Source organism: Pararge aegeria, chromosome 5 (genome assembly GCF_905163445.1).
Source record: "Pararge aegeria chromosome 5, ilParAegt1.1, whole genome shotgun sequence".
Classification (NCBI taxonomy): Eukaryota; Metazoa; Arthropoda; class Insecta; order Lepidoptera; family Nymphalidae; genus Pararge; species Pararge aegeria.
The window spans coordinates 7,361,286-7,423,852 of record NC_053184.1 but is presented as its reverse complement, the minus strand read 5'-3'; the positions used below and the strand labels follow the sequence as shown (position 1 = coordinate 7,423,852).

The 62,567-nt window shown below is 34.6% G+C and overlaps 2 protein-coding genes across 2 annotated transcripts; one reads left to right on the top strand and one right to left on the bottom strand.

The window, feature by feature from the left end:
- The first annotated feature begins 19,122 nt into the window (after positions 1-19,122).
- LOC120623650 (cytochrome P450 4g15-like) lies at positions 19,123-29,684 on the top strand. Its single transcript, XM_039889801.1, has 12 exons — positions 19,123-19,211; positions 21,072-21,303; positions 21,732-21,929; positions 23,169-23,351; positions 24,376-24,445; positions 24,669-24,795; positions 25,642-25,828; positions 26,016-26,128; positions 26,303-26,371; positions 26,512-26,680; positions 27,425-27,610; positions 29,321-29,684. Exons 2-12 carry the CDS (start codon positions 21,093-21,095, stop codon positions 29,497-29,499), a joined length of 1,692 nt encoding a protein of 563 aa, XP_039745735.1. The 5' UTR covers positions 19,123-19,211; positions 21,072-21,092; the 3' UTR covers positions 29,500-29,684.
- A 3,823-nt stretch (positions 29,685-33,507) lies between these two features.
- Positions 33,508-61,560, bottom strand: LOC120624030 (monocarboxylate transporter 7-like). Its single transcript, XM_039890339.1, has 9 exons — positions 61,397-61,560; positions 45,878-46,001; positions 39,081-39,224; positions 37,748-38,020; positions 37,130-37,286; positions 36,110-36,257; positions 35,087-35,231; positions 34,352-34,540; positions 33,508-33,669 (listed from the first exon to the last, which is right to left on the bottom strand). Exons 1-9 carry the CDS (start codon positions 61,511-61,513, stop codon positions 33,551-33,553), a joined length of 1,416 nt encoding a protein of 471 aa, XP_039746273.1. The 5' UTR covers positions 61,514-61,560; the 3' UTR covers positions 33,508-33,550.
- Positions 61,561-62,567: the final 1,007 nt, after the last annotated feature.

Sequence of the window (62,567 nt, the reverse complement as noted above, 5' to 3'; positions counted from 1 at the left end):
GAAAAGTAGCATACGAGAAATTAAGGTGGATGTAAAACTATTAGGATTAAAGTAAGGTTTTTTATTTAGTTTCCATGGTAACTAGAATAGGTAAAAAAATGTTTAATGTTTTCTATCTCACTCTGTCCTATAGATTAATGTGTTTGTGCCTCTATGGACTTATTTTTTCGTTTCATCGAGTTTGAAATAACAACGATTCTAAAGAAGTTTCACTTCAAAAATATTTTGCTAGGTATCCAAGAAATAGGAAAAGGAATCGAGGTAGACAGTTTTAAACGTGGGTGGACGATATAAAAGCAATAGCAGTAAAAACATGGGCTAGGAAAGCAATAACAGAAAAGTGTGGAAAGAAATGTACGAGGCTTTTGCCAAAGTTGGGGAAGCAGACTTTTCGGTGTCCTTGACTCACCAGCCTGCTGAGCCCGTCGGTCCCGAATAATGGGTACCCCTAAATGTGTAATACAGACTAGAGTTACCGACATAGCTCAGCGAGTCGCAAAGCTGGAGTGGTAATGCCTGTTTTTAATATAGCTCGGAGAATTGATGGACGTTGGGGTCCCAAGGTGCTGGAATGGCTACCCCGCACAGGTAAACGTAGCGACATCAAATGAGTCGCTTGGAGCCGCTGGAAACAAGCGGCCCGGGACCGTGGATTTTGGAGCTCCCTACAAGAGACCTATGTCCAGCAGTGGTTTTCAAACGGTTAAAGTGATGATGATGACGATAATGATGATGATGGTGGTGGTGATGATGACCATTTATTAATAATTTATAAAGCCTGCCAACGAAATAATTCTGGCTGGTGAATTGCCTGAGGTACCAACTATGGGGCAATTTTTTGCTGAGGATGATAATAATAAAAATAATAAAAGGTACGTTTATTGCGGATAAAATTCCATAGCTAGTAATCACAGTTTAATTATAAAATATCAAAAAATATAAATAAGTATTATAGCCTTCGATCACCTAACTCCTAGAAAGGATGGTAAGTAAAGGTAAGGCAAGTTATTTATTTACTGTATCTGTTTTTTTTAATATTTAAAATAGAGAAAGATTGAATTACGGTTTCATAAGGTATATGTATGGAATATATTATATATTTTTGTACATATCTTTAATATATTATGTTTAATATGTACTATGTTTTATTTTTATTTTATGTTAATTTAGTTTAAAATTCTTATAATTCACTAATTTTTGTTGTACCACCTACTAATTTCGTATAGCATTTTCTTGTATGCCTTTGGTTGCCTGGAAGAGATCGCTATTTAGCGATAAGGCCGCCAAATTGTACGTTCTACTTTATTGTGCTGTTGTATTTGTATCTCTGTAAGTTTTCTCGGTAGTGTACAATAAAAGTGTATTCATTCATTCATTAATTCATACTTTGACTTTTATGCAACCTCCTATTTTTAATAAGTAGCATCATTTAAAAAACTCAAAGCAATTTAATACTCGTCGCATAATTGAACGTCCAATACCATCATTCATCTCAGATAATTAACTTTGATCTTAAGTGAAGTAACAAAAAACGTTTTCTTTAATGATATGTTTCATAATAACATCATTCTACACTAATTTTTACTTTACGGTGTTTAATGGTCCATAAAAAAAATCATAAGTGATTCGTGCTGACCATGGATGGGGCTTCGATTCCAAAACATCGTGCGGTGCGTACGGCGGAGCGTCTAGCGACTAAAACAAATACATGGAAATATTATAAGCATGCTACGTGATGCAGCTCTGCACTATATATACCTAGGACACACGATACAGTTATGTAGGTCAAATTTCAAAAAGAGATCAACTTCAAGACAACTTAGATAGCCTTAGACTGAGCCTTCGGAAAACTACGTGACATCTTTTCGTCCAAAATCCCTCAGTGCCTGAAGACCCAAAGTCTTGGAATAGTGCTTGTTGCCAGTGAAGACTTACGGATCTGAAACGTGGTCGCTTACTATGGGCCTCATAAGAAGGCTCAGAGTCAATCAGCGGGCGAGGGATAGAGCTATGCTAGGAATATCTCTACGTGATCAGAAATGAGGAGATTAGTAGAAAAACTGAAGACATGCGTCATCAAGCGAGTCGCTGGGAGCCGCTGGAAACAAGCGGGCCGGGACCGTGGGTTTTGGAAGTACCCACAAAAGACCTATGACTAGCAATGGACATCAATCGGTTAAATTGATGATGATAGGAAGCGGCGATCGGCGCTTCATTACAACCCGTGCTTTTACAACAAAACTCTTGCAGGACCACGCGTTAGTTGCGTCGCGGGCGACGGACGCAAGGAAGCTGGGTGGACGACATAGTTTAGCCTTTTTTAATATGCCAGAGAACATGCCTGATGCGTAACACTCCTTTGGGGGAAAAGGAGTGGTTATGTGGGGAATCCACCTAAACTCCTTGTGACATTCGATGAACCTATAGGCGAGAGTATTTAATCTACAGCAGGGCTAGCACGGGCAGGAGATATAAATTATATCCCCCGATTATATCCTCTATCAAGGGATATAATTATCTTTTCCCCTTGCCAGAGCACGGCAACAGGGGAGAGGATAAATTTATCCCCGTTTGACATTTCTCGTGGATATATATCCCCCGCCCATAGCATGGGAAGAAATGAAAGGGGAAAGACTATCCTTTTTTGACATTTGAAAGAGACAATTTTATCCCCGTCCTTAGACGTGGGTTTAAAATTCTGTTAACGAATTAAAGTCGAAAAAAACATGTCTCGTGCTTTCTGGGGCTCTTATTATTCAAGTGAAATGGAGAAATCTGAACGAAAATTACACCGGCGATCTATACGTGACGCCAGTAATCCGTTCGAATTTCCCGATGCAGAGTTCCAACACTTGTTTCGGATGGGTATAAATTGTGTGCTGTACTCGTGCGAGGACCTTAAAGAGGCACTAACCACTAAATGCTGTCGATGGACTACCAGTACACATAAAAGTAAGTTGTTATTAAGTACCTAAAATCACCTTGTGCAAAGACATCATCTATATATGAACGTAGGTTTAAAAAAAAGCATGGCTAATCACTTTTTGTCTAGGTTCTCACATCTTTAAGGCTATTAGCGGACGGTAGTTATCAGCGGGGACAGGTCAAGACCATGGCTGTTGCTCAAACAACAGTCAGCAAATAACTGACCCAAATTACTGGAGCTATTGTCAGTATGTGAGTATATATAGGTACTTACTTCCTAATAATTCTCATTAGTAAATCCCATCCTGTTCAGAGTGCAGTGATGTGTTAACTAGTTTTCACTTTATAGCTGAGTGCCCCTTGTACGTGTTGGTAAGATGGGAACTACAAGGTAAGGATAGAATAAGTGAAGAAGACCTAGCAAACCTCAACTTAGGGGATATTGTTAGGTTCACCAAAGAGACTGGTAGGTTTCAGGACCCTGCCGGGACACCAGTAAAACCTGTGTCTCAAACATGGGGAATAGGGTGGAATGGTCCTTACATAGGACTGATCACCCGTCTGGCAATGGCAGACATCCCCTCATCAAATATAGATATACTTACTTTAATAATAAAGTTATTAGTCAGTACTTAGTACTTCAGTATAAGTACATAGCAAAGATATTCAATGCTAGGTACTTTAATTATTTTTCATTTCATTTTAGACTAATGCCAAAGTAGATATTATTCCCGGGAACAGACTCTGGAGATCCACGATAGATGTTCAACTGGTAAAGACAAATTATTTAGATCTAGAGTTTATCAAAAACTTAAACAATCAAGTAAGTTAATAATTTTAAAATATGTTTTACAGATTGTGGTGTGTGTCCATGACCAATTCATATTTATTAACTCTAAAGTAAAATATGAAAGATACAGCTGTATGAAAGTAGAATCAGACAGTACTACATCTTATGTATGTTTTAAATAAAATGTGCAAACTTTGAAAACTTTACTTATTGTTGCCATTTACTAGTATAAAAGGGAAACAATGCAAATCAAAAAAAGTTACACACCTACCTATATCATTATATTATACTCCTCATAATTACCTAGAAATTACATGCCTAGGATTCTGCTGCATATGTTGTATACAACTAGTCTGGTAAATTATTTATATGAATATACAAAAAACAATGTCTCATTATAATAAAATTGTTTATTTGAGGAATTAGTACAAAAACTTGGCAGTAGATACTGTATTTAGTAATGAAATATAAGAAAATACAAAAAAAATGTCTGATAAATTATTTAACATGTCTGATAATTAGTTAATCATCATTTCCAAATTACAGTGTAGGATTGTGCATATATTTCTATTCAACATTTTATTAAAATCTTGGAGAAAATCTGAAAAAGCAAAACAAGTAGGAATTAATTTACATGTTTAAATAACAAAGTAGAATTTTATTGGGGACTCAGGCTATGCTCTAGAGCCTTGGATGATGACTCCCGATTTAGAAGCTGCACCAAATAGTTCTGCAGAGAAGTACACAAACTGGCACTGCCACTAAGAAACTGTGTGGAAAGGTACCTCAAAGACACATTTCGCAGCTTGGGGATTGACTGGGTGCTTCATTACAGTCCCGAAAAAGCATCTCCACTTATATATGCCTGCATAACACTTTATAATATTATGCATCATTATAGGCGTGTATTGTAAATATATACTTTAAATAATATTTAAGTTCCCATAACTTATTATTATTGGGCACATTAATGTTTGGTAATATTATAAAATTATATCTTATAATAATGGTTCCTTATAAATCATTGATCCTGCATTTTCACATACAATTTTCCCTACTAATTTGGGTCAACAGTATTGAGCATAATATAATTTGTATATTTCAGAACTCTAATGGAGCAAATGACAGTAAATTTTGTAAATACGAGCGAAGAACGACATCAGACATCAAATATGGATCAAACAAGATTGTTAACAGTTGCTCGACAAAAAAGAGAAAGATTTATAAATACATATTTTAATTAATAAAATTTCTAAATTAACCTTTTCATCCTTTTTAATTTATTTTTGTGTGATAAATGAGCATCCTGCATTCTTCCATCTATACCTACTCTGGAAAATAAATAAATTCTTCACTTGGTTGACTTTACAGCAACATGTATACTATGTATATGTTGCCTGTGGTGCTGTGTCCCCGTGCTGTTGCAGCTTTTTAATGTCCTGCCACGTCTGCAAATAAAAGAAAAATTATGCAAGACTTGTTTGATACCAACAACACTAATAAATAATTTAAATTTTTTGCACTTGCTTACTTTACCGCAAAATTGACTTAACTGTTTCAACTGATTGACCGTCCCGTCTGGCCCATGCTCCTTCAGTAATGACTAAGATTTGCCACTGGGAGTCTGCCCTTTTGGCTCCTAAGAGTTCCTGTGAATTCCCCAGTGGCAAGGTGGTTGTGGGTTGGCATGAAATCTACCAACATTTGCAATTATTACTTCTTGATCTGAATAAACACAAATTTGTCAACTAATGGGCCATAGAAAAAGGCAAGCACAACTTTAAATAAAATAGTACAAGATCAATAATTTGATATGTAAACAGGATTGGATCTTGATGATTAACGTCTCTGTTTACTTTCACTGTAAAACATTCATTCATTAGGTACGCTTCTAAATCAATAGGTAGTCACTTTTTCAAACATTTTATAATAGAAGACTTACTTTTTAGCACGCATTTTATTTTCTCGAAAGGTAGGTTTTATACCACTTTGAAAAATCCAGAATAAATAATATAAACAAACAGCCGCAGACGAGGAACATTTATAGATAAAAAAAACAATAAAAAACTTAGACAACTAAAACAAAACAGAAAACGAAAAATTTATTTGTCAAAACCATGAGCACAGATTAGAATAATTAATTTTTGACATTTACCGGGGGTTCGTCTTTCCCCTATTATATCCACCGTGGATATATTGTCCACCCGTGTGCCCATGCTCGGGGGGTGGATATAAATGCGTGAGGGGATAAACGTTATATCCTTCCCCCGTGGAGAAAATGTCCCCCGCCCATGCTAGCCCTGCAGGGGTGCACTGCACTCCTGCCAATATCTTGATCCACCAATGTATGGAGGGTCTTGGTTCCATTCGTCCTTGGTAGCCGTCTCTGCCGAATCCTCCAGATAGGCGTTCCCGAAACACGGCTCGCCACCTTCATAAACCTGGAACTTGGGTGGCAAACTCCCGCTTAAATTAGGCTCCTATGCTTGCAACTCATAGAGGCTAGAAGTAATTGTTTGCTTTCCGGTACCTGGGGAGTCTCACGCGATAGGGAAGTGTTGGCGACACTTGTCAACGAGGCTTTAGCCTTGCCTTTGAACTCCACGTGAATGTGCCTTTACTCTAGATAGAGCTTTGCAAATAACTGTTGTCTATTAATTGGCAATAAATGTAAATTTTAACAACTAAGTTAGTTTATGGCCTTGACTATGAATATAAAATTTTAAAAGGTTTATGTAAATTTTAAAAACGTAATACCCGTAGGCATAATTTAAATATAAATAACGATTCTGTTAGATCGTGACAGATGACAACACAGCGAAGAAGATGTAATAAATTTTGATAGGTAGTATTTGTTTTAACAGATATGGGAGTCATGATAAATTAGAATTACCGACATATCATACATGTTATCTAGTATGCACCAAGTAATGTTTCATGTTGTAAAGCCTGTCATTATCATCATCGTAAGTCCAACTGAATTAGTTCAGACGTGCGGCCAAGCGATTTAGCGTTCCGGTACGATGTAGTGTAGAAACCGATTAGTGGCACGCATTTAACATAAGATTGAGATTGCAGTCAAGAGCTAACATGTAATGTAATGAAAAAAATAATAAAAACTCATTCTTCAAATGTCATACACAGGACAGGATCTCTACTAAGAACATACTCGTAACACCTTCTATCGCGGACTATCCATGAGTTAGGATGTCCACCTCAGTGCATTGAAGAAAACGTTACTGTCAGTACAGGTGGGTCCTTGCTCTGATCTACGATATAGCAGCCCTACTCTCAGCCGTAGGACGTTAATAGGATTAAGATGGTAATGAAGGAGGTAGCTTGTATTATTCATTAAGGCACGAGTTTGATATTTAAGTGACCTTTACATAACTTGTAACTATTAAGACAATGGCTTTTATATTTAAGTAGGTATGTTTTGTCTCTCTCATCTTGATTCGATAAAAAGTTGAAACAGGATTGGAATCCATTTTATCCAAAAGTGATAAGTCCATATCTAGAATGCAAGATATGAATAAATAAATAAATAAATAATAAATAAATATACTATGACAATACACACACCGCCATCTAGCCCCAAAGTAAATGTAGCTTGTGTTATGGGTACTAGGATAGCTGATGAATATTTGTATGGATATAATACACATAAATACTTATAATATACAGATAACACCCAGACACTGAAAAACATTCATGTTCATCACACAAGCATTTTCCAGTTGTGGGAATCGAACCCACGGCCTTGGACTCAGAAAGCAGGGTCGCTGCCCACTGCGCCAACCGGCCGTCAAATAAAATAAAAAACACATGGGAGCAATTTTAGTTTTCTTAAGCTTAAAAGTAGCGACCATATTTAGTTAACTAATATTCCATGTCAAAACATCTAAATCGGTGCAGTGATTGATTCCAACATAGGTAACAAACAGACAAATAACCAGAAAAAGATATATACTTAATATAGAAATAAGTGTAGTGTGATCTAATAGCATTTTGACTGAGTATTCTTCCATTTAATTTTGTTAAAATTTAAGCCAATCTGTGAGAATACAAACAAAAGCCGGATTCTCAATAGAGGTTTTTTTTTAAATATTGCAATTAATAAGACAAATGGTCGTTAGAACGTCCAGGATTAATATTATGCGAATATCTAGACCTCAACCTTATCTAATTTAGTATTTTAAGACGATACATACTCGTACCTTCCTTTATTTTCTTTTATTGCAAAATATTCAACGATAAATTATTGGCATAGTAAGTCTCTAAGGCTACATCATTTCATCATCGACTTACGCAGTTTTTTTAGGAGACGTATTACAATGGAACAATCTCCTAACAGAGTACTTACTTTCTTAATATTTTCATGCGCTTACTCGGAAATATATAATAAGACATTGAAGCATTTTAAAATAAACATATAAATTTTTGAAGCGGTGATATCGCATTGGGTAGGAGCTCGACTTCACTTTGGGCCGATTTCGAATCCCACCCCGCACCTCTTTTCTAAGTTATGTGCGTTTTAAGTAATTAAAATATCACTTGCTTCAACTGCGAAGGAAAACATAGTGAGGAAACCAGCATGCCTGAGAGTCCTACATAATGTTCTCAAAGGTGTATGGAGTCCACCAATCCGCACTGGGCCAGCGTGATGGACTAGGGCCTTTACCCCTTCTCATTGTGTGAGGTGCTCTGTAGTAGGCCGGTATCAGGTTGATGATGATAAAAATGATAATTTAATTTTATGTCTCAACCAATTAATATGAAAGAACCACTGAACACACATAAGTCAACACATCACTTAAAATCCATACCAAAATTTTCTATCTATTGTTGACATTATTATCCACCAATGCACATATTAACAGACAGAGAATTCGATTCCAATATAGTAATACCTATAATAGATAAGGTACGTTTTATTTTTATCTGTCACTAACAATGTTGTTTCATCAGATAAACCCAAAGTTAAATCTTCAATTGTGTTTCAACCACTCTTATTAAAACCAATGATCCTAGTATAACTAACTATACTGTTTAAATGCATGCAGAGCAACTTATCATATACTTTATTTTCAGTGCCGTAGTGGGTTCTTACCAGGGTATGCATACAGCAGGAAAATTGCAAAAACAAAAATCCTCATCCAATACGAGTTATTTATCAATTTTAGGGTATGCAGTGCTTTTGTGCATGTATGAAGTGCACGCCACTGTATATTTTAGAACACCTACATACAATTACCATACTTTTAAAACTGCTAAAGATGACTCAGTTTAGAACATCGAACACTATATAAATCCTTTATAAACCTACCTTTTGTAAGTCGTCTTAGCTTCGTCCACGTGGATTTAAATCAAGGTTATTCTAAAGCTCGTCTCAAGCTATTTTTATAAGAGGATTTTTATGTTTTCTTTATTTTAATAGTTGACGGACCTGGCTTGGTCCGTCAACTACAAGGAGCAACAGTTTGGAGGGCATACGTCTACGTTACATGTCCTAAGTGTCATGTGTCCATAAAATGAAGGCGAGATCATGATACTGACGTACTGCAACGGGCGGTCGGTTTTTAACGGGTTTTTTTCTTATACCGCTACAGGTTAGCCCTTGACTGCAATCTCAACTAGTGGCAAGTGATGATGAGGTCTAAGATGGTTACCATCATAGACAATGATACGATATTCAAATTTCAAATTCTAATTCAAATTTTCATTATTCATGTAGGCCTATCACAGGCACATTATGAAGCGTTCATACATATTTGTTTACACAATTGTAAGGGGATGGTGATAACTTCGTTCGCCAACTTAAATCAAAAGCTACGAGGGTTCCAAACGCGCCCTGGTCTAAGAAGAGCCCACAACAAACTTAGCCGGGTAAATAAATTCATACCTCCTAATCGGTTTTTACACGACATCGCACCGGAACACTAAATCGCTTTGCGGCACGTGGTTACTAGCTACGGCCAAAGCCTCCAACCAAACCAGACCAAAGAAAATTCAGAAATAATAAATTCCCAAACTGCCCCTGCCGGTAATCGAACCCTCACCTCCTACTTACGAGTAAATTCACAGCTGTCACCGTTGCGCCAGGGAGGTCCTATGTATATTACCTGTCCTAACCTGAAGCGTAGGTGTTAAACCTCATCTGTCTGTCACACCGGCAACCTTGAACCGCACTCTTCAGACCGGAACACAGCAGACCTCTCCCTGAAGAGCTCTGTCACTAAAAACTCTACCTCTAAAAGAGTATAACTTAATTGTTATATCCGCCCTGTAAATACGTAACGCCACATGAAAACGCCGCAAATGGATATAATGGGAACTGTGAACTGGAGTTGTGTTATCTCATAACAATGTTTGCGACAGCTAAAGTCCATTAAACCAAACCAAAAAGCATAAAAAATAAAAATGTTGTTTACCCGAAGTTTTAAGAGCTTTGCGTTCTTTAACCTCATTGCAAAAAGCGGATATCTTTACATTTATAACCTCGAACCTAAGATTAAGGGCAAATGTGCACTAATAATCAAATGGATTAGGTTGTTTTTAATATAATTGTATGTAGAAAATGAGTAGTTTTTTTTATATATTTTATCCACACTCAGATACGAGTGTGGATAAAATATAATTTCTAATATGCCGATTAGAAAATCTGGAAGACAAAACACAGGCCGCCTTTTGCACATAATTTATGTTAAAGTTAGTGTTCGTGTGTGTATTTCCTTTAATATAAACTTGTTTAAAATAACAAAATAAAAATAAAGGTATATTTTAGTCTTATGTACGTGTCATACATAGGTGAGACCAGTATATATAGTGTACATGTATATATATAATATATATACCACGCATATATATATATATATATATATATCATACATAGCATGGGCAGAACACAAAAATTTATCTCCCGATTATATTTCGTAACAAGGGAAAGGAGAAGTCTATCCCGGTTTTAATATTCGTTATCATTATCATCATTGTCGAACCATTTCCGGCCACTACAAGGCAAGGATCTCCTGTCATAGTTAGAAGGAAGGCTGTAGTCCACCACGTTGGTCAAATACGAATTGCCACATGCCTTTGAGAACGCTTTGGAGAAATCTGCGGCGCGCAGCGCCGTTATAGCAAATGAAATTTATATTGCTTAAATTAAAATCGTACATAACTCCAAAAAGTTAGAACGAACCCTTCCTTGAAAGAGAAGCCTTAACCACTAAGCTAGCACCACTTTCACGTATATTATTATTTATTTCCACCTGTACCTACGCACATGCTTGTGAAGTGGATAAAACTGTAGGAGAAGATAAATATTTGGTCCTTTCTATTTTTCATATTGAGAAACGGAAACAGGTGTATCTCTATTCTTTTCCCACTAATTTTCTCCTGCCCATGCTAGCCGTGAAAGCGTGATAGCAGTTCTTAGCAAGAGCAAACCAGAGTAGCAATAAGTACCTGAAGTAGAACAAAGAATAGAAGTTTCTATAATCAAAACTATTTTCATAGGAAATACAAGAAAACTTATTGCTTTGTTTACAGTATTAGTTGTTACGTCTCCTTACCTACGGCTATTAGTTGTGTTGTTATGTTTTAGTTACATGTTAGTAGGTACTTCGTTACATACAGTGGCGTGCATAGAGGCTATACACAGGGTATGCAGATGATGTGATAATTTATTATGTGTCGATGATGATGAAATTTAGGTTAAAGTTATACTAATCAAACTTTAAAACAATAACTTTAAACCACATAGGTACCAAGTGGGCTCAAATTCAAATTCAAATTCAAAATTTCTTTATTCATGTAGGCCTATCACAGGCACTTATGAAGCGTTCATACATAATTGTTTACATAATTGTAACGGGATGGTGATAACTTCGTTCGCCAACTTAAATCTAAAAAAATAAATCTAAAGCTACGACGGTTCCAAACGCGCCCTGGTCTAAGAAGAGTAAATTTAAATTAAGCTATGAAGCTAGAGCAATTCACACCCAAGCTTTTTTATCGTTTAAATAATCCTTAATGTTATAATAGGATTTTTCTGTAAGCTTACGTTTTATATAAACTTTGAACTTATTGAGAGACAACTCAAAGATTTCATTTGGTAATTTGTTATAAAATAATATACAATTGCCCTTGAATGAATTTGCAATTTTGTGTAGCCTAGTAAACTGCACAACGAGTTTATTTTTGCTTCTAATATTAATATTGTTACAGTGCATTTTCTTTTTAAATTATTAATATTTAAATTTTTAATATATCAATATTATTATGGACATAAATTAAATTTTCATATATGTACTGACTATGCACCGTCATTATTTTAACTTATTTAAATTTATCCCTTAATGACTCTCTTGGGCCCATTTTATATATCGCACGAACAGCCCTTTTCTGCAGGACGAAAATAGAATCTATATCAGCAGCATTACCCCATAATAAAATGCCATAGGACATAATGCTGTGAAAATAACTAAAATAAACAAGCCTAGCAGTTTCTATGTTTGTCATATGATGAATCTTTTTTACCGCGTATGCTGCAGAACTAAGTCTGTTCGCTAAATTATTTATATGTTTAGCGAACAGATGCCCCATTGAAGCTTAGCATCTAAAGTTATTCCTAAAAAGATTGTCGTATCCACCAAATCCAACTCCTCATTATTAAGTTGTACAATGGTTTTTACTTGTTTAACATTCGGTAGTGTGAATTTAATACTCTTCGTTTTTTTTCCGTTAAGAGCTAAGTTATTAGCCTCAAACCATTGTACTACTTTAGCGAGACATATGTTTATATCGTCAAGATTTTTTTCACGACGTTTAATTTTAAACATCAATGATGTATCATCAGCAAACAATACTATCCCGTGATTGTCCTCAGCTAGGTAAGGAAGGTCATTCATGTAAATGAGGAATAGGAAGGGTCCTAATATAGATCCCTGGGGGACACCAATTTGCACAAATGACCCGTTAGACCGCTTTCCGTTCACGTCAACTTTTTGAATTCTATCATTAAGATAGGAAATCATTAAATCTAGAGCTATGCCCCGAATTCCATAGTGGTGTAGTTTCCTGATTAATGTTTCATGTTGTACACAATCGAAAGCCTTGGACAAGTCACAGAAGACGCCAAGTGCGTCCCGTGACTTCTCCCAGGCTTCAAATATATTTTTTACTAACTCAACACCAGCATCGGTTATTGAGCGACCCCGTGTAAAACCAAATTGCTGCCCGTGCAATAAATCGTTCTTATTAAAAAAGTGAAGTAATTGATTTAATATAAGTTTTTCAAAGATTTTACTGAGAGTAGGTAGTACAGATATTGGTCTAAAGTTAGAGGGGTCGGTAGTACTACCCGATTTGAACAACGGAACTAGTTTGCTATGTTTCATTAAATCAGGAAACACACCACAGTCTATACAATTATTAAATATGAATAGGTGCAATTATATCAATCAAAGACTTTACAACGTTAACGGAAATGCCCCACAAGTCATTTGTTTTCTTATTATTTAATAATTTAAATGCCTTAATAACGTCTGAGCTGCTAACGTGTCTGAACTTAAAAGTATCGTTACATTCAGGCACATTAAACTTCAACAAAGAGAGAGCGGTGTCCGGTGATGATTTCAATGATTTTGTTGTGGAGACAGGAATGTTGGTGAAGAACGTTTCAAAAGCAGTTGCAACCTCGAAAGCTGACGTTATTGATTTGTTATCTACATCAAGTTTGATGTCATTAGTTCGAGGTGTTACTCTTCCTATCTCCTGATTAATTATATTCCAAGTTGTTTTTATAACATTACTGCTATTTTTTATTTTATTCTGTATGAATATAGATTTAGCCAAAATGCATTCACGTTTACATTGTTTGGAAAACAATTGCACATTTTTTTTGAACTCATCACTGGTGTTATATTCTCGTATCGCGTACAGATCATATAACCTTTGTCTACTTTTATGCAATTCAGTCGTAGCCCACTCACTGAAAACTAGTGTATCAGTAATCATGACAGACTTACTAGTGAAAATGGAATTAAATATTGTAATAAATTTACTGAAGAAAGTAGTGTACATTGCGTTAGGGCCAATTGTAGATGATAAAAAAGGAAGGTCCTTAACAAGGCCTATTCTCATTTTCTTCAGTCGGTCTGATGTCACAGGCACAAAAGTTATTTTATGTTTAGACAATGTTTTTTCCCAATTTTTGAACTGGATTAATTGACCACAGTGATCAGAATCTAATTTACTTATGATATTTTTAGTGATTGGGTTGATATTTGTGAAGATATTGTCTAAACATGTGGCGCTAGTGGCAGTTATTTTTGTAGGCTCCATAAACATATTTGATAAGTTGTAGGTCTTAAATAGATTTAATAACCTACTACTTTGAGAGCTACTTTCTAAAATATTGACATTAAAATCACCGCACACAATAATGTTTTTATTCAATTTAGATATTTTATATAATACTTCATCCATAACCTGATCAAAAAGTTCAAAGTTTGATAAGGGTGGTCTATATACAGTAACAACAATGAATTGCTCTAATTCCACTGAGGCAAGTTCAATTGTTCGTTCAACAGACAGGCTCACAATGTCTGTTCTATTTTTAAATTTCAAATTTTTATTTAATATAATTAATGAGCCACCATGAATTGCAGTAACTCTGGTGAACGAACTACCAACATGATGGTTACCAAAATTAAACATGTATTCATGAGTTTTTAACCAATGTTCAGTTATACATAAAATATTAATATTAAACTGATTTAAAAATAATTCAATCTCTAATTCTTTTCCTTTAATACATTGAATATTTTGGTGCACCAAGTTGATATGAAAATAATTTATTGTATTTAATTCCTTACTATAATTTGTTTTATTTAGGCAAGAGGATATCTCCATTGTCTTTTTGTCTAAGCAAGAGAAAACCTCTGTTGTCTCCTTAACTAGTTTAAAGTATATTTACTTGGAATAATTTCCAAGATGTTAATGTCAGAATAATTGGGACACTGCTCAATAAAAGCAGTTTGTTTAGCCAAGTTCTTGGCTGATATTGTAAAAAAATATGATAGCGAAACAGCTATCTGTCGTTTAAAATAATTTGATAGGTGATACCTATCTTTGTTCAAATTATAATAAGCATTAGCACACTTGCTAAAGTCAATAACCTTAATTTTATTATTATATGTACATAAATTGTACAGAGTCATATTTAAATTATATCTGCAGGTATTTTCTTGGTGTGGCAAATATTCACAATATGGGAATGTATACATAACAATACTATTAACATTTAGGGAATCTAAAAAATTATAAAGTTTTATCAATTCTATTTTGTTAATATTCCTTCTATTTCCAATTAATAATATTAAATTAGTTCTACAATCATACCTATCTCATCTACCCATAATAGGAATACTAATAATTAGAACTACTTATAACACAAGTGTAACAGAGTGTTACAAATGTGCCATATCTGTGATACTGAGGGGACTTTGGCCGCGCCTAACAAACTCGAAGTAGAAACGAATAGGTAGATACAACAAACTCAAAAACTACGACAAAATATGTTCCCAAGATTTCATAAATAAGTACTGCCTACATGAGTTCAGAAAAAACCAATTTGAGAGTGTACCTATTGAGGTATATGTGCGTATCAAAACACTCATTTGTATACCTACTCTTAGGTACAATCGTGTTTTAAAACTCCTACCAATAGGTACTTATCCGTTTCATAAAGTAGACTACCTTATGTATCTCAGAATAAGTAAATGCCACTTTTGTCTTAACGGTAAGCATGTTCAACTACAGATGACGAGGTCCTTGGATCAACCAAGAAATTTTAGGTATATAGGTTTTTTGCCAAGTAAATCTAAAACTAGTTTAATAGTTTCTCTATATAAACTTAGTAAACTGCATGCCCACCTCGGGGAGCTTCACAGGCTGTCCTTATACTGGTGCTTATTAGCGAAACTAAGTTGATGAGTCAGGCACGATACATGTATATGTTCTCATGTAGCATAATAATATTATAATATAAATTATGTACAAACTTACTCCTGAGTCTTTTTAGTAGCAATTCCTGTGAAACACATTATTGCCGAACCTATTCATGCCTACAATTCTTGTTGTTGTTTATTCTATATTTTATGTATATTCTGATGTTTGTGTGCAATAAAGTATTTCTTCTTCTTCTTCTTCTATTCGAAGTCAATAAAGAAAAAAATAATTAAATAAGATTACCAGGTATAATAATAAATTAATTTATTTCTAAAATAATAATAAATAAGGAAAATTATAATAATAAATTAATGAAATACACTTTATTGTACACCTAACAGAAATTAAATTATAAACAAAAACAACACAATAAGACACAGGTACAATGGGCGGCCTTATCGCTAAAAAGCGATCTCTGCCAGGCAACCCAATTAATCCAATTATTCATTGTATGAATGAATACAATTTTATTGTACACCACATAAACATATAGAAAAATTATAAAAAAAAAAAAATTAACAAAAATAATACAATTTGACGGCCTTATATATATATATATATACACTACATAGCGAACTCTTCCAGGCAACCAAAGGCGTTAAACACAGCTCAAGAAGAGAGTTAGATGGTGCATATAAATAAACATATATTTTTGCATAGGTATATATATACATATATAATACATACTTACAATGTAATATATAGATACTGATAGTTAATATATACCTATAGAATTAATATCAATAATACATAAATATATACCATATTGTCAAACCCCAAACAAAACAGAAGGGAATAGGCATGTATAAGTTCCGAAAATTCAGACAAAAAATGATCTTCAAAAACTTTTTAAAAATGCTAATAGACTGTGCCTCTCGGATTTCAAGAGACAAGGCATTCCAAAGGTTAACAGCCTGAATAGTGAAATATCGGTGGAAGAAATTTTAGGTAGGTAAGGTAATTAATAAGCGTAATGAATACCTACACAGATACTATATACCTACAGCTACGAACCCCATCGTCGATAGTTTCCGGCCTGTTTAAAACTTATTGCTGTGTCGATTATAAACATTATAATTTGGTATTTTTACTGTCTATTTTCTAGATAAGCATGGCACGCATTGACAAAGACAGCACTGCTGCAGTGGTATTCCCTCTGCACTGATTAGCACTGCTTAGGTCTTCCCTTTATCTCTAAACTCTTAATTCATAATATTCCAACCGTTATAATTATGCCCGTAGATTGAACACGGAAGAAAGTTCGCAAATACCAAATTCGGACTTCCAAAGTCACCAAAAACAACAGGTCACATTTCCTTGATGCGTGCCCATTAAATTCCCGCGCGTCATCGTTTATTAGCAACTTATTCGTCACTACTGTCTTCGATTAGCAAACAATGAAAATTGCTCAGGTGAAAAGCCAAGGTGGAACAACAAATTAAAGTTTTTGATTAAGGAGCGGATCTTTCCCGGGTTTAATTACCTACTTGTCTATTTTTCCCAAGGGAGATGAAACACTCGAGTTACGAGTATTGTAACAATGCGTAAGCGCTGTAAATGAATCTATATAAGACGTTCTCACTTCTAACCACTAACAAGCAACAAAGAATATTCGAAAATATAGTACACTTCGATGAAAGTGTATTGTCTTTTCTGCAGGAGTCCTTTAATTTCTGGGATTAAAGTGTAAAACACAGATAGATTACCTGTATACTGTAGGTGCAACTACAGGATGTAGGTATACGTGTATTCGACGGCCGATTGGCGCAGTTTGCAACAACCCTGCTTTCTGAGCCCAAGGCCGTGGGTTCGATTCCCACTACTGGAAAATGTTTGTGTGATGAGCATGAATGTTTTTCAGTGTCTGGGTGTTTATCTATGTATTATAAGTATATATGTATATAATTCATAAAAATATTCATCAGGCATCTTAGTACCCATAACACAAGCTACGCTTACTTACTTACGCTTACTAGATGGCGATACGTGTATTGTCGTAGTATATTTATTTATTATTATTTAAAAAAAATATATATATTATTTATTTTTGTATTAAAAGCGTTAAATGTGGCTTAACCATATTTAACGCTTTTACTTACCTAAATTTATAAAAAACGGCTACATGCGAGTTGGACTTGCATACGGAGGGTTCCGAATCCCGGTACTATAATATGAAACACTGCACAATATAATAAATATCAAGATCTAACAACTACGTACGGGGACCCGCTTCAATCTTAAATACTGTTTTATTTGTTGTTATAAGTACAACATAACGGCAGCAGAAGTACTCTATCTTCGAGAAACACTAAAGTATGAACTGAAAATAAATTTTATGAATATTGGCATTTTTAACTCTATTATTAGCGAACCTTTGAGCATCTCAGCAATCCCACTTCAGAGATTTATTTGAATTTAGGATTTATGGGATCGGGATAACGATGGGGACATATTATAGGTAAAGCCCCTTAAATAAATAGATTTAAAAAATAAAAAGTACTCACCGAATGCACTACCTATTATTGGGTGTCTTTAATATAGTCTAGTATATATATATCCTCCTGGCCGTATCCGACCACAGCGACTCCTTCTAGCTATTATGAGCGTACCTGATGTGCTCTCCAGTGACTGGCATAACCACTCTTTGTTTTAAACGTGCGATCACATTGACAGCATGTCAGTACTCCACCAATAATATTGTAATATATGGCCGGCGATGGTCTGGCCTTTATCTCATTACGCCTAGCATCTGCACGCCTTTTAACTTCAAACTCCGATACTTTTTTATTTACGGAGTGTCTCCATCGCGGCCGATCTTCTGCTTCAAATTCCCACAGTGATGGGTCCATAACGATCCATGCAACTGGGTCGAAATATCGACAAATCCAAAATAGTATCGTGGTATGTACCCGTTGAACTATATTTAAGAAATGTTGATTAATCACGAAAATCTTAGTTTAAAATCTTTATGATTGGGATTTTTAGACACGTACGCTAAATAAAATAATGTAGGTCTACTGGCTTAGTAATTGGGCCCAGTAGACACACTTCGAACCCTAAAAAAGGCAACAAATAACTCCAGCATTTTTGGAAGTCTATTATCGAATATTATTATCTCTATAGTATATCTCTATAGTAAGCTTGCTTACTATCCGAAGTTTGTTTTCAGATTGGCTTAACTGATTTTGACGCAATTTTCACAGGAACGTCTTTGCAAGGAGTCAGTAACAGTAATTTTTACTATGGGACATTTTCGGTTAAGTTTGTAAAACTGTGCAAGACAGGCGGAAATACATTTAGTAATTCGTAGCACACATCTTCGCCTTAACACCGATTTTAATTTATTTTGAATTGGAACGAGCACACTGGTGAAATTATAAAAAACTGTACTTAACCAAAGTGAATATCAATTTCGAGTAGTTTTATTAATGTTGGTGGAGTGAAGAAGACAGCCCAAATAGGATTTATTGAAAAAAAATATTGGGTAAGACTTTTTCCGCCAAAATAGTTATTTTTACCTATTAATTAAGAAATAATATTTTTTAAATTAAAGCAAGCTTAAGAACATAATTTTACTGAAAAATAATTTAAATATCGTTATTGCGTTGTTCAAGAAGGTTGACGTTATTATTAATTATATATTTTATTTTAACATCTCACTTTGTATCGATATATTCTCTTAATTATTTTTCTTTCAGTATTAATTTGTAAGATTATGAAAGCTTACAAATGAACAGAAGCTATTTTAAAATTACTTAATACCATATTACTTAATACTATGTAATAATAGTGATCAATGATTATGCCGTATTAACGGCCTATTTTATTTCTTCACAATTATCTAGCCTATTTTCAAGATTTAAAAAAAATATATTTTTTTAGCCATAACTTAAACTTTTAATTTTTCTATCAACAACAAAACGTAGAATGAGTTTGACATCAGAAGTTATATGTGCGTGTGTGTGTATGTGACCTAACCTATTAGTTATTTTTTGTTAAAGTTTTCATGCACACCATAAACTATCTGAAGGTAATTCGGACTTTGACATAAACTAAGTACGAAATATTACTCGGCAGAAACTGTTTCAATAACTTTAGTGCCGATTTTGATGCGGTTGTTCGCATTATACAGGTATCATCAAAGGAGCAAGACCGCTATAGCAGTGGGTGCTCGAATGTGTGTGTTTCATAGAAGATTATCTGATTAGTATTGTTGCTTTTTTTTTATAAAAATCGTATTGTGCTAGACAGTCCATTCATTTGATTGTCTTTTCTTATTATTAGCATTCACCAATCTTTTTGACCTAACTTATCAACGTAAGTAAGAACCACATTCAGAATTTAAAACATCGAAGGATTGCAGATAAAATTATCTATTTGTAATTTAAGTAACCAAATGTACCTCTTTTTGCTCAACAAATAATCAAACAATATGACTTCTTATAATTAATGAATTCAGCAAACACGGAAATACATTCAATTTAAGTAATGTCCACAAAAAATTTTGAGTTTTCAGATTAAACTGTTGTATATATATAGGTATATATGCATGTATATTTAAATGCACCACCTACCTCCATCCTTGAGGTGTTTTTAACGCCTTTGGTTGCCTGGAAGAGATCGCTATGTAGCGATAAGGCCGCCAAATTGTATAAACTTTTGGTTAAATTTTTACTTATATTTTTACTATGTTTATGTAATGTACAATAAAAGTGTATTCATTCATTCATTCTTTAAACTGATAATCACCGCCATCATAATCATATTAACCCATTACCGGTCCACTACAGGGCTCGGGTCTCCGACGACAATCAGGCTTAGGCCGTAGTCCACCACGCTGGCCCGGTGGGGATTGATGGGCTTAGCACGCCTTTGAGAACGTTATGGAGAACTCTTAAGCATGAAGGTTTCCTCACGATGTTTTCCTTCACCGTTGAAGCAAGTGATATTTTAATTGCTTAAATCGCACATTACTTAGAAAAGTTATTAAACCATTATATATTATAATGCTAAAAGCATTATAATATATAATGGTGGCATTCAGGCCAAATACCCATATGACAAAAATTCAAACAAAAAATACTGTTAATTTAAGCAAATAAAGACTACCTATAACTTAAATCAAATCAAAATTGCTATTTAAAAAAAAAAATATTATAAATTCAGAAATGTACTACCTACGTAGGTAGAGTTGTGTTTTTACACTAACCAAACCAAATCATCAAACAATAATACCTATAATATATAAATTATAATCAACCTGCTACCGCCAAAATGCCTAAACTGACAGTTTAAAGTTAGCTTTAATGTAACCTAACTGAACCTAACTCAATTGTAACGGTAGGTATCGGCACAGTTCGGCAAAATGACGGTCGTCGAAGACATCCAACCATACTACCACCTGAATGCTACTCGGCTGATCTTCTACCCCCTAGTCCTGATCGCCACTGGTTTGTGGCTATTCTACCGATGGCAGCAACAGTCCAAGCTCTATAGACTGGGGAACAAAATTCCTGGCCCCCTTGCACTACCAATCCTCGGCAACGCACTCTTGGTTTGGGGCAAAAGCCCAGAACGTAAGTTATTATTCATAATGACGAATTAACTTTTATTATATTTAATCAAACCTAAACAATTCCAGAAAACAAAGAAAATACCCTACATAGTATATTTTCAATTAGGCGCTTTAACTCTACAATGCGGGCTTTAAAACATATTTTAGTAACAATTTTTTTAATTTTTCTTTTAAGTGGAACCAAAAATGATGTTACGCTTTTCATGTACATAAGAAATAATTGACCCGCCATATTAAATTCAGAATTTGTATTCTGAACCAAACGTATATGCAAAACTTAAGCTCAGTCGATTGGAGAAAACTACTTTAAAACTTATTTGCAAAATTTGTCCTAAGCAAACTAACATAAAAATTAAGTTAGACACGCTAACTTAAGATTTCATTCATAAAAACAACATTCAACATGCCTCGATTTTTCTTTCTCAACAGAACTGGTTAGGGTAGCCGTGGAATACTCAAACTACTACGGGAATGTAGTTCGAGCATGGCTAGGATCAAAGCTGCTCATTTTCCTGACGGACCCCAACGATGTAGAAGTTATCCTTAACAGTCAAGTTCATATTGACAAGGCCACGGAATACAAGTTCTTCGAGCCCTGGCTTGGGGAGGGATTACTCATCAGCTCCGGTAAGTTAAATGGATTTATTTTATGAAGATAGAAAATAAACAGTTAGTTAGAAGAGCTTTTTGTGACATATCTTGTCACAAAAGTACTATCACCATGCTTATTTCTTCCCCTAAGCAGCATCTTGCAATCCTGTGTACATGAACTATATGGAGGTTTGAAGGTCGTGGTTGCCGGTGTAGTTACAGGTACATGAAGACGGGAAACACTTTGCAGGATATGTTCCTTGCATGCCCTGGGAAGTGTTGCTGTGTATCTGCTTGGTCCATCAATTATTAATTATAATTGTATTTGTATATGGTATAGTAGTAAAAGGGCTCGTCACGGGAATTATTACCGCTATGCTTATATCAGCCACCAAGAAGCGTTGCTATGTTCCAGTCTAAAGAGGTTGCTGGTGTAACTACAGAACATGAGACTTAACACCTACGCCTTAAGTTGATAGACACAGGGCGGCAATTTGAAGAACGCGAAACTATAAACCGGTCGCCTAACAGAGAAACACTTCGTGGAGTATGCGAGGGAGACCATCTGCAACCAACTGAGAAGAATGCAAGAATGTTCTTCAGACCGGAGCAACTTAACGACAAAACAAAAGATTGGCGACAGCAATGCAGCTTGATAGCAGAAATAAGAATAGCAGTAGTACTTCCCCGGACGTGATCTGCCTCAACAAGCTCTACTACTACTCTGTTTATATGCAATAACTGTCCACTTACCACCCGCTGGGTGATTACGTATCTCGCGACAGGTTTGCGACAGGCGTAAATCTTGCAATCACTGCTGTCAAACGTCACTTTTTTTTATTTATTGTATGGAAAAGTGACGTTTGACAGCAGTGATTGCAAGATTTACGCCTGTCGCAAACCTGTCGCGAGATACGAAATCACCCTGCCGATTGCTTCCTGCTTGGCCCTGCAGAAGGGCTAGAACAGGCAGGAGACAAGAAATATATCCCCCGATTATATCCCCTGAAAAGGGATATAATTAACGCGTCGACAGCTAAAGCACGGGAACCAGGAATAGATTAGAAGTTTACCCCCCTTTTATTTTTACAAATATATTATTTGGATATTGCGCCAGTGCTCTGAGAGTTGATAAAACTGTGGGAGAAGACACATTTGTATTCTCTCCCTGGGGAGATAATTGTCTCCTGCCCATGCTAGCCGTGCAGGCGTGCCTTGTGATTTGAGGCAGGCAGGACGCAAACTTGATAACTTAATTTAATATTTTCTAACTAGGTGAAAAATGGCGTTCTCATCGCAAAATGATTGCTCCAACATTCCATATTAACATCCTCAAGTCATTCGTGAACGTTTTCAACCAGAACAGCAAAAATGTCGTTGATAAAATGAAAGGAGAAGTTGGAAAGGTGTTTGATGTCCACGACTACATGAGCGGTGTCACTGTTGACATCCTTTTGGGTAAATATTCTCATAAGTTATCGTGTTTACTATTTGGTGTATGGAAGGCTTACTACAGCTTAAAACAGTATTATTTTAATATTTTTTTACACTCTTGTTTCAGAGTTATAATCCTTATTGTAGAGCCAAGATATGTCCTATAAAACTCTCATATTAAAATAATACTGCTTTTGTTTAAAACAATGGCAATATACCCCAAGTAACTACTATATCTTACTTCGTATTTGATACTTATATTATAAGTTATACAATATAAGTTTGTAAGAATGCATGAAAGGATGTTTTTTTACTCTTTCACACATAAACTACCGTACCAATTTGACTAAAATTTAATAATGAATACAGATTATACTCTAGATTAACAAATATGCTGCTTTTTATATCATAAATGCCAAAGTTGCTACGTGAAATAAAGACTTACTTTCTATTTATATAGTAGAAGATAGTAAAGTAGGTTATACGCTATAAAAAATATGATCTTTAACCTTCTACTCCACAATCTTATATAGGTACGAAATAACATTAAAAACCGTTCGGTCGCTTTAGCATAGAAAGTTGACATAAGGATTGCGCATAAGATGGTACTTTTATCTGCTTTTATATTCCTAAGCACCTCATCGTCGGGTCTATAAACACTGCTCTATTACTGGAGAAAAATAAACAATATTGCATTCATAATTTTAGTAGAGTTTAAAACTTAAACTTAAACTTATAAATTCTTCCATCCTAAGCTTTCTTCTTATTGAGACAATGTTTATGTATTGGTGCTATATGCACAGACTGAAGAATATTTTTAACATCAAATATATACTCTAATAATTATAAGATTAAACCAGTACTGGTTAGCACACGTTACTACTATAATCTACCAAATAGAGAGAAAACAAAACAGTCTTAAACAAAAACAGGGATCTGTGACTGAAACAAATAATTTTATAAACAACTCTTTAAACAATAAGTTACCCATATTAATAATATTAGATTATATTATTATTTATAACGTTTCACCTTTTTATTTTGCTAGAAACTGCAATGGGCATCACAAAGGAAACTCAAGACGAATCAGGTTTTGATTACGCCATGGCCGTAATGAAGTAAGTTTAAAATGCTGTCGATACAAGTTGGAAACATGTGCTGGAACGACCGTTTTCACTACCTACCAAAAGTTCTTTTAGCTATATTATTTCTGTCCTTTTAATCTGTTTAAAGATGTTAATGCCTCAGCATGAATCAATATCAGTGAAAGCAAATCGTTTTAGCACCCGAAAATTAGATTTGTTTGAATAGAAGATTTGTAAATTTCTGTTTGTTTTTCAGGATGTGTGACATTATTCATCAAAGACACTACAAATTCTGGCTGCATTTTGATGCAATTTTCAAGTTCACGTCCTTCTTCGAAAAACAAAAGAAACTCTTGGCTATAATTCATGGTTTAACAAACAAAGTGAGATAACATCTTATCATTATGTAAAATATTAAAATCGGTTATTTTAGTTAGCCTTCTTAACAACCAGAACGTCCAAATTATTGTTTTAATAGCTCACTAAGCTCAGTGGTCAACATATGGTTCTCTCTCTAAAAAAACAGAAAATGAATAAACAGTTACTCTATTCGAGCAGTAACTTTTGGATAATTGGTTAAGATCTAATAACTCTTCTGTATTTTCTTTTCTAGTTTCTAATCTGAGCATTCTAAGTAATATTTAAAACGTAAATGTTGGTATCAATACTTCTTAGAATTATTTGATATTAAAATTTACATATACAGTAATACCTTGCTTTACGTGAGGGATGCGTTCAGAAAAAAATCGCGTTAACTGAAATTCGCGTATATCGAGGTTTATGATTATACAGAGTCAAAATTCAATACAAAATAATCACGAATATGAATCATTTTAATCAATCACTTTAATTCTAAGAACACTTCATGCATACATACTATTAATAATTTTTTACTGAAAAATACATCTATTTTCTTTTGGGTAGATTTTTTTACGTTCTTGTAGAATACGTTCGTAACACCTAACACTGTTTTTAATTGTTTGACACACGGTCAAGACCACCATAGAGTAGTTGATGACTACATAACGTTTAAACGTACTCTTTCGCATAATGCGGGGCATTTTAGCGCGAAATATGAAATTCGCGTTATAGTGAAACCGCGCATCACGGGGTCGCGTAAAGCGGGGTATTACTGTAACTAGTTTTAGATGGATTGGGACCTTTAGGAAGGTGTTAATAATAATTAATATTTTACACGTTACAATTCGTTAAAAGTAAAAAAATTGCAGGTAATAAAAAGTAAGAAGGAGAAATACTTGCAAAATAAGGCAAAAGGAATCGTTCCACCTACAATCGAAGAATTGTCGAAGTCAAGTGATGACGACACCGGTCTAGCAAATAATGTTAAGACATTAGCCGATACTGTGTTCAAGGGTTACCGTGATGATTTGGACTTCAATGATGAGAATGACGTCGGTAAGTAGATAACCGACATCTTAAAAGTAAACTTCTTAAATATCTCAAAATCAAGTTAATTTCATACCTTTACTAGATACGAAATTAACTAATTAACCCGTCAATAAGTTTCATAATTTATGGAAGTCAACTGTGATTTTTGTACTATTTTAGTGTTTATATAAATACTGTTTTATTTTGACAATAGGTGTAAAGAAACGTCTAGCTTTCTTGGATCTCATGTTAGAGTCAGCTCAAAATGGAACAAACCAGATCACCGATCACGAAATCAAAGAAGAAGTGGATACTATTATGTTTGAGGCAAGTCGGACCGATTGAATTTGTCTTGTTTATTATTAATAATGATTTGACAACAGTATTTTCTAAATAAGTTTATGTGGCGGTTCCAACAAGCCCGTCCGTTTTCTCCGTTTAAATTGAATTTATATTGCTTATATTCTAATCAATGGTATTATAAAAAAATTCTAACAACAGGGTCACGATACAACTGCAGCTGGGTCCAGCTTCGTCCTTTGCCTCCTTGGCATTCACAAAGAAATCCAGGTAAAGTATAAATTCATAAATTACAAAACACATTATGCAATTTAGCAGTGTGTATTGACAAATATATTAGTCAAAATGTACAAAAACATTTTTTTTATTACCTATTGAACATTTATCAAACCTATAATTTTAAAACACAGGAGCGAGTGTATGATGAAATTTACTCCATTTTCGGTGACTCGGACCGCCCTGCCACTTTCGAGGATACTCTTCAGATGAAATATTTGGAACGAGTTATATTCGAATCATTGAGAATGTACCCACCAGTACCGATGATTGCTAGGAAGTTAAACCACGACGTTAAGATCTGTAAGTATATTAAAATGAACACCTAATAAACAACAAACATTTAATGATTTATGCTTCCGGTTACATTATACCTTCTTTTTCTTCTCCTTATAATTATAACGTATTTTCTTCAAACTTGAAGACAGTCTTTTTTCTTGGTATCGGTTTACATTATAATTACATGCTCTTAAGCTTAAACAATTTGAGATAAGTTTAGGATCGAACCCGTAATTTATAAATAGAATATATTATAATTTTGTAAGGAACTAAGTTATCGTGGTTTATATTAGTTTTCCTATGCAAATCTAATATAAACCAGGATAACTCGAGTTTCTTAATGGAAAATCCGACTAATCTAATCTTTTTAAATAACTCATTGAATGCGTTTTTTTTTATTTTTTTTTCAATGCGTACATAATGTATAATAGCTTCAGTGTTTTAATTTTGAGTTAATAAATTGATAAGGCTCTTCGATTTTTTTTTATATAACTTTCATTTTAAAATATAGGTAGGTATACAAATTATGTACCTAACATAGGTCTATCTTTTATTTTATTTATTTAAATACTTTATTTGTACACCACGAAAACAAAATAATGGATAGTACTAGAGGAAAATTAAAAAGTAGTAGTACTTTTAATATTTTATGAAAATAAGTTAGAGAAATATTTTGCTGAATTCTTATGAAATTATTACCATAATAATATTACCAACACAGCAACAACTTATTAACGTAAATAATATTAAGTAATCCTTTGTTTTCAGCAACCAACAACTACGTCCTTCCAGCGGGCGCGACTGTGGTCATCGGCACCTATAAGATTCACAGGAATCCTAAATACTACGCAAACCCCACTGTTTTTGATCCAGATAACTTCTTACCAGAGAATACTCAGAATAGACATTACTACAGCTATATCCCATTCAGCGCTGGACCCAGGAGTTGCGTAGGTAAATAATGGGAGAACTTAAAGTATTTTTTAGCAGTAATATATTTTTGAGAAAGAGTTTGTCATACCGCCATACTTGTTTCTGCCACTGCGCTGTGTTACGTTGCCGGTATTATTACAGGTTACATGCATTCCTTGCATGCTCTGTGAACTGTTGCCCGGTTAATAGGCGATAGTTTTCCACTTACCATCAGGTGGGCCATCCGCTTTGCCCGTCAATTATTACTATAAAAAAATAGATTGTATATAAATTAAGAAAAAGTCATACATTTTTATTAAGATATTCTTGGAATCTTTACAAGTAGGTACTCATGGTACGAGTAAGCCTTCTTGCACACAGATTATATTCTATTTTAAGGTCTAGGTCACTATAAGATATTTTACAACAAAAAAAAATGCAGATTCATTATTTTTATTACAATTAAAGCAAAAGAGACACTTAGAATCTACTAAATAATCAGTTTAAATCATAGCACGCGAACTCGTGACGAGATGACAGCAAATCAGGTTTATTGATTGAAAAGATAATTATCAATTATCAGCCGATTAGAGTCAGTATTTATTTATTCCTTAGATATTATTTTGTCGTTTGGTATACTCACGTTATTAGGTAAACTCACGATCCATTACTAGGTAAAAATACCCACCCGTAGGAACCTGTTTTACTATTTTTAAGAAATGCTGTTTAGCCACGAAAATTAAGTTATAACTCTTTTATTATGCATATTTATTTAATAATTAGGTACCTATATATTTATTACGCAAAAGCGCTCTGACCTAGACCTTATGAATATAGCTTTTGGTACTGGCTCGGAACCTAGGTAATGGTCTACCAATCAATTGGTAGACCATTGATGAGTATTCGTCACCCTGACTGTTCTAGCATAGGGCTGAGAAATTCAGTTATAGAACTTTCGATACGAATATTTCTTATTTAATTACAACACTTGACTGTAATCTATTCTGGTGGTAAGAAAAGATGCAGTATAAGATGGTAACGGTAAGAATGGAATGGTAGGATGGTAATAATTTATAATACATAATTTTTTCTATACGGTTCTATACGGTTTCTAAACGGTATCGTAATAGAACGCTAAAACGCTTGGTGGTCAAAGCCTTCCACCAGACCAGACCAGAGAATAACAAAAATTATAATATGTATGTGTTGTATAAGTTGACCCAATAGGGAGACCGACCATATGGATAAAAAGTTAATTTATAACTAGCTTTTCGGGTTCGCTCACGTTAAGTCAGATTTGAAAAATTTTAACTACAAAGGTTTTATAAAAAAAATTGTCCTACTAGAAAAATATGAAGGTAAATTACATCAAAAATCAGAAACTTTCATAAAAACTTTCATCATCATAGAGTTGGAATTATTGAAATATGTGAAACACGTATTTCTTTATTTTAAATCGAAAACCTAAAATCAAAGTTTCATGGAGTTAACTCGAAAAATAAATTGATAAATGAAGGATTTTATACAAACTTTCATCCCCCAATTAACCCTCTTTGAAATTTTCAAAAATCCTTCCTTAGCGGACGCTTTCATTGTAATAACTATCTGTGTACAAAATTTCAGCCCGATCTGTCAGGTGGTTAAAGCTGTGCGTTGATAGATCAGGCAGTCAGTCAGTCACCTTTGCCTTTTATATATTATATATATAGATATAGAAAAAGCTTTTAAAAAATAACACATTTTTATTTACAGGTCGCAAGTACGCCATCTTGAAGCTGAAAATCCTACTCTCAACAATCTTGCGAAACTACAAAATGGTGTCAAATATCACTGAAGACCAGTTTGTCCTTCAAGCTGACATCATCCTGAAAAGGACGGACGGATTTAGAGTTCAAATCGAACCTAGACAGAGGGTTCCGTCTACAGCTTAAAATTCAGGAGCTTAGATTAAACATAAAAGAAACGGCAACTACTGGCAAGAAGCGAGCATACCAAACTTATTATTAACTACCCTTTAAATGTTTGGGTTAACATAATAAGCGGATAAATGTTTATATACATTTTATTATTTAATATACATGCCATTTCGTTAATTTGATATTTATATAACTGTTGCTGTAAGAATGAGTTTTATAATTATTATAAATTATTTTGTATTGTTTGGAAGTCATGCGAAAACTGGGCACTGGGTGAATTCCTATTGTAGTCTAGTAATTAAGGTGTTCGCCCAGTTTTTGTAAATACAAATAATTATATGTTAACATATATATAATATTAGGTATATTACTTACGTCTACAATTTAATTTATATATTTTTTTAGTATAGGAGAGTACCTACTATATAATTTTAACAATACATGAATAGGTAGGTAAGTAGGTACACATATATTATATAAATTCATAGTTCAATTATATCTAAAGTTTATGTACATTTTGTTTAAAATACTAATTACATTGTATTTAATTGTTAGTATATATTTTTAAAGACAATCAAATATGTGACACATAATATTCATTTGTGGTTCAAAACGTTTAATTGTAAAAACATATTTAAATTTTATTTCTATTTACATTCAATTTCATATCTTAGGTGTTTATATAATAAAATATTTCTTAAATTAATTCTAATTATTTTTACCGTACCTTTCCAGTTGTCAGACAATACATTTTTAGTCATTTCTATATTATTTTGAATAAATGTAAAACAATGTATAGGTAGGTATAGCCGTTTTTTAAGTGCGATTTTTCAACATAATATATCATTTCAGAATAAATCTTGTGGATTTAGACTTTCTCTTACTCAAAAATATATTTGAATACCCAAAAATTAAAAAGGCCACTAAAATAAATTATCACTAAATCTTATTTAGCAAGTGAGTAGATATTATTTTCCCAAGAACTAAAGTGCATCCCAAATTTTACGTTAAAATCTACCTTACAAGTAACAGTTTTAAAATAGTTATGGCAAATATCACCATTCACATAGACTCTCTATCTCACAATATAATATTCTTCAAAAGTTTTTCAAAATGCTACAGAAAAAGTGTTTTACTTCACAAAAAGTAGTGATACAGTGTGTACCAAAGTTTAAAATAAGGTACCGGTTGACTTAAAAAAATTCAATATCATTTAAAAAGCGATTATTTACATGGCGCCTGGATACAGGTTTTTATTCCGTAAACGATTATCTTTAAGAATATAATATGAGACTAATTTGTACTTGACATCACACTTATTCGTAATTTGATCAAATATAATCTTCAAATTAAATTTTACATACTCAATTGATTTTTAATAGATAACTGCTTTACTGTGCAACTTGTCAACGGATTACAGAAAGATTGAATACAGAAAACGGACGTTATTGTATACAATTTAATAGTAACAATGACAATTCTATTTTTTTATATACAACATTTGCATGCCATTCGTGGTTGACTGTAACTTGGTTGTATCTTTATTTTTAATAAGACCATGCTCTGTACACCTGAAATTTTGCAAATAATATTATTATTATTAAGAAAAAAGTACCCTCTATGAAATGAATATATTAATCGCAATCGCAATTAATTATAAGAATTGTACTTTATCTTTCTAACTTAAGTCATTCTTTGTCCATTTCTTAATATAAACTATAGTATTCTAAATATGAATAACCTAAAGATTTTATAATCATTTAGTTTATAAAAATAAAAAACCATGCTATTTTTTATTTCTTATAAAGAAAAACACATCTTACAACATTCTTTGTCCATTAATGCATGTATCAGTTACAAAACTGAGATATCCTAACAATGCTTTAATATAACGGTTATTAAACAAAATATTTTGCATTATAGATCACTTCACTAACCTAACAAAAATAGTGAACTAGATTCTACATGCTAATAATATTACATAACGAACGCCTATAAATCCAATATTTTACATCTGCATCCCAGACCAATTATCCATATTATTTAAAGAAGTAGATTGGTAAAGTTTTATAGAACATAGCAGAATGATAAAGTCTATTTGCAATAAAAAAATAAAACAAATTTTATAACAATTAAATTTGGTGCGATTAATGTGGCTTGAAGCATTAATCGCCTCTTTGACGTAGTAGAAGATCACCAGATCAGACCCGATTAGCTTTTTATAGCTTACAAATTATACAAAATTTAAAACTTGTTCTGCAATACCACTAATATATAAAACTACAATTCAAGTGCAAGTCAGACTTGCATACTGACGTTTCCATATATTGTGTTTGCCAGTTTTTATTGTACTCAAAAACGAAAGCTACGAGTAAAAGCGCAACTTTCAGTACATTTCCATATCTAAACAAAATTCATTATTTACCATTCCGGATTGTAGGTAATAGTTGGTAATTCTATACGGTAGGGATCGCCACTAGTTAGCACCAATTGAAAAAGTGACATAATAAAGCTGAACTATCAATCGTTTCGAAGCGGTGATAGCCCATTGGGTAGAAGTTCGATCTCACTTTCGAGAGGCCGACCCACCACGCACGTCTAACTTTTCTAACTAATGTGCGTTTAAAGGAACTAAAATATCACATGCTTCAACGGTGAAGGAAAACATCGTGAGGTAACCTGCATGCCTGAGAGTTCGACATAATGTCCTCAAAGGTGTTTGAAGTCTACCAATCCGCACTGGGCCAGCGTGGTGGACTATGGCCTCAACCCCTTCTCATTGTGGGAGGAGACCCGTTCTCTGTAGTGGGCTGCTAATGATGATGATTAATCGATTTAAAGCAAAGCTGCGCTAGTAGTTTCCGTATATTAAAACTATTCAACGTCTAACGCAAATAAACTTTTCAACGTCACAAGGTTGTCTGGATGAGATCGCTTAAGCGATAATAACGCCTTTGCACGCCCAATTGTCTAGTCTATATTTCTCATATTTAATCATTATTAAACCACTAAAGGCTCACGTCTCCTCGCAGAATGAGAAAGGGTTTGGCAGTAATTGCCCACCACGCTGGTTAATTGCGGATTGGTAGACTTCACACACCTTTGACAACGATATGGGGAACTCTCAGACGTGTAGGTGTCCTCACGTTATTTTCCTTCACCGTTAAAGTAGGAGACATTTTTAATTCCTTAAATTAAAAAACACATAAAACTCTGATAACTTAGCGCCGGGGATCGAATTCGGTCACCCCGAAAGGGAGGCCAGTGTTGTGGCCACAAGGCTATCGCCGCTTATATATCATACACACAAATTTATCATTGTATCGAACCATTACAGGCCCACTAAAGGGCACAGGTCGCCTCCCGCGATAAGAAGGGTTTAGGCCGTAGTCCACCACGCTGCACTGTCCCAGTGCGTATCTGTGGACTATACTACTACAAAGTAAAATATATAGAAATAACGTAATTCAGTAATACTTTATTATAAAGTACAGATGGCGATTGGCATCAGGCGTGCATAGAGGTATGCGCAGGGTATTCAGATGCAGTGGCGTGCATTGAGGGTATGCACAGGGCATGCAGATGATATAAAATGAAGAAAACCTCCTGTACGAGTTATAATTACTAAAGGGTAGGCTTTTTATTACTCTTACAATGCCTATCCTTAAGTTTTTTATAACTCGCACTGGAGATTTTCTCCATTTTATACCATATGCATACCCTTTGCATAACCTCTATGCACGCCACTGTGCAGATGATATAAAATGAAGAAAATCTCCAGTACGAGTTATAAACATCCTATGTAAAGGCATTGTAAGAGTTATAAAAAGCTTAAACTCAAGTATTTATAACTCATACTGGAGATTTTCTTCATTTACCTCTATGCGTATACCCTCTATGCACGCCACTGTTGGCAGCCCAAGATATTATAGGTGGTCACCTAACTATCTGAGGGAATATTCGTTCTATAAACGTTTAGTACACATACTCTCTCTCCAAATCTTAACGAATAGGCACTGTATGTAGAAACCTCTAAAGTCTTTCAAAATCGTATCATTAAGATTGTCTAAGATTGTTTGCGACTGATAAAATAGTCCACAGTCCAAAGCACAATACACACTAAGCAGCAAAAACTCATCGCTATAAAACAGTTTACGTAACTTCCTGTAGTCTCATATATTATACCTGAAAAAGAAAAAATGTTTACTTCAATATAAATCTTGCAAGTTAAACCATCTAACCTAAAATTTCGGCAAATATAAATTGGATGATAATGCGATACATGACATGGGTCTGATCTGTTGATAGCGCTGGATGGTGACCCTGACAACAAAACGTCGTTTTAGTTGTCTTGACGAGGACCCCGATTCGTATGTTTAAGGTGGTCAAATATTGCTTTGTAAAAAAAACATATCTATAATAACTATATCAAATATCTAAAACTTAATGTTAAAGCAAATGTATTTTCTTCAACGAGATCATTTGCTTTAACTTTATTATTTTTTTGTCAAAAACTATATTATTTAAAAAAAATCGTATACTTCGATAAATAAAATCACAGTGATAACATGTCGACGTGTCACAAAGCGATGAAGATCATCGTGGTATTCATCATCATTATGAGTCCCACTACTGCTTATAGGACTTCTCTTTTAAGGAGAGAGGTATTTAGAGGAAAGGCACGTGGCTCCAATGCGAATCAAGACGATTATACGAAGATTATCAGACAGACAATAATAATCGGAATCGATGGTTTATCGTGCTCTCCAATGAGTTAATAACAATTTTTGAATGTGTGAGAATTTTCGGCAGAAAACCCAATACGCAACTAAACGAGAAGAAAAAAATTAAAAATAATAATATTTACCTATTAACGGATCAGTCATGAGCATCAAAAATCCAGAGAAAAGAATATGTAAAGACAATGCAGCTGGAAATCTATTTGGCGCCGCCGTTACTAAAACCAAAGGAAACAGCACTTGCACTGAACATCTGACTAAACCTGACACTGCGGTTATTGTAACGACAAAAATCAAGTTATCTGAACATACCAATGCTGAAAAGAAGAAAAAGTAGTGTTAACTTAATTACTGACAAATTAGAAATTTGAGATGATCTAAAGCATGTTACGTAAAAAAGTGTTTAGACTGCCTTAATAAACAACTTTGTATATACTTTTGTGATGAATGAGGAAATAATTTAATTAAGCATTTCAATTAATGGAAATAATGATTTAAAATTAGTTGTCAATGTAATGTGTAATACAGTGAATAAATATTCGTTATAGAGCCGCAAATGAAACTTAGTTTCGTAATAGTTCGTAGTAGGAATGCAGCCAATATTTTTGGCTAATGTAGCGTATTATTATCTTTGGGACGGACTTTCTAAGCAATTGCTATTTTATAAAGGCAGGGGTTCGTTCTGACAAGTGTTATACTTTTAGTTTGGGGAATTAGATGAGACAGACAGATGTTAAAGTTCTTTCAAATCGCGTAATTAACTAAATATTTTTAAGAAGATAGATTACGGGTATGACAAAAGTAAGATTAGACAATCTATTTTAAAAAGCCGAATATATAATAAGATGATATAAAATAAGTACCTATTCGTAGCACCATTGTAACACAAGTTCCAAAAAAGAAGATCGTTTTACTATCTACATTGTAAAAGTAGGTAAATATTGCAAGACCAAATCTTGCCATCAGATCAGCCACGGCGCCGATCATAACGCATGTTGCTACTTGGATCTGAAATAAATGAAAAATTTATATTTCCAATTATTGAATCCTAACCGTTGAAAGATTCCTTGGACAAATTTCAAGTGATTACGTGATAGTACACAGTTATGTTATATGGATTCGTCCTTAATACAAATATTCTGATGAAGATATTAACCAAACGTTCCTGTATTACCTGATGAATGACGATCCACTCTTTCAACTCAAAAAAAGCTATCGCGAACAAACATTAAATATAACGTTGCCAAAAAAACGATTGCAAAGAGTTTTTGGGTATCCAAACAAATAATGCAAAAATTGGATAATTCATTGAATAATAGTATAGTTATGTTGGTACGATTTAACGATGGTATGCTATATAAATATACGATATTATTATGTATCTATAAAACCGTAATTATCGATGAATGTTAAAATAGTTTAAACAATCCGATAATGATGTTATTAGTCAATATCAATGATAAACAGAAAAATTATAAAGATTGTTAAACTATAAAATGATGTTAGGAAAGAGCAATCTGCTGAGTGTCTTGCCGGCTCTTCTCAGTGGAATCTGTCTTACGAATCGGTGGTAGAGTCACTACAAACAGACTGACTTGACGTTTCAAAAGTGCATGCAAATAAATGAATTTTGAATTTGATAAAAATCAGTTTGAAATTAATGTAATAACAAGTTATTGATACAATTCAGTTTATAATTTCAATTACTTAACCATGAGAAAATCTCGAATTTAATATGTCATCTAGGTGTAGAACTCATGTATTTATTGTAATTGCTAGGTTTGCGGACCTGTTTACGGGAATCGTATAGGTCAAATAAAATCAAAAGCTGGTAGATTTCTGTACTTATACAACTAGGAATTATATAACTACGAGTTATTATTTACCTTAGTGTATCCATATGAAAATAGCAACATTGGCTCCATCGCTAAGTAAGTCACATCAGACACGAAAGCAAATCCCAGCCCCACTAATGTGCTCACAAAACGAGGGTCTTTAAGCAAATCTAATTCGACATTATCGTATATTACTTTCCTGTAATAAAATCACAAATTTTTGAATTAATCGATGTATTTGGGCGCGTTTTGAGTTGACAGTGGCGGACCGCACTCTGAAATCGGGATTTTTTTTAATGATACATTCACACGTAAGTTCTGACGGAATCTGATTTACCTAGCATATGGCCCACGAGCAAATTAACAGGGCATGCAAGAAACAACTAGCAAAGTGCCGTCCTGTGTCCATAAACCTGAGGCGTTAAGAATAATGTGTGATGGCGTCAGAAATAAACATTGTGAACTACCCCAGACGAGCTCTGATGAACTTCATGGCTTACTTTACAACTGCGAGCTAAGATGCGCACCACGAGACAATGAGTATGCACATGTGCTCGTGTTATATCCTAGAAATAGGTAGAGTTAATGCTAGACATTATTATCTCGTGGCGCGTATGTAATTGGTGTAAAAGCGGCGGTAGCTTAGTGCTGTAGAAGCTGTACCTATAGGAGCTTCGGCTTCCTTTTTGGGGATCGGAGTTCGATCCCGGGCACGTAGCTTTTCGGAGTTATAAACGTATATTTAATTAAATTAATTTATTATCATTTGCATTAATGGTAAAGGAAAATATCGTGAGGAGACCTGCATGCCTAAGACATATCTATAATGTTCTGAAAAGTTTGTGAAGTCTTCCAATCCGCACTTGGCCAGCGTTTTGCATTTATCCTTAAACCCTGAAGAGAAGACCTATGCTCTGCAAGCTTTCGTTGGTCAGTAAGCCACGCTGGTGAGAATCACCTGGCTTATTTTACTATTCACTGCCTCGCATGTGGTGTATCGATCGACGGAGATGCGCCATTTCTCAAACAAACATTTTAATACGACCGCTCATAAGCTGATTATTTACTTACATTATACTTTTTTGAATAGACTGGTGCCGGGGAGCAGTAGTTTTAATTTCTACAGCATCGTCGTCTCCCGGTAACATTTTGATAGCTGATTCATCATAGACATCGCTTTTTAATTTTATTTTCTTGGGGCTTCTCGATTCTGAATCCGGTGAGAGCTCTGCAAAATTCACACAAGATCAGTAAAGAAAATCTCGCAAAACCTTAAGACTCTGGTAAAACGCGTCAGATATGGGTTCGTTCATGCAGAAACAGGGCAACGCTATGCCATAAATGCCATAAAAAATTGCACAACACATTTAGCCATGGTCATCCGGTTCGAATCCCTTCTGTTTCACTAAAAGTTAGCCCTGGACTACAATCTCACCTGGTGGTGAATGAAGATGCATTCTGAGATGGTAGCTGGCTGACCTGTTAGGTATTCGGTTTCAACGCAGCATCGTACCGAAACGCTGTATCACTTGGCGGCGAGTCTTTATAAGTAAGGTGGTAACAAGCCACAGCCGATGCCTCGAACCAGAACAGACAACAATAATTCAGAAGGAATCAAATCCAGCACCTTCTCATAGGACAACAGCATTCACCATTGCGCTAGGGAGATCGTCAAATACATTAACTTACCAACTTCAGCACATCCCGGTACTTTTATCATATGCCATTCAACCGGATGCATGACAAGCATCGCAAACACCAAGTGCAAGTCCACAGCCATGATCAGAGCGAGGGTCCATCTGAACCCGTACTCGGATAGCAGGAAGGTCACCATTATAGGGAATGTGATGGACGCCATGCTGCTCATAGTTTGGTTCGCGCTCATCATGGCTGTACGTTTCTTTGTGAAATAGCAATTGAACGCTGTAAAGCTGACTGGTATCATTACACCGAAGCCTGCACCTGTAAACACAATAAATAATTATATTTAAATACTTCATTCGTCGCTAACTATAGGCCTCATAAGAAGGCTCGGAGTCACTCAGCGGGCGATGGAGAGAGCTATACTAGGAGTATCTCTACGAGATCAAATTAGAAGTGAGGAGATCCGTAGAAGAACTAGAGTTACCGACACAGCTCAACCAGTTGCGAAGCTGAAGTGGCATTTGGCAGGGCACATCGCTCGGAGAAGATATGGACGTTGGGGTAAACGCAGCCGTAGGTCGGCCCCCGACGAGATGGACAGATGACACCAGGCGAGCGGCTGGGAGCCGCTGGAGGCAAGCGGCCCAGGACCATGTATTGTGGAACTCCCTACAAAAGAATTATGTCCAGCAGTGGACGTCGATTGGTTGACATGATGATGATGATGATGAAATACTTCATACTCACCACACTGTTGTCAATCAATTACTTTTAGTTTGCATTTCCAGCTATAATTTGCAAACATAGCTAATTATAGTACATACAGCTTGGATAATATAATAGAACTTAAAGTGTATGGAATGTGTATTGAACTTAACCTTTTTTGTGTTCATTGTCTACGTATGTCAAATTTTAAGGTAAGTTCAGCAAAATGGTACCCCAACATTCATTAACTGTTCGGCGGTACGAAGTTCGCTGAGGCAGCTAGTAATATCTTAACATGAATCATATATTTTCATGTCATAAAAAACAAATAAAATAATTGTAGCGCTTGTGATTTCGAAATACCTAACTGCCTCTTTTTTAATTTGCCGTATCAAAATTATTTGAACCATATTAACATATTCTAAACAAACGTTTTAATTTTTTTTGTCTGCCTGTTTTTTTGCATGGTCTAATCTTTGAAACAGCTGAACTGATTTTAACAGGACGTTAACAATCGAGCCAGGTAGATTATTCTGAAGAGGTTGACAAACTGATAACATTTAAAAATCCTTAAGTATTAATTTTACATGGCATTTATTTTAACTTACAAATTGTTAGTCACTTTAAAATAACATTTTTTGTAATAAAAATAAGTAAACAGAATAATTCCTACCTCTTATAACACCAAAAGTGAACACAAGTTGGTATGTCCTCTCTACGAAGATGGTTAATATATCACCTAATACAAATAATCCAGCGCCGACTAATCCTACTTGGCGAAACGAATATTTCTTAAGGGCAATCCCACTTAAAAAACCTGAAAGATTAAAAAAAAATATTCATAAGCATTATCACTATTAGCCTATTAACGTCGCACAGTAGGGCACAGGCCTCCTATCTTTTAATAAAAGTGTGAATAAAAAAAATTTTAAAAAAAAAGCGTCGCGTGCTTTTTAAGATATTTTCAAAATAATAATGATTCTACTCATATCTGTCAATAAAATATTTATAACTATTGACACCATGCACCCCACGCCTTTTTTACAATATATATATATTTTTTTTATTCACACTATATTAATTTATATTTATTGAAATTTTTAACACTATTCTTAATTTAAATTTATTAATATTTATTTTCTATTTTTAAGTTCGGTTTTCTATAAAAAGCGTGTTTTTTTAGTTTTTTGTAAACTATTATTTATTTTTTAATATTCTCGTACTGAAGAAAAAAAGTTGTTAGTGTAACCACCACCCTGCTCTAATGCGGGTAGACGACACCCGGAAATAACAATAACTCTGAGGCACTAACACTAGAGCCTAGAATAGGAAAACGGTAGCCAACTGCCTATACCTATTACGGGGTATTTCTCTACCCACGAGGACACATCCTGTCCCTTACCTAATTGTTAGTTTGATTCTACAGTCTTTCTTTGCATTCATGAGATTTTGAAAAACTATCAGGTTTCAGCTCGACCCGGGAACGAACCCGAGGAGGTAATTGAACATGCTAACCTCTAGATCAACGAGGCAACTCGGATATGTCTTAAGAATTATAGTAAGTAGATTGTTTACTTTTGAAATAACTTCCTTCATTGTATTGATTAACAGATAGTGCGAGAGCTATTGGCCGTATTTTTGACGCAGATAAACCAAGATTTTTTTAAATATTATTAAACTTCAAAATAACAACGTTCAAATTAAATTTATCAATACATTTCATGTGTATATATCTCTTAAAAATATTTGTGTTGAGTAAATATATTTTCATTCATATTCTATGTATCAGTATGGCATATCTATGCCATACTACTGGGCACCAAAAAAAGTACACTAGAAACTATGTAGTCTATGTAGTCTCGAGTACAATTTTCAAGTCAGTTGGTGCCATAACTGATAGTACTGATTAGTTATGAGCGCAGGAATGAGCAGCAGGGCCATTAGATAAAATTCAAAATTCAAAATTCAAAATTCATTTATTTCAAGTAGGCCTAATACAAGCACTTTTGAAACGTCAAGTCTGTCCGTGTGTAGTGACTCTACCACCGGTTCGGAAGGCAGATTCTACCGAGAAGAAGCCGGCAAGAAACTCAGCAGTTGCTCTTTTCCAACATCAAAAATTTACATTTTATATTTTAACATTCATTTTTCTATCTTGTGAGAGATGAAAGCGGAGCCGGGTGCTTCCAAGCAACCTTGTCATTAAGAAACTCATCAATTGTATAATAACCTCGCTGTAATAAATGTGTTTTAACACATTCTTTAAACTTATGGATTGGTAGGTCCAAAATTACCTTAGGAATCATATTATAAAAGCGTATACTCAATCCCACAAATGACTTCTGCACCTTTCGCAGACGATATGCAGATGTCACTAATTTATGACCATTTCTTGTAAGTCGACTGTTTATATCCACTTTTTGTTTATAAAGACTAATATGTTGTCTTACAAATACTATATTGTTATAAATGTATTGTGAGGCTACCGTAAGTATACCAATTTCTTTAAATTTTTCACGGAGCGATTCACGTGATTTAAGTTTATATATTGACCGTACAGCTCTTTTCTGCAATATGAATATAGTTTCAATATCAGCAGCTTTGCCCCATAATAAGATCCCGTAAGACATCACACTATGAAAGTACGCGAAGTAAACAAGTCTTGCTGTTTCTACGTCAGTAATCTGTCTAATTTTCCTGACGGCGTAGGCAGCCGAGCTTAGTTTACCTGCTAGTGTATCTATATGGGTACCCCACTGAAGCTTACAATCCAAGGTCATGCCCAGAAAAACTGTGGAATCTTCCATTTTTAGTGATTCTCCATTTATTATTATATTTTTATTAACTTTCTTTACATTTGGTAAAATAAATTCCACACACTTAGTTTTTTTTGCATTTAAAAGTAAATTATTGACAGTAAACCAGTGCGACACATGCGACATAGCACGGCTTACATCGTCAGAGTTGTCTCTACCTCTATCAGTTTTAAAAATTAGAGATGTATCATCAGCAAACAGTACAATGTCACAGGTTTCACTGACATGGTGTGGTAGATCATTTATATACACCAAAAATAGAAAGGGACCCAAGATTGAACCCTGTGGGACACCCATTGACGTAGCCGACCCCTGCGACTTAATGTCTTTTATGCAAACCCTTTGGGTTCTGTCACTGAGATAAGAGGCAACCAAATTTAGTGCAACGTTTTTGATACCATAATGGGCTAGTTTAAGAAGCAAGGTTTTATGATCGACACAATCGAATGCTTTGGATAGATCACAAAAAACACCAATGGCATTCTGCGAACGTTCCCAGGCATCGTACACATATTTTAAAAGTTTAGCGCCTGCATCCGTGGTGCTACGACCTTTAGTAAAACCGTACTGCTCCGGATGTAGTAAGTTATTTACATTGAAGTGATTCAAAAGTTGATTTAATATAATTTTTTCAAAGACCTTACTAAGAGCTGGTAAGATTGAAATGGGTCTGTAATTGTTAATGTCGTTTTTATTGCCAGATTTAAATAGAGGTATAAGTTTACTATGTTTCATTAAATTTGGAAAAGTACCTCTATCAACACATTCATTAAAAAGTATGGCTAAGTAAGGGGCAATAACGTCTATAATGTTAGATATTACCATTACAGACATACCCCATAAATCACCGGTTTTTTTCTGTTTCAACAACTTAAAATTCTTTATTATATCATATGCAGATATATGTTTAAAATTAAATAAAACGTTGCACTCATTAACGTTGTTCCTCAATAAACTCTGAGCTGCAGTAGGTGAAGAATTAAGTGAATCAGTCAACAAAATAGGAACACTCTGAAAAAAGTTTTCAAAGGTACTTGCAACCTCACTGTCAGCGGTAACTTTATTATCATTAATAATTAATTCAAAGTTTACGTTGCGAGATTTAGCTTTCCCAGTTTCATTATTAACAATTTTCCAGGTTGTTTGTACTTTGTTATCCGATTTTATGATTTGATCCTTAAAGTATAGCGACTTAGCATGAAAGCAAACGTTCTTAAACGTTTTAGAGTACATTTTTACGTGTTGTAGGAAAGCTGGAGTATGGTTATATTGTTTTTCACTATAGAGCTCATACAAATTATCTCTACTTTTGTATATGCCAATAGTTGCCCAATCGCTAAACTTTATTTTTTTATTGAAATCTATATGTTTGAAATTGAATATTTTGTTAAATTCATTTTCTATGATATTAAAGAGCGTACCATAAATGCTGTCAGGATGACCGTTCTTAAAGACAAGGGCAGGAATTTTGGATGATATTTCACCTTTGAATCGCGTCAATTTGCTCTTAGTTATCGGCCTACACTTGACGATATGTTTATCTTTGTTTATATTATTCAAAACAGTAATTTGTTGGCCACAATGATCTGATCTTAAGTTGGTTATTATCGATTTACCTAAGATATCACAGTTGAGAAAAATATTATCTAAACACGATGCTGAGGTTGCTGTGATTCTAGTAGGTTCACTAAAAGCATAATTTAAATTAAAACATTTAAATAAGTTTAGCAACCTAGTCGTAGTTGCATTACTAAGTAAAATATCAACATTAAAATCCCCGCATACTATTGCTTTTTTTGTGGATACAGACAATCGCTTAAGCACATCTTCCATTACATCCTCAAAAAGGCTAAAATCACCTGAGGGGGGACGATATACACACACTATTATAAATCGCTCCAGCTCCACACAAGATAGTTCTACAGTGCGTTCAACAGAAAGACTAACTATGTCTTTTCGCTCCTTACAAGTTATATTATTGTGTACAAAAATTAAGGACCCACCATGAATTGCAGTCCTTCTGAAGAACACACTTGACATTTTGAAATTCCTTAAGATAACTGCTGGATGTGCACCAGTGAGCCAATGCTCAGTAATACACAGAATGTGTATATTGAGTTTTTCCACAAACAGTATGACTACCCTTGCTATTTCTATGAGATATGATGATAGACTTAATAACACAATCTTTTTTTTTTAATTATCAGTAGTTTTATAGTTGACATAGACCCAGTCCATAGTAGCGTATCCAACTTTTTTTATATAGTTATAATTATTGATATATAATTGTAGAAATAGTATAAACATAGTAACACTTCACACTTTTTTTTAAAAAAAAGCTCTACTGCTAACGAGGTAGAGTTTTTCAAGGCACACTAATCTTAACCGTAGACTCTCTGTCTAGATAGGATCGAATCTCATATGTAACCTTATCCCAAACTGTACTTGGCATTGTTGCCATCTGAATATCGGTCAAATTAATAAACGATATAGATGAATGGATTTGCCATTGACAGTCATAAATCGGCGTCTTTACTCAATCAGCTTAGATTAAATTTTAAGACGAAAACTACCATCAATTGAGGTTACAAACGTGAGCCTTGGAGTTCGACCTGATTTCGATGTAATTAGTGAACAAAACCAATTCATACTAAATTAATCGAGACATTGTTAACATTGACAGAATTATAATGAATGAGACAATTCGTTGAATGTTAATAAATGTTTTTCATTCCAGTCCAGCGAATCAATTAGCTGGAGATGGTTTTATTATGAAACATTTAACAATTAAAGGTAAGCCTTGTTTGCTATAATCCGCGACTATCAGATATATAAATCAGATAATAGAGAACAAAAATGAAACAACAGAAAACGGCGTAAAGTGTTTTTTATATATCGCAACACCGAACACTTATTTAATACCTACTATAATATCATATCAGCAATTAGGAGACCAGAGTAAAAAGGGAAAAATTTTATACAGTATGATGACAGCAAGTATAATTTTTGAGACTTTAACCTACGGAACATTCACAATAGGATATTTACATATTTCGGTAAGTCGTTGTATTTTCAACTGTCTGTTGGAATGTCGAAATCCATTGATATCCAATATTAATTCCATTTATACAGTTAAAACGCGCAAAAAGTATTTTTATTACCTATACCTACTATAAATTATTCCTTGACTGCAATCCCAATTGGTGGTGTGCAACACTGCCATCAAAGATGATAGCGGGCTAACTTGTTAGGGATTTGGCAGTCATATTAAACGCATCCCTGCCTAATCGCCATAATTACGCTAAATGGCTTAGTGGCACATCTTTGTCGACTAGCAACGGCTATTATGCTACCAGGGTAATTTTTTTACCCGGAATCCTTTACGAGTGTAACGACTCAGCGGCGCTGACCACTACGGTCAGGAAGGTGTTAATATTTGGAGTATTTTGAAAGATGGTTAATGTGCTGATTCTTAAAGCTAAAGCACAAAGTATGACTGTCTTATTTTACGATGTGTGGTGTTGTTAATAAAAAAACACGTAATAGATAAATAACATCGATTCTGCGTGTGTTTCGGATAACAGCAAATTGTATTTCATGGATTTATGCAAAGTAATGCCAATAGTTGAAATATTTTTTAAAGTATCGAACGCTTGCTTAAGCGGTAAGAGTAAGGCATTTTTGGGGATTCCTACATCTAATTAGTTTAAGCCTCGTTTCCGAATTGGACTGAATAAATGACATTGACTAAGGAAAACTCAAACTCCGAACTTCTTTATTTATTCTAATAGGCCAATCAAAACGGCTTTTAAAATGATCGATGAAAATTATTTTTATTATTTTATATCATTAAATTTGAGAGAGAGAAATTAGAGAACGTATAAGAATTAGATTTACCGACAAAGATAAACGAGTCACGATGCTGAAGTAGAAATGCTAATAGCTCGGAGAACTGATGGACCTTGGGGTCCTATGCTTAAATAGCGACCCCGCACCGGTAAACCGGCGTTGGTCGACCCTCAAAACAGTGGACAGACAAAACCAACGAGTCCCTGAGAGCCGTTGAAAACAAGCGGCCCAGGATCTGATTATGGAACTCCCTACAAAAGACCTATCCAGCAGTAGACGTCTATATAATTAAAATAGGATAAGTTTTTGTAATGAATATAATGATGATATTGTTCATCATGATTACTAGATATCAATTTTACCTGAACTCACTGATGACATACATCTAATTAATATCAATGCCATAGAGTATAGAGCATAGACCGAATCAAGAACTGATAGATCTGATACTGAGGTGAATATCAGTGTGGCTAAATAAATAGGTATGGATCATAGAAACTTTAATAACAAGACACTAGAGGGTATTTCTAGCTAAAGCTCTTTAAGTAAAGAAACACTAAATGTTTAGAATGGAAACACTACACGCTGGGAGTTCATTCATTAATAGCCAAAAGGCAATTTAGTTTAAAAATTACAATAAAGTTACAAATGTTTTTCTAGTGCCTATTATCAATTCGTGTGCTCAGAGTCACGTTCGCGGAGACGTGATGTCGCTTACACATTTCTAGAGTCTTGTTATAGAAATGTATCTAGTTTGGATAGTAAATTGAACTTATCCTACATTCTAATTTAAAAATATTCCTACCTGATATTGATAACGCTCCATTATAAACACCTATCACAAGTGGAAGTCCACTAGCACCGTCCTGCTCTATGAAAAAGTTGTTAAATAATATCCCAAAGGCGTTTGATGAACCAAAACCCAGCATCTGAAAAAAAAAAATGTATGTGTCTAAAAACTGCATCACTTGTATCATTAGAAACTTACTTATCTAACAAAAACTAAAGGACGTAGAGAAAATAAAAATAATGTGATTTTGCTCCCTAGAAGAACTATGTTTAACACCGTAAATAACTTGTTACAATAATAACTATTATCATTAATTTCCGACACTCCGCGAAAAGCAGGAGAATCTGTACCGTGTAAATTATAATTACTTCAATCTTTATATTCCACACGAACGAACACGAGATCTTCGGCAATATACGAGTACTTACTCTCTTTTGCGCCGAACCCGGAGAATCCTCAGGAGGACTCTACAATGAATAAGTCCTGAGGATGCTCCGGAACCGTGCGTAGAAAGTACATTGCTGAAGATCTGTTTTCTGTTTCTGATTTGTGCGGATATAATTACTGATTGTCTCAATATAGGATTCGGAGGAGGATTCGGCCTTGAATCAGCGTGGGCATAAAACCTTCGAACAATAATAAAATGTAAGTTTCCGAAGCATAAAATATATACGGATCTGTGCTTTGCTGTGTGTTGCACCGGCTCGCACCTGTAACTTTTCGGAGTTACGTGCGTTTAAAGCAATTATATAGCACTGGATTCAACGGTGAAGGAAAACATCGAGATAAAAAGTCTACCAACCCGTACTTGTCCAGCGTGGTTGACAGCCGGTATACCGTTCTTATTCTGATAAAAGACCTTTAGTGGGTCCGTAATGGGTTTATCTTGATGATGATAATATAAAAAATAAAACTACCGTTGTGCAAGCTGGATAGAAAACCAAATTGGTATGATCATAATTGATTAATTAATGCTAATCAATATTGCAGAGTAATTATTTATTAATAAAAACATGCTTTTCCTCCCCATTCATTCTAAACGTGTCTGAAATAAAATGATTTGCTAAAGATTATTTAATCAATAGATTAAAAAAAATTATAATTTAGAGCAATTACAAATTACTTTCTATGTTAATCGCTTGAATATATTTAAATTCATAATGTGGTGTTTATTATAAAGTTTACCTTATCAATTTACATGTTTATTCTTATTTCATTATTATTATTTATGCCATTGTCTATAAAAACGATTACTTATGTTAAATATCCTTTAGCTATGATTAAATATTAATTAAGCTAAATTTGCAAAAACTGAACTTAGTTTTAACTAGGTAACATTATATAACAAGTAATTTTCGGAAACATCCCTACTAATATTATATATGTCAATGTAAGTTTGTTTGTTACGCTTTCACGCAAAAACTACTAAACCGATCCTCATGAAACTTTGTACACATATTCTTGAAAGTGTCAGAAGTAATATAGGATACTTTTAATACCGACATTAAGCTCGGTTTCTTTGGGAGAGGGAATGAAAGTGTTTGACGATTTTAAACCATAACTCTGAAAAATTATAACCGATTTTAATAGTTATTTTTGTACTATAGAGGTTATATGTGTCAAAAAACAAAAAACGCAGACGAAGTCGTGGGCAACATCTAGTTAAAATATAAAAAAAATCATATCAACCCATTACCGGCCCACTACAGGGCACGGGTCTCCTTCCACAATAAGAATGGGTTAAGGCCGTAGTCCACCACGCTGGCCTAATGCGGATTCGTGTGTTTATATTTTACTACAAGTTAATTGCTCTTGACGGCAATCTCACCAGGTCATGATGCGATATAAAACAGTAGCCGGCTAACATGTTAGGAGTATAGCAGTCATATTAACCTAGTACCTACCCCTAATCGGCAGTGGCGTGCACTTCATACATGCACAAAAGCACTGCATACCCAAATTATTTTATATAACACGTAGTGGATTGGAATTTTTCCTTTTTATGCCATCTACCTGCTTTATGCATACCTTGGTCGAAAACCCTGTGCACGCCACTGCTAATCGGTTTATACGCGGTATCGTATCGAATTACAGAGAGGTGAGAATATCACGCCATCTTACTCTGGTTACTGTTAGTGTGATCTAATGTGAAGGTGACGTACAATCATGCGTGATTATTTCTATCGCTTTTTGCAATATTACTTAGGTACATACTATACTATATTTATGACTGTACTGCCTAAGTTATCTATCTATTATGAGGTCAAAAATAAATATATTCATAGGCCGACCCACAGAATAAGGTAAATACAGAACCCTGTACATAACTTATATTGAAGCGTCAAAAACCGCTCCCCTTTAGTACTGTTTCTCTAACAGGCAGTTTGTCACTTCATTTCATTTAGCATTAGACAGTAATTATTTTACCAATGTTCCATGAAATGGGGAAATAGGAAAAGTTTGTAAAATACCAACATTGCGCGGGTGTGAAGTGAAAAGTGCACTGTTTTCTCTATTTTTGGACACAATGCACTGCATGTAATAATGGCTGAATCCCTCATTTCTGTAAATTCTCCTTTCTCAGATAACAAAAAAATATATAGACATAGATTGACGTATAGCTTTCCAAGGCATTTAAAAAATTGTTCTTAATACTTTATTTTTAAACGAAACGTCAAGGCTACATTAAAAAGCTTGACACGTCTGAAATCCATCAAACTAATAGTAATTATAAAGAAAAGACGTTTCGAAATAGTTTAAGAATATATGAAGATAGAGAAACATTACCAAAGCTACAAAAAACCGGCTCCTATATACCTACTTACTCTTGTTTTACCCACATTTTTATACGCCGCGGAGACGTGTACTCTGCGACAAGTTGAAATGAAAAAGATCAATTCTTTAGAGATGTTGAGAGGATGAGATGCGTCTGGCGAGAAAACGAATCTAAATACGACTTGTTGTAAATGGCAGGATGGAGTGCGAAAGTTCGTGAAGCAAATAACGTCTACTCCAAGCAATTTATGAACACGACCTCCCAAGAGTGTAAGAACAAAATAGATAGTGGACATTGGAAATGTGACTTTTTATCGCAGAAAGACTGCACAGATTTTGACGGGGGTTTTTTCAGAAATTCGGCGCAGACGAAACCGCGGGTATCTGCTTGTATTAAAAAAATAGGTTAAGCCGCCACCCAACTGTGAAAGCAGTTGCCTAATCCACTTAACAGCTTGAGTTCTCAAATCCTATTTTAGTTCCAACAATCCATCGTGAATAAAGCTAAGAAATAAGAAATTAACGTGTACCGTGGGTTTAGCCTAACTTAAAGTAAGAAAGCTATGACGAAAAACAATTTATATAGGAAAACATTTTACTGTTTAAATGCTCAAAACAAATATCATAAAAAACACCTTTTATCAAAACAAGTAGGTAAAATTTACTTGTCAAATTTGATCACAGACTAACGCACTGGGACAGGAGAAAATAAATAAAACTTGTAAAAAAAAGTGTCAAAGCGGATATAAACGGTTTTACCGCATGTGAACGGTGTATTACGCAAGTTACCGGTTCTAACAGGTTATTTTGTAGTGATGTTATTTTAATGAGACGATGCATATCAAGATGCATATATTAACCGGTATTATGGGAGGCTTTGAAATCGCGTAGTATCAACATCGTCTGCGAATGCAATGGTACGAAACAAAAATTTGATAATATTCTAAGTGAGCTGTGAATGTTTCGCTTTTAAAATATTATATAAGACGGTGGATTTGGCGCAGTGGAAAGCGACTCTACATTCTGAGTCCAAGCCTGTGGGTTCGATTCCCACAAGTAGAAAATGTTTTTGTTATGAACATTCATGTTCTTCGGTGTTTGGATGTTTTTCTTTATATTTATTTTAAGTTATTATATACGACGTGTAAATGAAAACCGAAATAACATTTCAAAGGGTTTAGAGATATATTATTTACTGAGAATTATCTGTGAAACCGAAACACTTACAGTTTTTGAGTAAATAATTGCCATAGTTTTTACTGAAATAGATCAGATACACACACTAACATCACATGCAAAAGTAAAATCAAGTGACAGCTGTCACTTTATTAGGTACGCGTCGCGTAGCGTTGATACTATGCATGTGTTGCTCCATTATTGTCAATAGTTTTGTCATTAGTAAACCCTTACGTTTTAAATGATTTTGTATGGAAAAATAAATATATTTCTTTTGATTTAATATTTTTACAGGGTGACTTACGTAATTACGTTACAGTTTGTATACCTACTATTCAAAAAAATATTTATCAGCGTACTTTGGGGCTAGACGGCTATGTGTGTACTGTCCTTTCATCATTTTATTTATTTATCTAGGCAATGATGATTTTTAAATTTAAAAGTCGATAACAAACAGTATAATAAAAAAAAAACTTTTGATCCACTAGTTTTTCCTGAGATAAATCGGTATTTTTTTATCCGTCCATTTATTTATTCATTTACTAAAAATCTATTGTTTATCTAAATAACTATGCAAAATTTTCTAAAAATATGCCTTCTTAACTATCCGTAGTGGCGGCTTAGTGAGGTCACGAATGAATTTGGCAACAGCAAAAAGGTTATAGTCCAAAATTATATAAATAAAATTAAGTCTCACACACGTTCAAATCGCATTTTTCAGGTGTAAGTATGTGTGTATTACACATACTTACACCTGAAAATGCGATTCCAAGCCATTGCAATTAAATAGGGCTGCTATTTTTCGGTAATATAAAAAACTTTAATAATTATTTTCAACATCAACACATGCCGTGCCCTGTAGTGAGCTGGTAGCTCACTACAGGGCACGGTTCTCCTACCAGAATGAGGAGGGTTAAGGCCGTAGCCCACCACGATGGTTAATTGCAAATTGGTAGACTTCACACGCCCTTGAGGACATCATGGAGAAATATCCGGCATGCAGGTTTCCTCACGTCGTTTTCCTTCACCGTTAAAGCGAGTGTTTATGTGCATTTTTAATTTTGAATTGCTTAAATTAAAAATGCACATAAACACGAGAAGTTAAAGGTGCGTGCCGGGGATCAAACTTGTACCCCCGAAAGAACGCTGAAATCTGAGCTAACACTAGGCAGTTGAAACTTGCATACGATTTATAATGCAAAATTGGTTTTTTGCTGTAAATAGTCCCAGACACAATCCGTAAAATGCGTTAAGTGCAATTTGGCTAATATTTAAATTTGGGATATCTAAGTATATCATTAATTTTATCAATTTTAGGGTTCCGTCTTAAAATCATTAAAAAAAAAATCATGGTATAGGTAGTGGCGTGCATAGAGGGTATGCACAGGGTATGCAGATGGTATAAAATGAAGAAAATCTCCAGTACGAGTTATGAAAAACTTAAGGATAGGCATTGTAAGAGTAATAAAAATGCCTACCCTTAAGTATTATAACTCGTACTGGGGATTTTCTTCATTTTATATCATCGGCGTACCCTGTGCATACCCTCTATGCACGCCACTGGGTATAGGAACCTTAAGGATAGTAAAGACGAAGAATTTGTTTTTTTAAATCTCGCTAACGGTAGTTAGATTTTTCTAACTGAAAAATCGTGAGGAAGATAGACGATTTTGAAGGACCGAGCAAACGAATTAATAGAGCAGGCGGGTGTATTGACGCTATGGGTCGTGGTTCGGACGGCCGACTGGCGCAGTGAGCAGTGACCCTGCTAACTGAGTCAAAGACCGTGCGTTCGATTTCCACAACTGGGAAATGTTGGTGTGATACACACACACGATTGATTGATGTCGACAAGGCCGCTCTCACAAAATGGAAAAAAATTAAAGCGTGTAAACTGCAAAATCATGTTGAAAAAGAGCAATCTGCTCATCTGATCTTCTCGGTGGTATCTGCCTCCCAAACCGGTGGAAGAGTCACAACAAGAGCAACAAACAGACTGACTTGACGTTTCAAAAGTGCTTATTAGCGTACTTAAAATAAATGAATATTGAATTTTAGTTATTATTATTATTTTAACCACGGAACCAGCGCAATTATGACTCGTACTAGGCCGGTTTTTATGAGTCAAACAATGCACGTTCTCATAACCATACTTGTATTTTAACATAACTAGGTGAGCAGGTTATCAGCTCAAATGTCATTATAATATAGAAAATTTAGGTCACTTTCAAGAATAGCTTTGAAAGTGACCCCTAACCCTAACCATATCGTTCGTCTGCCACTTCACTTTTTAGTAGTAGTAGAGCTTTCTGTGACAGAGCTCGTTCGGGGAAGTACTGCTGAAGAATAATGCTGGTCTAAAAGACGTGGCTGCCGGTGTTATTTCGGGCAAATGAGGCTTAACCTACGCCTCAGATTGGTGGACACAGGGCGTCAGTTTGCAGGACGTGTTCTTTGCATACCGCGTGAAGAAGATTATGCCAAATTTAATGACAAACAACAATGCTTTATTAAACAAAACATTAGTAATCATAACGATCTCGCCTAAGGATCAAGCAGCAGAAATTGACACAAGAATAGGAAACGCATGGAAGAAATATTGGCCCCTTAAAGAAATAATGCGCACAAACAAAAAATAAAAAGAAAACTCTCCAACTCCTTTCCTCCGTCTTTCCTGTGTCGATTTACACATAATTATAATTTGTAATTATATAAGGCATAAGAGAAAGTTGATATAAACAATCCTCCTACTAGAAACGGACATAAATTAGTGATCGTGGCAATGGGCGGGGCACATAGCTAGATAGAACCGATGGACGTTGGGATTCCAAGGAATAGCGACCCCGCACTGGTAAACGCAGCGTTGGTCGGCCGGCCCCCATCGAGGTGGACAGACGCCTACACAAGTTATAGATACTGGATATTTTTAAATGGCTATTTGTATTTGATATGACGTCTGTCCGGTACTAGGCGCCACTTCCGGCGGTTGCAATTTGGAGAAGTTGCGATTTTGCTAACTTATATTTATTTTTAAGTTTAATGCCATTGTTATTATAAATAAAGAATGTTACACTTTTAAACCTTAGGTGTCCGCCACTTGGGGACTTCCCCCTATCTCTTATACGTTTCTAAGCGACTTCGTACCGGAACGCTAAATCGCGTAGCGGCACTTTTTTCACCGGGACCTTCTACTTAGAACCACGGCACTCACCCGCTGCGCCAGGGAGGTAGCTGAAGATCACGGTCGATGGTAAGGAACACAAAAGCAATCCCTTGAACCTGGTGCCAATCAGCGCAAGCGGAGCACGTGGTTGTAAATATCGCATAACGTGCGGCCATAACCTTGACAATACGATATGTATCGATTGACTACGTAAGCTGACACTCATCCCTGGTATTATTAGTTCGGTAATTATAATTATTTTCTAGTCCAAATTCCATTCACCCAAGTCTTAGAATAGGGCCAAGCTCATTTCTGCAGGGCTATTCTGTACCTAACTCAGTTGACACCAAATTTAGCTAGCCACTGTTGAAAGTTGCCATCGATTTCGTTATTGTATAAGTCAACAGAAATGAACTCGTTTTTTAACAGTGACTAGCTAAGTTCAGTGTTAACTGAAATACAAAATCGGCCTGTTGGTTATGATCACAAACACGAGACAATAATGCTTACAGCGCGTCAATCCACATTTAGACAGCGTTGTGAAATGAGACAGGAGACATATTTTGGCCAACATAGGCTAGTGATTATTAAATCGCATAAATTTTAAAATTAATAAACCCCCGACTTTCGATATCGTGTACATTAATATACTAGTCAAGCCGTTTTATTTGATACTCATATTGAGCGATATGTGAAAAGAAATATAAACCGCCACTTGCAGTGGCGGTCATCTGGGAACATTTTTCATCAAACATAGCCAAGAAAACTCCCGACTAATTCGCCTTTCAAACAAAAACAACACATGCAGACACAGCATTCACACACACATACACACACACACACAAACACACCACGTCATACTTATAAAACCCTGTCGTTTTTGCGTCAGAGTTTATAAAACACAATATATCTGAAATAATAACAAATGAATAAAATTATAGTCCTTAGTTTCTTATAAGTAAATATCCTACAAAACTGTGTACCTACGCAAAACTGCCTACCAAAACTACTACTTTCCCATGGACGCACAAAAGCACAAGGCCCTAAGGAAATGCATTAAGCGACATAAAGGTCTAACAAAATAAAAAAGGCTGTTGACATTCATCATCTTTTTAAATTTTATCACATAAGATTTTGTTTTGATGGCATTCAATCTTTTTTGATTACAGAACATCAGAAAGTTGTAAGGAAATATAAAAAGCACTAGATACAAAAAAGAAGTCTTTACGCCAAAGAGTGTATCTTCCAGACAAACTTCAAAAGTTTGTCAAAATGTGGTACCACCACACCCCAAATCTGCTATTACAATTATTTATCTGTGGTCCACCCTGGCGCAGATGTCTTCTATATAGGTCTCGTGTTCAATCCGGTAAAGGCAATTAAAAAATTATAACTTAATTTTCTCTTGTCTAGTGTGGTAGGACGCTTCCGTTTTAATTATTTTTTTTTAAACAAACCAGAGGAACACGAACTTTCCAAACACAAAAAGATTGTCGTATAGTTGAATCTCGAATAGTAATTTAAAAAAGCCGACAATTAGTAATACAGAGCTACCAATAACAAAATGAATAAATTACAAACTGCAACGTCATTAGTGCTAACATCTCGATGTTTTCGGCAATACGTCAGTGCAAGGGACGGTAGAATTCCTAGTAATAGTTAAAATTAATATCATTCCTGCCTTATCGACTATAGATGAAAATTGTATAAATTCACAAAAATCTTATTTTGCTAATTGATAAATGGAAAAGGTACCTAATCTTATCAAATTAGTGTATTATCATCGGTCCTCGATGACAATACTTAAAGTTCGTTCAAACTACAAAGTTTGAACGAAAAAAGGCCGTTTGAAGAAGGACAAATCAAGTCCAAAGGCGTCGAAACATACAAACAAACATACAGATGAAGCTGATATATATAAAAGCGTGTAAAAAGGGACGTGTAGGAAGGTACAAGTAAGACTAACGTCGGAAACGATAAATTAATGAAGTATATTCAAAATCTACTCTCATAATAATAGAAATCCATAAATGAGCATCTTATGTTCTTCTTAAGATGCATAAGCGAGAAGAAGCCAATAAGTAAGACTACTTGTTTATCACGGTACTATATGCTTAAAATTATTGTATTCACTTTTGCTGCAATAAAATTATAATGCACGTAATTAATCAATTAATTAATTATGAATATTTAAGAGCGACAGTGCATTAATTGCAATGTTTATTAAAGGCAAAGGTGAAAGAAGAGTAAAATAATCGCCAGAGGTCTTGACCACAAAATATAGTTTGTTGGGTGGTCTTAAATTCGAATCTATATTATATATGTCTATAAAAGAAATATTTACTACATATATCTTAAAGATATATGTAGTAAATATTTCTTTTATAGACATATATTAAGATTAAACAACTTGTCTACCTAGACAACATTAAAACCACAATAGTGAAGTGTTACGACTTAAATAAAATCTTCGTTGTTTCAAATCTAGCAAAAGCTACACGATTGGATGTAACGAAAAGAAAGGTTTTAAACAACACATATTCTTTTTCAAATAGGCCTATAGAGTTTTTATTGTTAAAAGATGGTAAACAATACATTCATTAACTTAAAACTAAATCCCACTCATCACCATCATCATTATCACTTCAACCGATTCACGTCCTCTTTATGACATAGGTATGTTGTAGGGAGTTCCGAAGCCCACGGTCCAGGGCCAGTTGTTTCCAGCGGCTCCCAGCGACGATGTCATCCGATCACCTCTTTGGAGGCAACCAACGATGCGTTTACCGGTGCCATTCTGGCACTTAGGGACCCCAACGTCCATCGTTTCTCCGAGCTATATGCTCCGCTTATTGCCACTTCAGCTTCGCAACACGTTGAGCTATTTCGGTAATTCTAGTTTTTCTAGTGATTTCTGGTTTGACCACGCAGAGATACTCCTAGCATAGATCGCCCGCTGAGTGATTTTGAGCCTTCTTATGAGGTTCATTATGCATTAGGCAACCACGTTTCAGAGGCGTAGCAAGACTCACTGTACGAAAACTTTGTTCTTCAGGGACTGGGTGATTAATGACGAAAATATGTCACGAAGTTTCCCTAACGCAGCCCATCCGAAATCTCACTAGTTTAAACTAATACTTAATGAGGATTTATTTTAATTCCAATGCAAGTGAGCCCTAGCCTGCAATCTAAATTTAGTAAGTGGTATGCAGTTTCAGCAGAACGCTCTATCGCTTGGAGTCACGTCTTTGCGGAGGCCGAAGCCTCCAGTCAAGGCCAGAGATAATTCAGATATTATAAATTACTTACTACAGAATCTCAGCTAGGGATAACACCCCTATCTTTTACGTCACCTCTGACCCAGGGAAGACGATAAAACAATGATTAACGGTAGGTACTTGTAGTCGTTTATAAAAGCTGAAATAATTAATTGATTGTTAAGGTTTTTAATCCCAGCAACTAGCCTTAAGGGTCTCAAACCTTGAGCTCAATACATATGGTGTCTTAAAATAAAACTGAACCAAAAATACTACTTAACAGTAAGAACGGCTGCAGGCAATCCAAAAATAAACCCAAAAACAAGTTCTGATTATATCCGTGGTTATGACACACAGGCCTACGCGATTCTCTAAAGGTTTTTTTTTTTAAATAATCGTAAGGTGAGAGAGCGGAACACCAAAACACGAAAAACAAAATTTTTCCTGCTTTAAAAAATTACATTTACGGAAATGATTACGTGTAATACCAATAAAATATTTTCTGGTATGGTCTTACTTTATCTTTATTTTTGCAAAAAATATTTGAACCACCTATATATAGGTATAATAAGATTAAAGCCGTAAACAAATATAGACATACTTAAAACAATATTAATAAATACACAAAATAAATATCCCGTGTCACAGCTAATTTTGTGATGCTTTAGTGTAATTTTACTCCTAGTGTCAAGGTCATCTTTTGCTTATGTTATTTTAAGTCTACTATTGTATTTTTTTTATTTTTACACGCGATAAAGTTGTTGAATTAAAATAAATAAAAATATAACAAATACCACAATAATATAAGCCCAGAAACACAAGATTTGTATTTTTAGATTAATAATAATTTAAATATATGTATATTGTAAAAAATATTAAAGTAAATTTAATACCTAATAATACGGACAAAGTATATATTTTCGCAAAAGAATCTTCTTTTTCTCTTGGTAACGATTATATTATGTAAAACTAATGCAATAAATTTTAATAATAAAAACTAGCGGCCATGTGGTTTCAACTTCGCCACACAAAAAAATCAATAGTTCTCTTACAATATTCCCGCGGTAGACGTGACAACGGGATACTTGCACAAAGCAAACTTTTTCTTATTTTATTCCACTACTAGTTAGACCTTGTCGGCAATCTCACCAGCTCGTAAACCATGATGTTTAAGACGAGAACGGTCTAACCTGGTAGGGATATGGCAGTTATATTAAACCCATACCATCAATCGGTTTCAAGGCGAGGTCGTACCGGAATGCTTAATCGCTTACAGCCCGCCTTTGTCGGTAGAGTGGTAACTAGCCACCGCAGAAGCCTCCCACCAAACAACTGATTAATATGATTTGATTGTACATTTTAAGTACTTACAAAATAAGATGCTAGGACTGAACATACGAATTGTTTAACAATGCGATTTCGATTCTACCTTTTTGTGAGTGATAGGAGATGAGATGATGGATATCAAATCATCTTTCAAACTTTGAAAGCTATTCGGGCACCCATCCATTTGCTGACTTGGGCCACCATTGCGTACCAAAAGTCATGCATTAGCCACAGGGCACAGCTAGTTATTTAAATAAAATTAAATGTCATGTTATTTCCATTTCATTCAATTCCAATGATTAAAATAAGATAACGATGTTTTAATTTTCATAAAACCCTAACTTCTAAACTAACCTAACTAGTTTGTCGACTTAACAAACGAAAAACTGAGACGATACGTTTTGCAAGAAATAAGGTTTATATTTTAAAAAAACCTATAAACTTTCATACCATCATTGTTTTCTGAGTTCAAGTTTTCAATTAAGGCTCTTTAAAACTTTTACCGAAATTTAAAACTTTGGCATATAGTCCCGACCCCCATCTCACCCTCAACCAATCTTTGCCGGTCGTCCGTTCAGTGTCATAGGCCAATGCTGTCAAAAAAAAATTTTTAGGACTGTACTTTGACGAATAAATCCAAACATGTTATTTGATATCTAAAGATGAAAATTGATATTGAAATATCATATCACATGCGTGTCAGAAGGTTTTTTACATAGGCAGTGTATTTAATAATTTTTATCTACCGAATTGTTTATAATATATATCAATGATGTTATAATAATATACTTAAATAATAAACTAAAATAGTTTAAGAAAATACATAAGTGTTAAAGTAAAACACATGATACTCTATCACATTCTTCGCAATTTCTGAGCGGTACGAGATTTAAACATTTTATAAAATAACGTCAAACGAGGTAATTCTCAAGTCAAAACGTACCCTTGAATAAAATTATACGGAATTTTGTTTATTTTTTGTTATTCCTGATAAAATATACTATAAAAAAGTAAGTAGTTAGTTTTAAAAATTAAACAAAGTTATCCTCAAAATCGGAGGATTGTTCATTATTGTCTCCAGAATAGCTAAGTGATTAAAAAAATATATATTTCTTCATAGCAAAAAAGATGACCCACCAAGCGTAGCTATAGCCTGTAATATCACCAGCAATCAAGCCCTCCAGACCGGAACACAGCATTAAAACAATGCTGCTTAGCGGCAGAAATAAGAATGGTGTTATTACTTCCTCTGGTGTTATTTACAGGATAGGTGGGCCATGTGCTTGGACCGTGCATTCTTACTTTAAAAAAGTGGGTATTTTTATGTACATAAAACGCACCTCTAACTTTTCTCAGTTCTGGTAATTAAAATATCACTTGCTTCAACGGTGTAGGAAAACATCGTGAGGAAATGCATTCCTGAGATTTCTACATAACGTTCTCAAAGGTGTGTGGAGTCCACCAATCCGCACTGGTGGATTACGGCCTGAAACCCTTTTCAATGTGGGCCCGATAAAAGGTTGATACCTATGATGATGATAGTAAATATAATACATTGTTGAATATATGACAAGGTTGCTTGGAAGCATCCGGCTGACATACTTGACGTTTCAAAAGTGCTTATATTAGGCCTACTTGAAATAAATGAATTTTGAATTTTGAATGTTTATACCTAAGTATGTATTTTATATTTATTATTCATTAATATTATTGCATTGTGCTAGTGCATTTTGCATATTAGGTAATAAATCAGTTTCCAATTGAATTTAGAGAACATGCAGACGATAATAACATTCTAGACGCAATTAATGTAAATTTATTAAATAATAATGTTTCTTATCTGAACATGATATTGCTCGTCATAAATTATTGCATAATAATTTGTTTACGTATGGTAGTATATTAGCTGGAAGTAACCTGTGTTTAAAAACGTTAATTATACTTAATCACCAAAATAGTTTCCTACTCATATTCAATTATATTTTCATCAGTCACCGACAACTTTTTACATCCTCAAAATATCAAGGTACAAAAATTAATATTGCTGTAAAATTATGACTTGTGCTGTGTACTTCAAAACTTTTAATAATCTACGCAGTTCTTGACACCGACAGCGAGCGTTATTCTTGGCCATATTTCCGACTAAATTTATAATATTTCATCCGTTCTACACGATTCAGTTCTCGATAAAAAAAAATACTAAAAGTAACCTCTAAAAGAAATTTGAAGTACGTTTTAGATATCTTCTAATTACTTTTTGGGTTTATTTATTGTTGGGGTATTTTTTTTTAATTAAGTACTTATTCACACTGATATCTGAGATATATCCAGCAAGTTTATACGTAAAAACATTTTACTGTGAATATAAAATATCAGTGTATCAACTCGACGACTCATAGAAATTACCAAAAAATGTGAAATGTGCCGTGTGGTGCCGACAGATCACTGCGACTAAGGAAATATAACGGAGGACGGGCTTCAGCATCCTCTGTGTTACTACTACAATCTATTGCGATCAACCCCTGTGCCCAGCGTGGTGATAATGGGGAAACCCTACCTTTGAGAGAGGTCTTTAGCCCAGTAGTTAATTATAGGGTATTGATGTTGATGATACTGAAAGCGAATACTGTCGTGTCACGCTCTGAAGACTATTTCATAAATGTTTACAGGTCTAAATAACAAATTGTGATATCCTTTTGCAGGGGATAGAAATAGTATGACACGGACAGCATTACTTTTAGATCAGTTAATATTATTTAATTACTGTTAGTATACTCTATTTTTTCTAACTTATCTAATGTAAACAATCTTTTCATTATTTTTAGTGTAAAGTATTTAAAATTAGAAGGAAAACAATTTTATGTAGAAATAATTTACTATAATAAATAAATAATAAATATTAGTTTTAATAAAATGAAAAAGTGCTATTATTAATGTATTGTATGTATTCTTTTATTATTTTTCAATGTTGAAACGATTATTACCCTTAAAATTAACTAAAAGATTGTTTACATAATAAGACATGAAAAAAATGGAGTGTACCCAAGCCCCATTTCTTATGGTCTTTGATTTTGCTACCCATTTTTAACATAATTTTCATAGCAATTGTTAAGAATGAATTATACTTTATTATCCACAGCATATTAACGATCCACTGCTGGGAACAGGCCTCCTCTCTCGTTGGAAAGACAGTTTTCGAGCATAGACCCACAACGCTGTTCCAATGAGGATTGGTGGGCAATGAAACTTATTGTCTGAAAATTATATTACTTCAATATAGTATATAATCCCAGTGAAAGGTATATTATAAGGTACTCGTATTTTAGAGGTCGTCGTGCTTAACTCAAATACTGAATGAAAAAAATTGACAGTCGAACAATAGATTGTAACATAATTATTTTTTTGTATCTGTATAAAATCATATTAAATTTATTTTTTATCATTGATGTAATATTCAGGGTCTATGATAGTTTCATCATCATCATCATATCAACCCATTAAAAGGCCCGCTTCAGGGCATGAGTCTCCTCCCACAATGAGAAGGAATTAAGGCCGTAGTCCACTACGCTGGCTCAGTGCGGATTGTGGGACTAATGACATGATGAATTTGAATGATCTGATATCTGTTAAATTACCTCATTTCTATTCTGGAGTACGTACAGAAATTAATGGTGTTCAAACCCGTGCATCGGAGAGCACGTTAAACTTTCGATTCCGATTATTGTCACTGACATTTAATAGTAATGGGTAAAGCCCAACGCCCATTGGAGCAGAGCATTAGGACGTAAATAGGTTGCTTTATAATGATGATAAAAGTAAACAGAAATAAGTACTCACGAAAGTAAATCCAACGCCAATACAAACAGCGTAACCCCAACCCCCATCGGGAGGTAGAAGAGCTTTCTTGTTATCCTTCAGATTGTTTGCTTCTAAGTGTGCATACGCTTCGTCCATTTTAATACAAAATATTATTTCGTAAAAAAACACAACACTGAATTATATCAGAGATATAAATGAAAAAATAAACATATATTACTATTCTAATATTATTAAATTCAATGGCTGACTACGATCATTTCTTTGTATTTTTTACTGTGCTAACTTTAAATAATATTGAGTTGATAGTTCGATAAAATTTCACAATTATTAATTTTTATAGGCAGGTTGCATATCGATTTATTGTTCTCTTGAGGACAACGCTCGCCACTTAGAGTCGGACCGCGTCTGCATTTACGATATTCTTTAGGCGGAATAAGGCTGCGATTCATTGGACCTAATAAATACGTCATTCAACCCTGGCTCTTCAATTCTTATTCCCGATACCTATTACTTATGCCGGATTAACGATGCTCTCTTTATTCGAAGATAATGATGCAAGCCGCAATTAATTTATTATTACAAATGGATTAAAGTAATTTACCTTAATTATAACAGTTTTAATAAATTGATTTAAATTATCATACCTATTAATACCCATGGGCACTGATCAGAATATATGGTCAGGTTTTACATAATTTGAGATTTGCAGGATGGTTGTACATGGATCGTTACTATCGGCATGGACTTGTGGATCGTTATAGGCAAAGATAATCTGCCCATTCAATGAAGACCTACAAGTGTCAAATAGTTGAAAAAAAAATAACAAGGTCCTGAATTTAATAACTGGCTGAGGAGTGGGAGGCTCATATTTCTGGAACACAGGTTTGTGACTGTCGGGATAGTGGAGGTTAATAGTTAGGTACATCTGGAATCGGGGATCGTCCAGGTATAAGACTGGCAGAAAAGATAAAGCAGGTCGTAGGGGCCGGGCAGGCTGGTAGTGCTCCCAGTACCTATGGAGGATTTGTTGGTGATAGAAACGGGACGACTTTGGAGGATGGTTGGCATGATATTGTTTCGCCATGCCTCTAACGTTAAAACGGGCATGTGGTGCCCTAGGTGGGCGAAAATCCGCCGCCGGCGGAGTCGCGGATGTATGCCCGTGGCTACATGATTAGGAACAGCGGGC

What these genes read in the sequence shown, in the direction of transcription:
- LOC120623650 (XM_039889801.1), top strand. Translation starts at nt 21,093, where the DNA reads ATGACGGTCGTCGAAGACATCCAACCATACTACCACCTGAATGCTACT. An exon ending in TTCATGGTTTAACAAACAAA is followed by an intron (nt 24,796 to 25,641) that starts GTGAGATAACAT and finishes AAAAAATTGCAG; the next exon opens with GTAATAAAAAGTAAGAAGGA. An exon ending in AAACCACGACGTTAAGATCT is followed by an intron (nt 26,681 to 27,424) that starts GTAAGTATATTA and finishes CTTTGTTTTCAG; the next exon opens with CAACCAACAACTACGTCCTT.
- LOC120624030 (XM_039890339.1), bottom strand. Translation starts at nt 61,513, where the DNA reads ATGGACGAAGCGTATGCACACTTAGAAGCAAACAATCTGAAGGATAAC. An exon ending in ACCGGGATGTGCTGAAGTTG is followed by an intron (nt 37,287 to 37,747) that starts GTAAGTTAATGT and finishes TGAATTTTGCAG; the next exon opens with AGCTCTCACCGGATTCAGAA. An exon ending in TTTCATATGGATACACTAAG is followed by an intron (nt 35,232 to 36,109) that starts GTAAATAATAAC and finishes CATTTATTTCAG; the next exon opens with ATCCAAGTAGCAACATGCGT.